The sequence below is a fragment of the Triticum urartu genome, chromosome 7, assembly GCF_003073215.2.
Source record: "Triticum urartu cultivar G1812 chromosome 7, Tu2.1, whole genome shotgun sequence".
Lineage (NCBI taxonomy): Eukaryota > Viridiplantae > Streptophyta > Magnoliopsida > Poales > Poaceae > Triticum > Triticum urartu.
The window spans coordinates 545,616,403-545,688,491 of record NC_053028.1 but is presented as its reverse complement, the minus strand read 5'-3'; the positions used below and the strand labels follow the sequence as shown (position 1 = coordinate 545,688,491).

At 46.7% G+C, this 72,089-nt stretch overlaps 1 protein-coding gene across 1 annotated transcript; it reads right to left on the bottom strand.

Moving 5' to 3' along the window:
- Positions 1-38,147: 38,147 nt before the first annotated feature.
- Positions 38,148-41,158, bottom strand: LOC125524475 (EIN3-binding F-box protein 1-like). Its single transcript, XM_048689527.1, has 2 exons — positions 40,970-41,158; positions 38,148-40,854 (listed from the first exon to the last, which is right to left on the bottom strand). The coding sequence occupies exons 1-2, from the start codon at positions 40,992-40,994 to the stop codon at positions 38,936-38,938; spliced, it is 1,944 nt and encodes a 647-aa protein (XP_048545484.1). The 5' UTR covers positions 40,995-41,158; the 3' UTR covers positions 38,148-38,935.
- Between the last annotated feature and the right edge of the window lie 30,931 nt (positions 41,159-72,089).

Genomic DNA, 72,089 nt, shown 5'->3' with positions numbered 1-72,089 from the left:
TAGGTTGTGCAGATCGCCCCGAGCAATTTATACGGGTTCCGATGACCGCCCCCAAGGGTTGCCAAAGTGTACGGGTTTGGTGACTGCCCCCGAGGGTCTCCATTTGTACGGGTTCGGTGACCGCCTTCAAGGGTCCCTTAGTGGAATCACGGCATCTTGCATTGTGCGAGGGCGTGAGGAGATTACGGTGGACCTAGTGGCTTCTTGGGGAGCATTGTGCCTCCACACCGCTCCAAATGGAGATTAGCATCCGCAAGGGTGTGAACTTCGGAATACACCATCGTCTTCGCGTGCCTCGGTTATCTCTTGCCCGAGCTCTTTACTTATGAACTTTACTTTGTGATAGCCATCGTGTTTCATGTTATATATCTTGCTATCACGTAGTTGTTTATATTTCTTAGCATACGTTGTTGGTGCATATATGTTAGCCTAGTTGTATTAGGTTTTGTGTTTGACAAATTAAACGCTAGTTTTATTCCGCATTTGTTCAAGCCTAAAACGTAATTATTTTAAATCGCCTATTCACCTCCCCCCTAGGTGTCAGGACCCCGATTCCAAGTCACATCGATCTAGCCGGTAACACCTCATATCACATTGCGGCCTCACGCACGGTATTCCCACGGGTGTCGCCTTACCATGGCGCGGGACCGTTTGCGCCTTTTGGCTCATGTATATGATAGTGTCGCTAGCATCCATATAACAGAGAACCCAGGCCAACATGGCTAGTCGTGAACCCAAAGCGGCGCAGACCTATGGAGACAGGCATGCATGAATCACATCGAGCATGTCGGTCATCAGCGAGTGAATCCGGGCTGTAGCACTGGGCTAACAGGAGTCCGGGGAACCCGGGCTGTAGCAGGCTAGGCAGGACTCCAGATGTCACCGCGTGACATTTCCCCAAAGGGACAGACATAGGAACGAAGTGAAACACATGCCGGCCAGTCAAGTGTCCTGAGCAGTAGTGCTGGACTAGCAGGACTCCGGTGAACCAGGCTGTAGCGGACTACTATGGCTCGAGGAACACCAGACTACATTTCCCCATAAGAAAGGCTGCCAAGGATAAACAACTAGATTGTTGGATCCCACTCATACCAAGCATTTCAATCATACACACAATATGCCCGATATGAGTACATACAACATGGCATCACAACAAAACTCTACAACTCAAGTACTTTATTTAAAGGCTCCATAGAGCCATACATAACATGTTCATACAGGTAGGGGTCACATGACCCGACACTCAAGTCATACAAGCATACAAGCACATGCGGAAGCAAATAGTCTGAGTACAGACACTAGAAAGCAAGAAGGCTTCTCGAAGCTTGTCTATCTACATAGGGCCCTCCATGGCCAGGGTCACCACCTGGGTGGCGAGTTACCCATTGCGTCGAGGTCTACATAAAACCCATCGGAGGGGGCGGTGTTGTCGTCTGAAAACAGTAATTAAGCAAACATGAGTACAAAGGTACTCAGCAAGTCTTACATCAGAACCTACTATACATGCTCATTTTCAAGAAGGTGGTGGGGTTATTGCAGCAAGCCAGCTTTGACTCTTGGCTAAGCTATCCTACAGAACTCCACTAGTAAAAATAGTTTTCGCACACGAGTCCACTACTCACTAACACAATATTCTACCGAGGATCCTCCCTCATCATCCTACGAGAGGGCCATCCTCGGTACTCACACTTATCTTGAGTCTTTTAGTAGTATCCATTAGCTTGTCTATGAACTGTATAGGCAACCAAGTAGTCCTTTACCGCGGACGCGGCTATTCGAATAGTTTTATACCCTGTAGGGGTGTACTTCTTCACACACGCTTTCACCACTTACCGTCGTTTACACGACATGTACTCGGCAACCTTCAAGCGGAAGCCCAACGAGGGTGTCGGCCACGGCCTACCTAAACACTCAAGCCTCTAGTCCAGGTTTATCGCCTATCCAGGTTCCATCTGCAGGGAGTCCGGCCGAGGTTTCCACATACGGCCTCGAACGATGTGAACAGGGTTCCCGAGACACCAAATGGGTGACTCGGTACACCGTGCCACGGTGTATCTACTGCAACATAGCCCACCCCTAGGGTCAGCGCTACGCACGGCCGCCAACACATAACCTACAAACACCAGAAACTAATTGCAACTCCTGGACAGAGTACTAGGGTGAATAAGAAGCCGAGAGGGTCCATTGGTTTCGGGCCCAATGTATGGTAGTAACTGAATCTTAAATCACACATACAGATCTCAGTTCTTATGGACGGCCTCAATGAAACAACCCACCATGTACTCCTACATGGCCTCTCATCGATACCTTTACCAAATCATGTTCAACACATCCCTCACATTACCGATATAAACATTTCACTCTAGCCCATCACCCAGATGAACCAGACCTGACACAACTCTAAGCATAGCAGGCATAGCAAGGTAGGAAACACATACATGGCTCAATCAACTCCTACACATGCTAGTGGGTTTCATCTAGTTACTGTGGCAATGACAGGTCATGCAGAGGATAAGGGTTCAACTACCGTAGCACACAGCAGTTTGAATCACGTTGTCTTAATGTAGTAAACAAGAGCAGAAGCGAGAACATGGGTTTGTATCGGAATGATCAATGGGTTGCTTGCCTTATGTAGTGGTAGTAGGGTACTGCCCTTCAGACGGATACTCGGGGTTATCCTCGGAGGCAGAACCTACCACGAAAGACACACCGAACATAATCACATGACAATATGCAACAATATGATGCATGCTATGACATGGCAAAATGAAAGTGTCTTGGCCTAATGCAAGCTAAAACAGAAAGGAATGAACTCATTTGAATCAAAGATTCAAATGTTAGCTCATTTAACATAGCCTTATTAGTGCATTATCTTATTTTGCTTAAACAGCAAGGTTAACTTGTTTTGTCATGCATGAAACAATTACAGATGGACAGATTGAATTTTTCTGATCATTTTTCATATATAAATTGTTTGATTTGGAGCTATGGTTGATTTTCTATGATTTTTAGAAGTTTTGGCTATTTTCTGGAATTTCCTATTAAAGAATAAATCCAGAAAAGGATTTACTGCGTCAGTGTGATGTCAGCGGTCAACTGAGACGGTCCAGGTCAACCCTGACCTGTGGGTCCCATTTGTCAATGTCAACTAACTAACTAAATTTAGTTAGTGTTAAACTAATACTAATCTAGTTTAATTAGTGGCCTCGGGCCCACATGTCAGTGAGTCAGGGGAATTCAAACTAGGGTCAACCCGGGTCAAACTCACCGGAGTTGACCCGGGGCTCGTCGCCGGCAAGGACAGGGACGGCGAAGGGGTGCGGGTTTCTTCCTCCGGCGACCAAATGGCCGGCAGAGGGCATCTAAGTGACGCGGGCACTCGTCCTCGTCGAGTGATATGGGTGGTTGGGCCTGGGGTGGCCGGAGTCGTCGCCGGCGTCGACCTTGGCGGTCGCCGGGGCTCGGGTGCGGTCGGGGTCCTCCTTGTGACGGTCGTGGAGGCTCAAGCGGGGCACGTACGTGCTCTACACAGTGCGGGGAGGAAGCTGGGCACGACGGCCGGACCATTAGATGGCCGGAGACTCGTCGGCGGCGAGCACAGGCGGCGGTGCATGCGGGCGAACTCGAGGTGGCGCGTACGGTGCACGAGAGCTAGAACGGAGAGGGGGAGAAGGGTCAGTAGCTCACTGCGGTTGCAGGGGAGCGAACGGCGAGCTCGGGGAAGAGCTGGAGCGAGCGGGGCAGCGAGGGGGATCTCCGGCGACCGAGGTTGAAGACGAGCTCGGTGCAGCGTCTCCGGGGAGAGCGAGCGCTCGGGGATGGGTTGAGGCGAAGCAGTGGACGACGGCGGAACTTCTTGGCACGGCGAGGCAACGAGTGGACGGCGGTGGCTGCGGTGGTGCTTGTCGGCGGCGACGGCTGCGCCCTGCTTCGGGGGAGAGAGTGAGAGAGGCGAGACAGGGGGAGAGTGGAGCGGTCGAGGGGTCCAGGGGGTCGGCGTGGCACTCATAGACGCGTCCAAGGCGTCGGCGGAAGCAGGAGGTGGCCGGCGTGTGGCTGCGGGCGCCGGCCACGCGCTTCTCGTCATCCTGGCGAGAGGAGGAGGACGACTGGCAGGAGCCAGTGGACTGGGCCGAGCTGGTGGGCTAGGTGGGATGCGCCAGGTAAGTCTCTGTTCTCTCTCTCCTTTTCTATTTTTCATTTATTCTGTTATTTCTGTAACTTCAGGGCTTTATTAAAAATGCCAGGGCATTTCCAAAAATCATAAAATTAATCATGGCTACTGCTTAGAATATATCCAACAGCAAACATTTTAGTTTATGATTATTTGAGCATTTAAAATATTTTATAGCATTTAAATTCCCAAATGCAAATACTATAAGAATTAATCCAATGACCTTAAGATGTCCTAGAAAAATGTGCACCATTTTTGTCAAAGGTTTCAACCCAAAACAAAAAGGGTGGGCTTTTTAGAAGGGCATTTCAGGTTCATTGAAAAAGTTTTTAGTAAACCCTAGTTGTTCCATGGGGGTGCTGGGGGTTCTGTCATCCCCATTTCAAATTTAAGAGAAATTTAAACATGATGCACACTCTAATGCTTGAACTAGCTAGGGTGTGACAACTCACCCCCACTCAAAAGAATCTCGTCCCGAGATTTAGGATCCTCCGGGAAGAAGGTGGGGTACTCGAGTCGAAGACGATCCTCCCTTTCCCAAGTGGCTTCTTTCTCGGAATGGTGTGACCATTGAACCTTGAGAAACTTGATATTATGGCGTCGAGTGGTACGCTCGGCTTGATCAAGGATACGAACGGGATATTCCCGATATGAGAGGTTATCTTGTAGATCAAGCGTTTCATGGTCCACTCCACGGATAGGATCCGCGAAGCAACGCCTGAGTTGAGAAACGTGGAAGACATCGTGAACTCTGGAAAGATGCAAAGGTAGTTCCAATTGGTAGGCAACTTCTCCTTGTTTGGCAAGAATGCGAAAGGGTCCGATGTAACGAGGAGCCAATTTGCCTTTGATACCTAAACGATGGGTTCCCTTTAACGGAGTAACCCGAAGGTAAGCCTTCTCGCCGACTTCATAAGTCATGAGCTTATGTTTACGATCATATTGGCTCTTTTGACGAGATTGGGCTGTTTTCAATTTCTCACGAATAACGAGAACCTGCTCTTCTGCTTCCTGAATCATATCCGGGCCAAAGAGTTGTCTTTCCCCGGTTTCTGACCAGTTAAGAGGCGTTTGACATTTTCGTCCATAGAGAACTTCAAAAGGAGCTTTGCCCAAGCTAGCTTGATAACTATTGTTATAAGAAAACTCCGCGAATGGAAGGCATTTCTCCCAACCCATTCCGAATGAGATGACAGAAGCTCGGAGCATATCTTCCAGAATTTGATTGACTCGCTCTACTTGACCACTTGATTGAGGATGGAAGGCAGTGCTAAAAGAGAGACGAGTTCCCATAGCATTTTGGAAACTTTCCCAAAATCGAGAGGTGAAGAGACTCCCACGGTCTGAGTTAATTTCCAATGGGACACCATGAAGAGACACTATTCGGGAGATGTATAAGTCAGCTAGCTGGCTAGCGGTGATACTCTCACGAACAGGTAGGAAATGGGATACTTTGGAAAGACGGTCGATCACGACGAAGATGGCATTATTCCCTCTCTTGGTCCTGGGAAACCCAGTGATGAAATCCATACTGATTTTGTCCCATTTCCACTCAGGAATAGCCAAAGGTTGAAGGGTGCCAGCAGGTCGTTGATGCTCTACTTTAACACGACGACAAACGTCGCAATTAGCAATGTATTGAGCGATTTATCTCTTCATCCTAGTCCACCAAAACCTCTGGCGTAGGTCTTGATACATTTTAGTACTACCGGGATGAATGGTGAGAGGGGATTCATGAGCTTCCTTAAGGATCAGCCGCCTCAGGTTTCGTGCCTTGGGGACCACTAAGCGGTTTCCAAAGTATACGACACCTTGATCATCAATGGAGAAACAATTCGCGACTCCTTTCTTAATGTTTCTCTTAATACGGGAGATTCCCGGATCTACCTTCTGTGCCTTGATGATCTGATCCGTAAGGGTAGGTTTCGCCACCAGGGTGGATAGGAATCCTCGAGGAACAATGTGAAGATTGAGCTTACGAAATTCCTCGTGGAGAAGTGGTTGACTTTGTTGTAACATCAGGTTGTTACAATAAGATTTACGACTTAGCGCATCAGCCATGACATTGGCTTTGCCCGGGGTGTAAGTTATTCCTAAGTCGTAATCCGAGATCAACTCGACCCAACGTCGTTGCCTGAGATTCAAATCCGGTTGGGTGAAGATATATTTCAAACTTTGGTGATCGGTGAAGATCTCGCAACGATTACCGAGGAGGTAATGTCGCCAAGTTTTGAGTGCATGGACTATAGCTGCAAGCTCTAGATCATGTGTGGGATAGTTTTCCTCATGTGGGTGTAATTGTCGTGAAGCATAGGCAATTACCTGACGATCTTGCATGAGTATGCAACCTAGTCCTTGTCGCGAGGCGTCGCAATAGATAATAAAGTCCTTGGAGAAATTTGGTGGTACCAGTACGGGAGCAGATGTCAGGCGTCTTTTCAGTTCCTAAAAGCTGAACTCGCACTGTGGGGTCCACTCGAACTTTTTATCTTTCTTGAGGAGTTCAGTTAGAGGTTTAGCAACCTTGGAGAAATTCTCGACGAAGCGGCGGCAATAGCTCGCTAAGCCAAGGAAGCTCCGAACTTGCTTGACCGTCTCAGGTGGAGTCCAATCAAGGACGGCTTGAACTCGCTCGAGATTGACAGCAATACCCTTACCAGAGATTACATGGCCTAGATAGGTCACTTCTGGCAACCAAAATTCACACTTGGAGAATTTGGAATAAAGGCGATGCTCTCAAAGTTTCGTCAATACCAGCCTTAGATGTTCGACATGTTCCTCTTCATTCTTGGAGTAGATGAGTATGTCATCGAGGTAAACTACGACGAATTTATCCAAATACTCCATGAAGACCGAGTTCATTAACCGAGAGAAGGTGGCTAGGGCATTGGTTAAACCGAAGGACATAACGGTGTACTCGTATTGGCCATAACGAGTAACAAAGGTCGTTTTGGGAATGTCCCCGTTTCTGATTTTGATTTGATGGTAGCCCAACCTCAAATCCATCTTGGAAAAGACTGAGGATCCAGCGAGCTGATCATACAGATCGTTGATCCTGGGAAGCGGATACTTGTTCTTGATAGTGACCAAGTTGACAGGTCGGTAATCTACAACCATCCGATCCGTTCCATCCTTCTTTTTGATGAAGAGGACGGGGCAAGCCCAAGGAGAGGAACTAGTACGGATGAAACCCTTTTTCAAGGACTCATCGAGTTGGTTCTTAAGCTCGGCTAGTTCTAAGGGTGCCATCTTATAGGGTCTTCTAGAAATTGGAACGGTTCCTGGAACAAGGTCTATCACAAACTTGACATCCCTGTCAGATGGAACACCTGGCAGTTCTTCTGGAAAGACATCTGGAAAGTCTCGGACTACCGGAACATCCTCAAGGTCTGGAAGGGGGTTGGCATTTAGGGTGTAAAGCTGGCGCTTGGCCACTCTAGTTAAGACATTGACTGTCTTGCCCGATGGGTGAGTAAGTTGAACAGTTCTAGTGGCACAATCAATCTTAGCATAATGAGCTGACATCCAGTCCATACCCAAGATGATGTTAATGTCCGAGGACTTGAGAGCTATTAAGGATGCAAGGAAGACAAGTCTATCGACAAGAATTTTGTTCCCATGGCTTACTCTAGAAGTTTGCCATTTGGAACCCGGAGTTTGAATTACCATGGAAATGGGCATGTCACAGAATGTCGTGTTATGCAATCGAGCATAGTTATCGGATATGAATGAATGAGATGCTCCAGTATCGAAAAGAACAGATGCCGGATGGCAGTTAACAAGGAGCGTACCAAGGACGACGTTAGGATCCTCATGAGCCTCCTCGGCTGAGACATAGTTGACATGGCCACGTGCAGTGGTGACCGGCTTGGTGTAGAATGTCTTTCCCGCTGGCTTACCATAGCCAACGGACTTTCCAGACTAATTGGGGTTGTTGTTCTGGGGACACTCTCGGCTATAGTGACCCGGCTCTCCACACTTGAAACACGACACAACATTGGGACGTGGAGCAGCATTAGCAGCGGGGCCACCATAGGGCTTGGGCGGTGCAAACTGCTGGTTGGGACGAGGCGCCTCAAAGGATGGCCTCGGAATGAACCTGGGTGGCAGTGCCGTGCTTGGAATCCACACCCGGCGCTTCTGAGCTACAGAGCCGGATGAAGAGCCAAAATCACGTGAGTGCTTGCGTGAAGCGTCATAGTTAGACTGGCCTGACTCAGCACTGATGGCTTTCTTGACCAACTTCTGAAAGGAGGTGCACTCGTGCAGACCAAGATCGCGGCGAAGCTCAGGGCTAAGTCCCTTGCGGAACCTTGCCTGCTTCTTAGCGTCGGTAGATACTTCTTCAGGAGCATATCATGCCAGATTCCCAAATTCACGACTATATGCATCCACAGTCAGTCTTCCTTGGGTGAAATTGCAGAACTCTTCCCTCTTGTGATCTATGAGACCTTCCGGAATGTGATGCTCACGGAAATCCTCATTGAATTCAGCCCAATTAGTGATTTGGCCAACCGGGCGCATAGCTTCAAAGTTTTCCCACCAAAGGCTAGCAGGGCCTTCGAGGTGATAGGCAGCATAAGTAACCTTATCAGCTTCGGCTACGTTGGCAGAACGTAGCTTGTGGGTGATGCTGCGAAGCCAGTCATCCGCGTCGAGGGGCTCGACGGAATGGTTAAACTTTGGTGGGTACAGCTTGATGAAGTCATTGATTGACACCAAGTCATTTCGCTGATGGCGTGCAGTGTTCTGCTCAATCCGCTCCAGCAAGCGGTTAGTCTCACGCTTGTTTCTTTCCGCCTCCAGCATCACTTTGGCCAGAGAAGGCGGGTGAGGCAGATTTTCACCCCTAGCTGCACTGGCTTCCCCCTGCTCCGGGGCAGCAGGGTTGCTGTGGGTGTTGACCATCCTAGGAGAAAACAAGACAACGGTTTAGATAAGGATGGCACAAACTTAGCAAGGAAGTGCAGAATGTAATGGATAACACGGAATGCAGAGATGTTCATTGCACGACATGGTAATATAGAAACTGCCATATATATACCATTGGTCATACACACCGTACATAGTTTAGTACAAGCCCAGGCTAGAGTACAAATACGGTGAAAGACATTACATCTCATCGGAGGCATTCCAAGCTCCTATAAATTATTTTCCTACACCTCCAGAGCATGATACACACCAAGTCGTATCCCACGATCACGCAGGACTGTGGAGAATACAACTACTACAATACTAGTGAAACTACTACTAGCACAGACGGCTCCGTAGTAATCCTCATAGAAGTCTCCACCAAAACCTGGAAGTGGAACATGATCATCTGGGAACAGACGGTCCTGCGGAGCCTGCGGACCAAAGGGACTCGGATGTGGCCTTGGTCCCACAGGTGGTGGCAGACGGGGACCACGAGGAGAGGTGATGCCTCCCACATCGCGCCACTCCATACAATCTGGCAATCCAGACCGTACAGGGTACAGATCCCTCAGATCCATGTATCCTGCCTGTACCGCCGGTGCAAACCGAGTCAAAGTGTCCCAGTGATCAGCACGAGAGTTAAAAAGCTCCATACGCAAGGCCCGATTTTCGCGGTCCTTATCCTCGAGCATCTCGGCAGTGATGCGGAGTAGTGACTCCTCATGTGTGGGGTCAGCATAGATAGCCTGGAGATACCCTTGCGCTCCCGGAAGTGAAGCTGGCATATAACGGAAGTTGGTGTTCTGAAGCAGGCCAGTCCGGACTCGCATGATGGTCATCATGGAATAGGTAGCATCCTGCACAGCCATCTCAACAGTAACCCCGAGTCCATAGGAATAGTGAAGGGGCTCAGTGGCTCCAGGATAAGAGGGATATATCCTGACGGTACAGAGGTACTGGCTCTGGTTGAAGTCTCTGAACTGCTCTTCGATAGTGTATTCGGGATACCAACGGTAACCCGTCTCGATCATTACCCGGACTAACATAGCAGTATGACCGGGCACATCGAGGCACCGGGTCAGGCGAACCACTTGGTTTTGAGCACGAGTGACCATCTGAAAGCACAACCACAATGCAAAGGCATTAGAATTTCTAGGGAAAATTGGACAGCATAACAGTTGTAAATGCTCAGAAAAGGATTTGAGACATCCACAACAGTTTGCAATACCACTCAACAACATCATATCAAGGTTATGATTCAACTGACAACATACTAAAAGTAGTAGAAACTGTACTGAGGCTTGTAACAACAATCCTATAAGCTAGTACGGATTAGTAACACGTGAACCTGATAGAAGAAGAGAGCCTAGTCCTTAACCCACGTTGAATGAGAAGAGAATGACTCAGATCAGAGGGCATAAGGTAAAGGAGTAAAAGAGCCTTACGTTCCCTCCCACAATCAATTCCCCTACATATAGCTAAAGCATTTCTAGACTCGACATCGACCAGTTTGGCTCAACGAACCTATAGGCAGTCCGGCTCTGATGCCAACACTGTCAGGACCCTGATTCCAAGTCACATCGATCTAGCCGGTAACACCTCATATCACATTGCGGCCTCACGCACGGTATTCCCATGGGTGTCGCCTTACCATGTCCCGGGACTGTTTGCGCCTTTTGGCTCACGTATATGATAGTGTCGCTAGCATCCATATGACAGAGAACCCGGCCGACATGGCTAGTCATGAACCCAAAGCGGCGCAGACCTATGGAGACAGACATACATGAATCACATCGAGCATGTCGGTCATCAGCGAGTGAATCCGGGCTGTAGCACTGGGCTAACAGGACTCCGGGGAACCCGGGCTGTAGCAGGCTAGGCAGGACTCCGGATGTCACCGTGTGACATTTCCCCGAAGGGACAGACATAGGAACGAAGTGAAACACATGACGGCCAGTCAAGTGTCCTGAGCAGTAGTGCTGGGCTAGCAGGACTCCGGTGAACCGGGCTGTAGCGGACTACAATGGCTCGAGCAACACCAGACTACATTTCCCCATAAGAAAGGCTGGCAAGGATAAACAACTAGATTGTCGGATCCCACTCATACCAAGCATTTCAATCATACACACAATATGCCCGATATGAGTACATACAACATGGCATCACAACAAAACTCTACAACTCAAGTACTTTATTTAAAGGCTCCATAGAGCCATACATAACATGTTCATACAGGTAGGGGTCACATGACCCGACACTCAAGTCAACAAGCATAGAAGCACATACGGAAGCAAATAGTCTGAGTACAGACACTAGAAAGCAAGAAGGCTTCTCGAAGCTTATCTATCTACATAGGGCCCTCCATGGCCAGGGTCACCACCTGGGTGGCGAGTTACTCATCGACGTCGAGGTCTACATAAAACCCATCGGAGGGGCGGTGTTGTCGTCTGAAAACAGTAATTAAGCAAACATGAGTACAAAGGTACTCAGCAAGTCTTACATCAGAACCTACTATACATGCTCATTCTCAAGAAGGTGGTGGGGTTATTGCAGCAAGCCAGCTTTGACTCTTGGCTAAGCTATCCTACGGAACTCCACTAGTAAAAATAGTTTTCGCACACGAGTCCACTACTCACCAACACAATACTCCACCGGGGATCCTCCCTCGTCATCCTACGAGAGGGCCATCCTCGGTACTCACACTTATGTTGAGTCTTCTAGTAGTATCCATTAGCTTGTCTATGAACTGTATAGGCAACCAAGTAGTCATTTACCGCAGACGCGTCTATTTGAATAGTTTTATACCCTGCAGGGGTGTACTTCTTCACACACGCTTTCACCACTTACCGCCGTTTACACGACATGTACTCGGCAACCTTCAAGCGGAAGCCCAACGAGGGTGTCGGCCACGGCCTACCTAAACACTCAAGCCTCTAGTCCAGGTTTATCGCCTATCCAGGTTCCATCCGCAGGGAGTCCGGCCGAGGTTTCCACATACGGCCCCGAACGATGTGAACAGGGTTCCCGAGACACCAAACGGGTGACTCAGTACACCGTGCCACGGTGTATCTACCGCAACATAGCCCACCCCTAGGGTCAGCGCTACGCACGGCCGCCAACACATAACCTACAAACACCATAAACTAATTGCAACTCCTGGACAGAGTACTAGGGTGAATAAGAAGCCGAGAGGGTCCATTGGTTTCGGGCCCAATGTATGGTAGTAACTGAATCTTAAATCACACATACAGATCTCAGTTCTTATGGACGGCCTCAATGAAACAACCCACCATGTACTCCTACATGGCCTCTCATCGATACCTTTACCAAATCATGTTCAACACATCCTCACATTACGGGCATAAACATTTCACTCTAGCCCATCACCCAGATGAACCAGACTTGACACAACTCTAAGCATAGCAGGCATAGCAAGGTAGGAAACATATACATGGCTCAATCAACTCCTACACATGCTAGTGGGTTTCATCTAGTTACTATGGCAATGACAGGTCATGCAGAGGATAAGGGTTCAACTACCGTAGCACATAGCAGTTTGAATCGCGTTGTCTTAATGCAGTAAACAAGAGGAGAAGCGAGAACATGGTTTGTATCGGAATGATCAATGGGTTGCTTGTCTGATGTAGTGGTAGTAGGCTACTGCCCTTCAGACGGATACTCGGGGTTATCCTCGGAGGCAGAACCTACCACGAAAGACACACCGAACATAATCAACACATGACAATATTCAACAATATGATGCATGCTATGACATGGCAAAATGAAAGTGTCTTGGCCTAATGCAAGCTAAAACAGAAAGGAATGAACTCAATTGAATCAAAGATTCAAATGTTAGCTCATTTAACATAGCCTTATTAGTGCATTATCTTATTTTTCTTAAACAGCAAGGTTAACTTGTTTTGTCATGCCTGAAACCATTACAGATGGATAGATTGAATTTTTCTGATCATTTTTCATATATAAATTGTTTGATTTGGAGCTATGGTTGATTTTCTATGATTTTTAGAAGTTTTGGCTATTTTCTGGAATTTCCTATTAAAGAATAAATCCAGAAAAGGATTTACTGCGTCAGCCTGACGTTAGTGTGACGTCAGCGGTCAACTGAGACGGTCCAGGTCAACCCTGACCTGTGGGTCCCATTTGTCAGTGTCAACTAACTAACTAAATTTAGTTAGTGTTAAACTAATACTAATCTAGTTTAATTAGTGGCCTCGGGCCCACACGTCAGTGAGTCAGGGGAATTCGAACTGGGGTCAACCCAGGTCAAACTCGCTGGAGTTGACCCGGGGCTCGTCGCCGGCAAGGACAAGGACGGCGGAGGGGTGCGGGTTTCTTCCTCCGGTGACCAAATGGCCGGCGGAGGGCATCTAAGTGACGCGGGCACTCGTCCTCGTCGAGTGGTATGGGTGGTTGGGCCTGGGGTGGCCGGAGTCGTCGCCGGCGTCGACCTTGGCGGTCACCGGGGCTCGGGTGAGGTCGGGGTCGTCCTTGTGACGGTCGTGGAGGCTCAAGCAGGGCACGTACGTGCTCTATGCGGCGCGGGGAGGAAGCTGGGCATGACGGCCGGACCATTAGATGGCCGGAGACTCGTTGGCGGCGAGCACAGGCGGCGGTGCGTGCGGGCGAACTCGAGGCGGCGCGTACGTTGCACGAGAGCTAGAACGGAGAGGGGGAGAAGGGTCAGTAGCTCACTGCGGTTGCAGGGGAGCGAACGGCGAGCTCGGGGAAGAGCTGGAGCGAGCGGGGCGGGGAGGGGGATCTCCGGCAACCGAGGTTGAAGACGAGCTCAGTGCAGCGTCTCCGGGGCGAGCGAGCGCTCGGGGATGGGTCGAGGCGAAGCAGTGGACGACGGCGGAACTTCTTGGCACGGGAGGCAACGAGTGGACGGCGGTGGCTGCGGTGGAGCTTGTCGGCAGCGATGGTTGTGCCCTGCTTCAGGGGAGAGAGCGAGAGAGGCGAGACAGGGGGAGAGTGGAGCGGTCGAGGGGTCCAGGGGGTCGGCGTGGCACTCGTAGACGCGTCCAGGGCGTCGGCGGATGCAGGAGGTGGCCGGCGTGTGGCCGCGGGCGCCGGCCACGCGCTTCTCGTCCTCCTGGCGAGAGGAGGAGGACGACTGGCAGGAGCCAGTGGACTGGGCCGAGCTGGTGGGCTAGGTGGGCTGCGCCAGGTAAGTCTCTGTTCTCTCTCTCCTTTTCTGTTTTTCATTTATTCTATTATTTCTGTAACTTCGGGGCTTTATTAAAAATGCCAGGGCATTTCCAAAAATCATAAAATTAATCATGGCTACTGCTTAGAATATATCCAACAGCAAACATTTTAGTTTATGATTATTTGAGCATTTAAAATATTTTATAGCATTTAAATGCCCAAATGCAAATACTATAAGAATTAATCCAATGACCTTAAGATGTCCTAGAAAAATGTGCACCATTTTTTTCAAAGGTTTCAACCCAAAACAAAAAGGGTGGGCTTTTTAGAAGGGCATTTCAGGTTCATTGAAAAAGTTTTTAGTAAACCCTAGTTGTTCCAGGGGGGTGCTGGGGGTTCTGTCATCCCCATTTCAAATTTAAGAGAAATTTAAACATGATGCACACTCTAATGCTTGAACTAGCTAGGGTGTGACACTAGGCGACATCCACGTCTTTCACCACCTAGTGAAAAAATGTGGTCATTTCAAGGATTTTCACAAAACACCATGCCCAACGAGGGTGTTTGGGTAGGCAAGAAGGGTCTATCTGGGAACACATTGTTTTTCGACATCCTTGAAATGGCACTAATTTATTTCATGGCCTTGTATGAAAAATTCAAGACATCATGCCAAGTTGTTTTGGTTTTTGACAAATTATACATTTTCTGGAGTTTTCTCGGTCAAGGAAGGCCGATAAATAGTTGGATGTGTCACAACTTGCATACGGTGTCGAAAATCGTTCAGACCTGACATGGATGCCTAACATGGGCATGCGCACCTGCTTGCAAAAGTTTGCGTCATTTTAAGGATGCCCAAAAATAATTATGTTGAACGAAGAGTGTTTGCTAATTGTGAGCCGCATTGGAATTTTACCCAAAGAAGGGTGAAGCAATATAGTAGCGGATAAGTATTTCCCTCAGTGAGAACCAAGGTTATTGAACCAATTGAAGAACCACGCAAAGCCTAGTCAAACAACATTTGTACACACAAGAGCAAATACTTGCACCCACGAGCAAGAGGGTTGTCAATCCCCTTGGACTCGTTACTTGCAAGGATTAAATCTGATAATGGTAGGTAGATAAATTGAAAAGTAAAGAAAAGATAGTAAAATGCAACAAAGTATTTTTTATTTATTGTAATATGATAAAGTAGACACGGGGGTCATAGTTTTCACTAGAGGCTTCTCTCTCATAAAGATAGCATACAGTGGGTAGATGAATTACTATTCGGCAATTGATAGAAAAGTGTATAGTTATGATGTTATTCATTGGAATGATCATGTATATAGGCATTATGTTCGTGACAAATAGACCGACACGATTCTGCATCTACTACTATTACTCCGCTCTGAGAGCACTTATATGCTTGCCGCTCTACGTATTAAGTTCATAAAAACAGAGTAATGCATGAAGTACGATGACATAATGTAGACAGGATAAACCCAAGAAATATGATTGAACCCCGCCGTTTTACCCTTAATGGCAACAATACAAATATGTGCCTCACTACCCCTTCTATCACGAGGTGAGAACACCGCAAGATTGATCCCACTACAAAGCACCTCTCCCGCTGAAGATAAATCAATCTAGTTGGCCAAACCAAATGGATAGATTAGAAAGAAATACAAAGCTATAGTAATCATGCATAATAAAGTTCTATAAAGACCCAATTACTTTCAATGAAAAATCTGATCACAAACCCACAATTTATCGGATCCCAACAAACAAACTATAAAAGAATATTACATCGGATAGAACTACATGGAGATCATGGAGAACATTCTATTGAAGATCGAAGAGAAAGAAGAAGCCATCTACCTAAAGGAAATATGCCCTAGAGGCAATAATAAAGTTGTTATTTACATTTCCTTATATCATGATAAATGTTTATTATTCATGCTAGAATTGTATTAACCGGAAACTTAGTACATGTGTGAATACATAGACAAACAGAGTGTCGGCAGTATGCCTCTACTTGACTAGCTCGTTAATCAAAGATGGTTAAGTTTCCTGGCCATAGACATGAGTTGTCATTTGATGAACGGGATCACATTATTAGAGAATGATGTGATTGACTTGACCCATCCGTTAGCTTAGCACTATGATCGTTTAGTTTATTGCTATTGCTTTCTCCATAACTTATGCATGTTCCTATGACTATGAGATTATGAAACTCCCTAATACCAGAGGAACACTTAGTGTGCTATGAAATGTCACAACATAACTGGGTGATTATAAAGATGCTCTACATGTGTCTCCGATGGTGTTTGTTGAGTTGGCATAGATTGAGATTAGGATTTGTCACTTCGATTGTCGAAAAGGTATCTCTGGACCCTCTCGGTAATGCACATCACTATGAGCCTTGCAAGAAATGTGACTAATGAGTTAGTTGCGGGATGTTGCATTACAGAACGAGTAAAGAGACTTGCCGGTAACGAGATTGAACTAGGTATGATGATACCGACGATCGAATCTTGGGGAAGTAACATATCAATGACAAAGGGAACAACGTATGTTGTTATGTGGTTTGACCGATAAAGATCTTCGTAGAATATGTAGGAACCAATATGAGCATCGAGGTTCCGCTATTGGTTATTGACCAGATATGAGTCTCGGTCATGTCTACATAGTTCTCGAACCCGTAGGGTCCGTACGCTTAACGTTTGATGACGATCGGTGTTATGAGCTTATGTGTTTTGATGTACCTAAGGTAGTTCGGAGTCCAGGATGTGATCACGGGCATGATGAGGAGTCTCGAAATGGTCGAGACATGAAGATTGATATATTGGAAGGTTATGTTTGGACACCAAAATGGTTTCGAATCAGTTGGTGCATATACCGGAGTACCGGGGGGGTTACCGGAACCCCTTGGGGGCTTAATGGGCCTACATGGGCTTTAGTGGAAGAGAGAGGAGGCAGCCAAGAGGTAGGGGCGCGCCCCCCTAGCCCAATCCAAATTGGGAAGGGGGCCGGCCCCACTTTCCTTCTTCTCCTCTTCCCCTTCCTTTCCCCTCCTAGTTGGACTAGGAAAGGGGGGAAACCTACTCCTAGTAGGAATAGGAATCCCCCCTTGGGGGCGCACCATCAGGCCGGCCGGCCCCCTCCTCCCCTCCTTTATATACGGGGGAGGGGGCACCCCATAGACACACAAGTTGATCTCTTAGCCATGTGCGGTGCCCCCTCCACAGATTTCCACCTCGGTCATGTTGCCATAGTGCTTAGGCGAAGCCCTGCATCGGTAACTTCATCATCACCGTCAACACGCCGTCGTGCTGACGAAACTCTCCCTCGGCCTCAGCTGGATCTAGAGTTCGAGGGACATCACCGAGCTGAACATGTGCCGATCGCGGAGGTGTTGTGCGTTCGGTACTTGATCGGTTGGATTGTGAAGACGTTCGACTACATCAACCGCGTTACTTAACGCTTCCGCTTTCGGTCTACGAGGGTACGTAGACACACTCTCCCCTCTCGTTGCTATGCATCCCTAGATAGATCTTGCATGATCATAGGAATTTTTTTGAAATACAGCGTTCCCCAACAGTGGCATCCGAGCCAGGTCTATGCATAGATGTTATATGCACGAGTAGAACACAAAGGAGTTGTGGGCATGGGTATATACATATTGCTTGTCGTCACTAGTTGTTTCTTGATTCGGCGGTATTGTTGGATCAAGTGGCCCGGGCCGGCATTACATGACTGCGTTCACGAGACTGGTTCTACCGACGTGCTTTGCACACAGGTGGCTGGCGGGTGTCAGTTTCTTCAACTTTAGTTGAATCGGATTCAATGAACAGGGTTCTTTCTGAAGATTAAAAAGCAATCACTATTCCGCGTTGTGGTTTTTGATGCATAGGTAAGAATGGTTCTTTCTAAGCCCGTAGCAGCCACGTAAAACTTGCAACAACAAAGTACAGGACGTCTAACTTTTTTTCCAGGGCATGTTGTGATGTGATATGGTCAAGACGTGATTATATAAATTGTTGTATGAGATGATCATGTTTTGTAACACAGTTATCGACAACTGGCAGGAGCCATATGGTTGTCGCTTTATTGTATGAAATGCAATCGCCATGTAATTGATTTACTTTATCACTAAGTCGTAGTGATAGCTGTAGAAGCAATAGTTTGCGAGACAACAACGATGCTACGATGGAGATCAAGGTGTCAAGCTGGTGATGATGGTGATCATGACGGTGCTTTGGCGATGGAGATCAAAGGCACAAGATGATAATGGCCATATCATATCACTTATATTGATTGCATGTGATGTTTATCCTTTATGCATCTTATTTTTCTTAGTATGGCGGTAGCATTATAAGATGATCTCTCACTAAATTTCAAGGTATAAGTGTTCTCCCTGAGTATGCATCGTTGCTACAGTTCATCGTGCTGAGACACCACGTGATGATCGGGTGTGATAAGCTCTACGTTCACATACAACGGGTGCAAGCCAGTTTTGCACAAGCATAATACTCGGGTTAAACTTGACGAGCCTAACATATGCAGATATGGCCTCAGAACATTGAGACCGAAAGGTCGAGCATGAATCATATAGTAGACATGATCAACATAGTGATGTTCACCATTGAAAACTACTCCATCTCACATGATGATCGGACATGGTTTAGTTGATATGGATCACGTGATCACTTAGATGATTAGAGGGATGTCTATCTAAGTGGGAGTTCTTAAGTAATATGATTAATTGAACTTTAATTTATCATGAACTTAGTACCTGATAGTATTTTGCATGTCTATGTTGTTGTAGATAAATGGCCCGTGCTGTTGTTCCGTTGAATTTTAATGCATTCCTAGAGAAAGCTAAGTTGAAAGATGATGGTAGAAACTACACGGAGTCGGTCCGTAACTTGAGGATTATCCTCATTGCTGCATAGAAGAATTACGTCATGGAAGCACCACTAGGTGCCAAACCCGCTGCAGGAGCAACTCCAGATGTCATGAACACCTGGCAGAGCAAAGCTAATGGCTACTCAATAGTTCCCTGTGCCATGCTTCACGGCTTAGAACCAGGACTTCAACGATGTTTTGAACATCATGGAGCATATGAGATGTTCCAGGAGTTGAAGTTAATATTTCAAGAAAATGCCCGGATTGAGAGATATGAAGTCTCTAATAAGTTCTATAGCTGCAAAATGGAGGAGAATAGTTCTGTCAGTGAACATATACTCAGAATGTCTGGGTACCACAATCACTTGACTCAGTTGGGAGTTAATTTTCCGGTTGATAGTGTCATTGACAGAGTTCTTCAATCACTGCCACCAAGCTACAAAAGCTTCGTGATGAACTATAATATGCAAGGGATAGATAAGACAATTCCTGATCTCTTCGCGATGCTAAAGGCTGCGGAGGTAGAAATCAAGAAGGAGATCAAGTGTTGATGGTCAAGAAGACCACCAGTTTCAAGAAGAAGTGCAAAAGGAAGAAGGGGAACTTCAAGAAGAACGGAAAGCAAGTTGCTGCTCAAGTGAAGAAGCCCAAGTCTAGACCTAAGCCTGAGACTGAGTGCTTCTACTACAAAGGGACTGGTCACTGGAAGCGGAACTGCCCCAAGTATTTGGCGGATAAGAAGGATGGCAAAGTGAAAGGTATATTTAATATACATGTTATTAATGTGTACCTTATTAATGCTCGCAGTAGCGCCTGGGTATTGGATACTGTTTCTGTTGCTAATATTTGCAACTCAAAATAGGGGCTACGGATTAAGCGAAGATTGGCTAAGGACGAGGTGACGATGCACGTGGGAAATGGTTCCAAAGTCTATGTGATCGACTGTCAGCATGCTACCTCTACATCTACCTTCGCGATTAGTTTTAAACTTGATTGTTATTTGGTGCCAGCGTTAAGCATGAACATTATATCTGGATCTTGTTTGATGCGAGACGGTTATTCATTTAAATCAGAGAATAATGGTTGTTCTATTTATATGAGTAATATCTTTTATGGTCATGCACCCTTGATGAATGGTCTATTTTTACTAAATCATGATAGTAGTGATACACATATTCATAGTTGTCGGGTGTCAAAACCGGCGGATCTCGGGTAGGGTGTCCCGAACTATGCGTCTAGGATCGATGGTAACAGGAGACGGGGGACACAATGTTTACCTAGGTTCGGGCCCTCTCTATGGAGGTAAAACCCTATGTCCTGCTTGATTGATATTGATGAATATGAGTGTTACAAGAGTGGATCTACCACGAGATCGTAATGGCTAAACCCTAGAAGTCTAGCCTATGAATATGGTAATGAGTATATACGTTGTCCTCTGCGGACTATCCCCTTCAGTTTATATAGACACCGAGGGGATCTAGGATTTACATGGAGTCAGTTACATAAGAAGGAATCTTCGGTCGCCAAGCTTGCCTTCCACGCCAAGTAGAGTCCAATCCGGACACGGTGCATTCTTCGGTCTTCACAGCCCATCAGTCCGGCCCACGGATAACAGGTCAGACACCCGAGGACCCCTTAGTCCAGGACTCCCTCAGTAGCCCCTGAACCTGGCTTCAATGACGAGGAGTCCGGCGCACAGATTTGTCTTCGGCATTGCAAGGCGGGTTCCCTCCTTCCGAACTCCAGAATAGTCTTCGGACGAAGCGAGTATATCCGGACCTGTGTATATAATGGCAGAGAATATAATACCCCATGAGCCCAACTTGTTGATAACTGTTCATGACATCATATCATGCCTGCCCGGTTGCTATTTCCAACCGTCGGCTAGCGAGCCACCCCACGTCTCGGGGTGCGGTTTTACTGGCACGTCTTGTCAAGGCAGAGATCGTGCCCCTTTATTTACGGGATTTTCATTAATGCAAGCGTGGGTAACCCAACCGTCCCCTGGGTACAACTCCTTGGTAATAGGCAAGCTTAGAGACCCCCGGGGAGATGCCCAACACTTGGGGCCTTTATATAGAGACCCAGTCTCGTTTTCTTCCTTTGCACTTGCTCCTTCCTCAACCCTAGCCACCCCAAGTTCCAACCCTCGGGTTCCAATCGCCACCAACCCTAGTCATGTCCGGATCCAACCATCAGGACCGGTGGGTGGCTTCTTCTATCACAAAGGAGGATATTGCGAGGCTCCGCGCAGCGAGGTATCTGACCTCGGAAATCTTTCATCGGCTTCCGGCGCAAGGGCAAGTCATACCGTCCCCCAGACCTAGCGAGAGGGTAGTATTTGTATCCCACTTTCTTCATGGGCCAGGGTTCATGCTTAACCCCTTCGTCCGGGGGCTCATGTTCTACTATGGACTAGACTTTCACGATCTGGCCCTGGACTCTATTCTCCTCATCTCGACATTTATCATCACGTGTGAGGCCTTACTCCGGACTCCTCCGCACTTCGGTTTGTGGCTCAAGACCTTCGACGTGAGGCCGCAGGTGGCAGAGGAGGAGCAGGCAGAGTGCGGCAGCGTTATAATAGGCAAGCTGTCCGGCGCGGTTTGGCCCGGAGGATCTTTCGCCAAATCTTCCGACCTATGGCAGCAGGGGTGGTTTTATATCAACGAGCCGCGGGGCTCCAAGTGGGTGGCTACACCTACGTTCCGACCAGGTCCTCCAACTCAGCTCGCTTCATGGGTCCATAAGGGATTAGACTGGGGATCCATCAATGAAGTGCAGACTCTGCAAAGCCGCATCCGATGCCTTACCGAGAAGGGCATCGATCTTGTGAGCGTCGTTCAAATAATGCTAGTCCACCGGATCCTGCCATGCCAGCGGTGCCTCTTCGTATGTGGGAGTTTAACCCAGAAGGGTGACGGACTTTACAGCACTTCTTCGGCACTACGCACGAAGGAATGTGGAAATTATATTTCGGGGAACGAGAGCAATGGCCGGACACCACCGAAGACGTTGGCCTAGACTGTAATCATTCGGACACTTCGGTAAGTACTCGATAACCGAGCACCTTCCCTTCAGGCATCTCTTAACAAGATACTGAACGATCCGCCCCTGTACAGGACTGGATAAAGAAAGCGGTGTTAATCTGGTGTCCGATGCCTCTTGCCGAAGGCCCTGTGACCGACCTGCTGACGAGAATGCTGATTCCAACACCGTACCAGGTGGCTGCATCCGGGGAAACCAAAATCCTTCTACCCAAGGGCAAGAGTGCAAAGGGAGCCTTCCAGGGCAAGAAGAGGGTCGCCTCCAAAGATCGGGAGGGGAAGCCTTCCAAGAGAGGAAAAACACCGTCGTCGAGCGGCTTGGGCCAGGCGAGCGAGGCTTCCGTAGAGTTTGATGACGAAGACGAACCTCGAGGCAGGCCGTAAGCGAGGCTGGGGTACTTTCAGCGCACCTCATTCTTTTTTTAGTGAAGTAATCATCCGATATATGTTCGTCCATGCAGGTTAACGCCTGGTGCTTCTCAATCGTCCTCCTCCTCGGGAGATCTTCTTCCAGAGATGATGGAGAGTGACACGCCTCCTCCGGCCCCGTCGCCCAACAGAGGAGATGATACCGAGGTATCGTCCCGAAGGGCACCCGAAGGCGGTGCCTCTGTCACCCGAGGTTCCAGGATCGAGACCGGCGTCCCCGAACCGTTCGGTTTACAGCCGAAGACGGTTCTGGAGGCAAGCAAGTGGGTTCCTTCACTGGAATGTCGTACTCCAGCGGTAGTTTCCGAAGACCCAAGAGCGCCAGAAATGCTGACGGACATGCTATGACGAGCGTCTATTTCAGAAGAGCACCGTTCCTTGATGGTTACGGTTGGCGAAAGGGTTCTACCACAAAAATTGGACTGAACGAGGCCTTCACAAGCCTTCTAAGAGGTTTTGAGGTTTGTGATGTAGCTTTGTCAATTGAAATTCATTGACAGAATGCACCTGTTGTATATGCAGTAGCCCCTGAGACTCGGATTGTCTTCCGAAGGGAGCGATCGGAGGATCAAAGGGATATGCTCAGGTATTAACCTCGGTTTAATATGAAATACAGGCTGCTTCCCCTTCTGCAGCTGCCCGGAATACGGAAGTGGCCGAACTGCAGCGAAAGCTGGATATTGCGGAGCATGACGTTGCATTGATCAACAGGCGTCTTGACGACTCGCAAGGTATGTATTTCAAGAATTCTTTACATCAGTGTGCTTGACGCGGGAAAGAGCTTTATATGAGATGCGCGTAAAATGCAGATGGTGCTACCACCGTGGAGGCTCTTCGGTCGGAGCTAATCCGGGCCAAGGAGCGGGCCCAGCTTAGTGATGCTGCTGCTGAAGGAGCATCGGTTGAACTAAAGGCCAAACAAGCTGCGCGATGCCAGGGCGAGGAGAAGATATCCACGATGACACTCGCTTTGGAGGATGCTACTGGCCGCTGCGAATTTCTTTAGAAGGAGGATAAAGCCTTAACGGCTGAACTGGACAAGGCCCAACAGGAGGCAAGAGAAGCGCGATCAGAATCCAGAGCACTCGGTGAGGAGGTTCGGCATGCGAAAGAGATATTGGCTGGAAAGCCTTTTCTGTTGTAGACTAAGTTCGGTGACCCGGACTATGTTCAGTTGAACCAACTGTAGAGTTCTCCGGACGAGTATTTTAACTTGCCAAAGAGTTCTTCCGATGCGGCGCGGTATTACCAAGCGCAAGCTGGATATGGAATGGAGAAGCTTTTTTGGTCACAGTTTGGTGTGTCAAAACGCCCGCTGCTGCTTAATGAATAGATGTCCCAATGGGCCGAACTTCATAGGGTATCTGGCGCTGCCATGAAGGATGTCATAGTCCCGCTATGGTCGACCGAGCCTGTCCGAATAGCTATTTCGGTTTGGTGCAGAAGCTTGTCGATACAGTGCCGCGAATCGATGCTGTGAAGCGATCGGTGTGCATTGAGGGTGCACGGATGGCCCTTGCCCGAGTCAAGAAATTCTGGGGGAAGATGAAGGCTATCGATGTCGCAATGAAGGGTCCACCCAAGGGCGAGGACCGTCCGAAACCAGAGCATTATTTTGAAGATGTCCTGGAGGCCGCCCGCTCGATTGAGGGTCAATGTTCGAAGAACATAATGTTCGAGTGAGGTGTATGATGATTGTAAAGGACAACTTTATAGTTAATCTATTTATGTTTTGCTTGAAAAGCTTGAATTCCTCCTGTGCGGTCGTTTTAATATAATCTGAAAGTTTTCTAGTCATCGGCTTCAGCCCCCTCGTAGGAAGTACGGGGGTGTTCGGAAAAGCATTTAATCACTCTTTATCCAACGTCTTGGTCCATGAAGGAGGTGATAATGTGGCGAACCAGGCAATCGGACTATGAGGCGTTAACACTTTCACTTGACCATAGGAGTTTTATGGTGGGGCCACGACATAGCCCCTGGTGTGTATGCGGCGTGTGGTGCCTTACATATCCGATCTGAAAAAGATCCCTCGTATTACACGGAGAATCACTAAAGATTCCAATAAGTCATCAAGTGGTTGACCAGCTCTCGCCGCATCATGACAGTCAGTTTTCGGCTTTCTCTACTGAGGTGCTCATCCGGTCTAGGCCAGGGCACAATCGCAGTAGTTCTCCCTTTACTACCCTAGCGATAGAGCGGAACGTAGGGTAGCAAACACAGGAGCTGGGCAACCCAACTATTGACCTAAGACAATGATTCGGAGCTGATGCATATAAGGCCAAACTTGCGACGCCGAAGTATGCTATAGAGTTGTTCGGACTTTTACTGGCAACTCATTCGTTCCCATGCCGAGCCCCTGGCAGGGTGTGCCGAGGTGCATCTGCAAAGCGGCCGATAAGGCCATACTTTATTGTTGAAAGGATATGAGAGATTGGTTCGGTTGAGGCTTACTAAGAATGGAGCGATGTGCCAATGATAAATTTATGTGTGTGTGTATAAGAGAAACCACGGACCCGGCTATTTGACATGCTCGTGGTCGGGATCAGAGGAGAAGGGGCATAGTACAGGCTCAGAGTAAAGAGTGCGGTCTACCAAAGGTAATTTTGGACCTCCTGTCGCACGTCTGCGTAGCCCATCCTCGGGGAGTGGGATCCTTAACGGAAGTAATCCCTTAGGTGAGTGCATGGATCCGAACTCCGATAGAGTCCGCTATAGATGCTTTCCAGTTTGTCACCTGTTCTTTAAACATGATACAGAAAAAATGAGAAAAACATATAAAAACGTTACGGGAATGCTTGTAGGGTTGTCCCAATTGTGCTTCCGTCGATGCCCATGGTATCTTGAGTGCGTAGTGATGTGCGCGTGGTGCAAATTTCGCCAGTACAATAGGTAGGTGGTGGAAGCCGAACTGCTATTTGCGTTCTGGGAGTGGTCGAACGCCAGAGGGGAACTTTTTCTGGCCCCTGGTGTTCTGCTGGCGAGCCGATCCGTCATCTTTGTCACCTGGTGGCATCCTCCCCTTGTGATCAGCGTTAAGCTTGCCTGCCTGCTAGAAGACCCAACAGTTACGGTTGGTATGATTAGCTGGCCTATCCGGGAGACCATGAATCTAACAAGGTCGGTCCAATATCCTATCAAGGGTGGATGGTCCATCCTGGTTTGCCTTTAGTGGCTTCTTCCATTGACTGGGCTTCGGATTGTGAAATTCGGCATTCACCGATGTGTCGCGTATGTTGTTATGTTCGGTTCGTCGTGGCTTGCCGTTGCCATCTCGGATATCGGAAGTTCCCGTGCCGCTGGTGTCGTTGCTTTTACGAGCAAGCTGGTTGTCTTCTCCCGCGCAGAAGCGGTTCATTAGAGCGGTGAGGGTTTTCATGGATTTAGGTCCTTCCTGGCCGAGGTGACGCGCGAGCCATTCATCCCGGACGCTATGTTTGAAGGCCGCGAGGGCTTCTGCGTCCGGACAGTCGACAATTTGGTTCTTTTTGACTAAGAACCTGGTCCAGAGCTCTCTAGCTGACTCGCCGGGCTCCTGGACAATGTGACTTAAGTCATCGGCGCGTAATGGCCGGACATATGTTCCCTGGAAGTTGTCTCGAAAGGCGTCTTCCAAATCTTCCCAGTTGCCAATAGAATTTTCTGGCAAACTGTTTAGCCAGTACCGAGTTGGCCCTATAAGCTTGAGAGGTAGGTATTTAATGGCGTGGAGGTCGTCTCCGCGGGCCATGTGAATATGGAGGAGGTAATCCTCGATCCATACCGCAGGGTCTGTTGTCCCATCGTATGATTCGATGTTAATGGGTTTAAACCCGTCTGGAAATTTGTGTTCCATTACTTCATCCGTGAAGTAGAGGGGTTGTGCGGCTCCTCTATGTTGGGCCACACTATGAAGTACCTCCGGCGGGCTCCGTTTACGGTGCTCGGACCGGGCGTGGTCAGCTCTGTAGGGTCCGAATAGGCAACCATCGTCGTCGGTCGGGTATATCTTTTGTGATCTGTACATCGATCTTCTGCGTCTTGCTCTACCCTCCGTGTCTTGGTTGATATCATTGGTGTTCCCCCGAGCTGTTTTGTTTTGATGGCCGGATGGGTTGGTGTGGTGCTCTGCCTGGGCTGCTGCTTTGTCTGGACCGGATTGTGGTCGGCCTGCCGCATTGTTCAATGGTGGTATGGGTTACATCACTCTGCCCTCGTGTTGAGGGAACCACCTGTTCTTGGGGTGGCTTTTGACTGGGCTGCTAAGGCCGTATTCTTCGGCGGCCAAGACCTCGGTCCAGCTGTCATTAAGATAATCTTCGCTTGCTTGAAGCTGCAGCTTCTTCTTTCGTAGGCCCCTTGAAGTGGCTATAAGCCGGCGTTTAAAGCGCTCCTGTTCGAGAGGTTCCTAGGGCATGGTAAAATCCTCGTTGCTGAAGATCTCCTCTTCCTCGGAGGGTGGGAGATAATTGATGTCCTCCGAGTCCCCGTATGTGGTCTGTTCCTCAGAGTTATCTTGCCCGCCTTCCTATTCATCCTGCTCGGATTCTACCTCAACAGTGTCTTTGTTGTCTGAAGTGTCGTCTTCTCTGGTGCTGGCAGTGTTTTCTCTTGGGCGATGTGACCTAGGGTGCCGGTGTCCGGGCTGTGTACCAGGGGATTTATTCTAGACCGGATCCTCCTTATCGTCGTCGAGAGTGCCGTAAGGTGTGTCCAACATACACACGTCATACTAGGAAGTAGTCGTCCCGTGTCGAGCGGGTAGTAAGCTCTGGCCCTGCCCCTCATCGTCATCCACACCGTCGATGTCTTCGGAGCGGGGGTCGGGTGTGTTGGTTGGGTTTTCAACAGTGGCTACGAAGTGGGTGGCGGGTGGGAAACAAAATTATCTATCATCTGCCGAAAGTTCGAACCGAATATAGTTCGGCGACGGGTCGTCTGCCAGGGATAGGTTTTTTAGCGAGTTCAGCATGCCACCCATGGGCGAGTGTTGGAAGACATCTGCGGTGTTGAACTTGAAGATCGACAACCGATTGAGTTCGGTATACGCGGGCTCGCAGGGTTTGGAGTTCAGAGTCAGAGGCAAGTCCGAGGTTCCGTTGATGCGGATACCGTATGAAGTGGGATCTACGTGTGGCTCCAGCGCCACTGAATCGGTAGCCCCCGTGATGGGGTCGAGCTTCCCATCTTCGGGCGACTTGATCTGCTCCGGATTTAAGGCCAGAGCTTCTACAGGAGCTATCTCCTGGATGCGGCCCGATGACAGGTTTAGGCCATGTTCATCGAGGTAATGGGGAGCCATTGCCGCGGTCTCGAATCCGTCGAAGATCAAATCTTCTCGGATGTTCGCGACGTAATTCAAGCTTCCGAATCTGACCTGATGTCCAGGGACGTAGCTTTCGATCTGCTCCAGATGGCCAAACGAGTTGGCCCGCAGTACGAAACCACCGAATACGAAGATCTATCCAGGGAGGAAAGTTTCTCCCTGGACAACGTCGTTACTGATGATAGAGGGGGCCATCGAGCCTTCTGTCGATGATACAGTGGAACTCTCAATGAAAGCACCAATGTCGGTATCAAAACCGGTGGATCTCGGGTAGGGGGTCCCGAACTGTGCATCTAGGATCGATGGTAACAGGAGACGGGGGACACAATGTTTACCCGGGTTCGGGCCCTCTCTATGGAGGTAAAACCCTACGTCCTGCTTGATTGATATTGATGAATATGAGTGTTACAAGAGTGGATCTACCACGAGATCGTAATGGCTAAACCCTAGAAGTCTAGCCTATGAATATGGTAATGAGTATATACGTTGTCCTCTCCGGACTATCCCCTTCGGTTTATATAGACACGGAGGGGATCTAGGGTTTACATGGAGTCGGTTACATAAGAAGGAATCTTCGGTCGCCAAGCTTGCTTTCCACGCCAAGTAGACTCCAATCCGTACACGGTGCATTCTTCGGTCTTCACAGCCCATCGGTCCGGCCCACGGATAACAGGCCGGATGCCCGAGGACCCCTTAGTCCAGGACTCCCTCAATAGTATTGATGCCAAAAGATATAAGTTTAATAATGATAGTGCAACTTATTTGTGGCACTGCCGTTTGGGTCATATTGGTGTAAAGCGCATGAAGAAACTCCATGATGATGTACTTTTGGAATCACTTGATTATGAATCACTTGATGCTTGCGAACCATGCCTCATGGGCAAGATGACTAAGACTCCATTCTCCAGAACAATGGAACGAGCAACAGACTTATTGGAAATAATACATACTGATGTATGCGGTCCGATGAGTGTTGATGCTTGTGGCGAGTATCATTATTTTCTGACCTTCACAGATGATTTGAGCAGATATGGGTATATCTACTAGATGAAACTTAAGTCTGAAACATTTGAAAAGTTCAAAAAAATTCAGAGTGAAGTGGAAAATCATCGTAACAAGAAAATAAAGTTTCTATGATCTGATCATGGAGGAGAATATTTGAGTTACGATTTTGGTCTTCATTTGAAACAATGTGGAATAGTTTCGCAACTCACGCCACCTGGAACACCACAGCGTAATGGTGTGTCCGAACATCGTAACCGCACTTTATTAGATATGGTGCGATCTATGATGTCTCTTACTGATTTACCGCTATCGTTTTGGGGTTATGCTTTAGAGACGACTGCATTCACGTTAAATAGGGCACCATCGAAATCCTTTGAGACGACACCTTATGAACTGTGGTTTGGCAAGAAATCCAAGTTGTCGTTTCTTAAAGTTTGGGGCTGCCATGCTTATGTGAAAAAGCTTCAACTTGATAAGCTCAAACCCAAATCGGAGAAATGTGTTTTCATAGGATCCCATAGGAGACTGTTGGGTACACCTTCTATCATAGATCTGAAGGCAAGATATTCGTTTCTAAGAATGGATCCTTTCTAGAGAAGGAGTTTCTCTCAAAAGAAGTGAGTGGGAGGAAAGTAGAACTTGATGAGGTAACTATACCTGCTCCCTTATTGGAAAGTAGTTCATCAAAGAAATCAGTTTCAGTGATTCCTACACCAATTAGTGAGGAAGCTAATGATGATGATCATGAAACTTCTGATCAAGTTACTACCAAACATCGTAGGTCAACTAGAGTAAGATCCGCACCAGAGTGGTATGGTAATCTTGTTCTGGAGATCATGTTACTTGACCATGACGAACCTACGAACTATGAGGAAGCGATGATGAGCCCAGATTCCACAAAATGGCTTGAGGCCATGAAATCTGAGATGGGATCCATGTATGAGAACAAAGTGTGGACTTTGGTTGACTTGCCCGATGATCAGCAAGCCATAGAGAATAAATGGATCTTCAAGAAGAAGACTGACGCTGACGTAATGGTACTATCTACAAAGCTCGACTTGTTGCGAAAGGTTTTCGACAAGTTCAAGGAGTTGACTACGATGAGACCTTCTCACCCGTAGTGATGCTTAAGTCCGTCTGAATCATGTTAGCAATTGTCGCATTTTATGATTATGAAATTTGGCAAATGGATGTCAAAATTGCATTCCTTAATGGATTTCTTAAAGAAGAGTTGTATATGATGCAACCAGAAGGTTTTGTCGATCCAAAAGGTGCTAACAAAGTGTGTAAGCTCTAGGGATCCATTTATGGACTTGTGCAAGCTCTCGGAGTTGGAATATACGCTTTGATAGTGTGATCAAAGCATATGCAAGCATCTCTGGGCCCTCTCAGTAATGCACATCACTATAAGCCTTGCAAGCAATGTGACTAATGAGTTAGTTACGGGATGTTGCATTACGGAACGAGTAAAGAGACTTGTCGGTAATGAGATTGAACTAGGTATGATGATACCGGCGATCGATCTCGGGCAAGTAACATACCGATGACAAAGGGAACAACGTATGTTGTTATGCGGTTTGACTGATAAAGATCTTCGTAGAATATGTAGGAACCAATATGAGCATCCAGGTTCCGCTATTGGTTATTGACCGGAGATGAGTCTCGGTCATGTCTACATAGTTCTCGAACCCATAGGGTCCGCACGCTTAATGTTCGATGACGATCGGTATTATGAGTTTATGTGTTTTGATGTAACGAAGGTAGTTCGGAGTCCGGGATGTGATCACGGACATGATGAGGAGTCTCGAAATGGTCGAGACATGAAGATTGGTATATTGGAAGGTTATGTTTGGACACCAGAATGGTTTCGGATGAGTTCGGGCATATACCGGAGTACCGAGGGGTTACTGGAAGGGAAAACTTTGTTTTTGCCACTCTAGCTTTTGACCACTTTGTTTATGCCACTCTAGAATTTGACATTTCACTTTTGCCACTCTTAGTTTTTGACAATACATCACAATTGTCATTCCGTGGCAAAAGCAATAATTTTAGAGTGGCAATTGTGATACATTGTCAAAATCTAGAGTGGCAAAAGTGAAATGAAAAGTTATTGCTTTTGCCGCTGAATGGCATTTGTGATGTATTGTCAAAAACTAAGAGTGGCAAAAGTGATTTGTCAAAATCTAGAGTGACATAAGCAAAGTAGGCAAAAGCTAGAGTGGCAAAAACAAAGTTTTCCCCTACCGGAACCCCCCGGGGGCTTAATGGGCTTACATGGGCTTTAGTGGAAGAGACAGAAGGCGGCCAAGAGGTGGGGGCGCCCCCCTAGCCCAATCCTAATTGGGAAGGGGACCGGCCCCCCTTTCCTTCTTCTCCTCTTCCCCTTCCTTTCCCCTCCTAGTTGGACTAGGAAAGGGGGGAAACCTACTCCTAATAGGAATAGGAATCCCCCCTTGGGAGCGCACCATTAGGCCAGCCGGCCCCCTCCTCCCCTCCTTTATATACGGGGGAGGGGGCACCCCATAGACACACAAGTTGATCTCTTAGTCGTGTCTGGTTCCCCCCTCCACAGATTTCCACCTCGGTCATATTGTCGTAGTGCTTAGGCGAAGCCCTGCGTCGGTAACTTCATCATCACCGTCAACACGCCGTCGTGCTAACGAAACTCTTCCTCGGCTTCAGCTAGATCTATAGTTTGAGGGACGTCATCGAGCTGAACGTGTGTAGATTGCAGAGGTGTCGTGTGTTCGGTACTTGATCGGTTGGATCATGAAGACGTTCGACTACATCAACCGCGTTACTTAACGCTTTCGCTTTCCGTCTACGAGGGTACGTAGACACACTCTCCCTCTCGTTGCTATGCATCCCTCGATAGATCTTGCGTGATCATATGAATTTTTTTGAAATATTGCGTTCCCCAACACTACCTACTAGGTATGGACCCGTAGGTCCGTGTAAACTACTCACACATCATTGGAGGTGCAGCAAGGATGATGTTGAAGCTCTCCGTGATTGATTCCCCCTCTGGTGGAGTACCGGAAAAGGCCTCCAGATGAGATCGCGGAAGAACAGAAGTTTGCGGTGGCGAAAAAAGTGTTTGGGGTGGCTCTCTGTTGGTTTGGAGATTTATGGTAATTTATGGAGTTGGAATTAGATCAAACGAAGCCGCGTGGGACCCATGAGCTTAGATGGCGACCCCCTGGGGCGCGCGTGTGAGCTCGCGGCTCTCCCATAGATCTTATGGCCTCCTCCCAAACGTTCTAGGGTCCCTTCTGGTCCGGAAAAAATCACTGTAAAGTTTCATCGTGTTTGGACTTTATTTGGTACTGATTTTCTGAAGAGTTAAAAATAAGTAAAAAAAACAACAACTGGTAGTGGGTACTGAGTTAATAGGTTAGTCCCCAAAAATGAAAATAAAATTGCATATAGAGTATCTAAGATGGCAATATAATAGCACGAAACATTCAAAAATTATAGATACGTTGGAGACGTATTAGTGTTATGGTACCTAGAAAGCTTTGTGTGAGAGCACGTTGTTTGTCGACATCCTTGAAATGACCCCAATTTTTTTCGTGGCCTTTTATGACCAATTAAAGGCATCATGAAAAAGTCGTTTGGTTTTTGACAAAGTTTTGCTTTTTTGTGGTTTTCTCAATGGAAAAAGGCTGATAAATTGTTGGACATGTCGCCACATGCAAACGGTGTCGGGATTCATACAAACCTGGCATGGATGCCTATCATGGACATGTCCACTTGCTTTTAATAGTTGGGGTCATTTCAGGGATGTTCAAAAATAGACCATGTTCAACAGAGGGTGTTCGGGCAGAAGGGTCCTGATGAGAACACATTGTTTTCCAACATCCTTGAAATGGCCTCAGTTTTTTCTACAGCTTCGTATAACCAATTCAAGGCACCTTGCCAAGTTGTTTGGGTTTTTGACAAGTTTTGCATTTTCAAAAGTTTTCTTGATGAAAAAGACCGATAAATCGTGCGACGTGTCACCATGTGCATACGATATCGGAACTAGTTCAAACAAGGCATGGATGGCTAACATGGCCATGTCCACTTGATTGCAAAAAGTTGGGGTCAGTCCTGAGATTTCAAATATCATGTTCAATGGAGAGTGTTCGGATAGGCCGGAAGGGTCCGTCTGAGAGCACATTGTTCCTTGACATCTTTGAAATGGCCCCAAATTTTTTTCCATGACCTTGTATGATCAGTTCAAGGTTCCATGCCAAGTTATTTGGTTTTCCAATAAATTCTATATTTTCTAGAGTTTTCTCGGTTAAAAGGGCCAATAAATGGATGCCTACCATGGACATGCCCACCTGTTTGCAAACGTTGGGTTGTTTCAAGGATGTCCAAAATAGATCATATTCAACGGAGGTGTTCAGGTAGGCCAAAAGGGTCCGTTTGAAAGCACGTTGTTTTTTGACATCCGCCAGATGGCCAGACGAGTGCATTCATGACCATGTAGATTTTCCTAATTTTAATGCTTATGCCATTTGCAAATTCCATTGTTATCAATGAATATGAGCATTTTCTTATCTCCATATCATTTCTTGATATTTGTCCAGAATTTTAAAATTTCAAACTATACGAAATTTTTACAAATATGAACAATTTTTAAAAAAATTGTTAACAAATTCCCAACAATTTATTAAAATTCTGAACACAAATTGCAAACCAAGTGTTGTTTTTAAAATTCATCAACTTCTTTTGGAACACAAACATATAGACAATATTTGAAAACAAGAATTTTTTTTGTATTCCAAACAATTTTTCAATTTTCTGAACATGTTTCAAAAAGAATAAAGTCCAAAAAGGTGAAAATGAATTAAGAAAAAGAAGAAGAAATTTGAAAAAAAAACGCTTAGGCCTTGGCCCAACTAGGTGACGGCATTGCTCCTATCGGGCGCCTGTTGGCCCGACACATGTAGCACCTTCAAATATAAAAAAATTGTTTCAATGTTTTGTTCTTATTTTTTCTAAATTCTAAATTTGTAGTGTTTCCAGAAAAATGTTCATGTTCAAAATTTGCTTGCTCTTTTTAGAAAATATCCATCTTTTGGCATTCTATGCAATTTTGAAAGACATGGACATTCTTTAATTTTTCTTTACAATTTTAGAAAATGCGAGTATTTGTATGTTTTGAACAAAATTTGAAAAGGTGATCATTTTAATTTTTTAAATTAATTTACACAAGCACGAGCATTTTTTGAAAAATGAAAAAGAAACAAAAAATGAATAGAATAAAGAGAGAAAGAAATAGTGTGAAAAGATATATTCGCTATAGTAAACCCGTCGTTGTCATCTATTTTGGAGAAAAAAGTTCATGAATTTAAAAAAGATCAAAGATTTTGGTAGAAAAGTTTGTGAAAATTGAAAGGAGTTCGTGGATTTGAAAAAAAGTTCGCTGATTCGATTTTTTCGCGGATTTGAAAAAGTTCATCAATTCAAAAAATCTTTATGAATTTTAATAAAAGTAAAAGAAAATGAAAAAAGAAAGAGGAAGAGAAAGAGAAAAGGAACAAGAAAAAAAGAAGTAAAACCAGCCAAACAAAATGAGAAAAGGAGAAAATATAAAGTAAACCCGCGACCTCGGGAAAATGAAACTAGGAAAAAAAGTAAAAAGTAAAAATAAAAAGGTAAACCGACGAGTTCCTCGCTCAGTGGGACACAAACAGAAGAAAGAAGAAAAGGAGAAAAAGGACGTAAGTATTCACATCATGTGAGTTGTGTGGTTGGCTACTGCGTTGTGCACATAACAAGGAGGTTACAGGTTTGAATCACGTCGTGCACACTTTTTTGCAGGTTAACAGAAAAAGGAAAGAAAAAATGGGCCGGCCCAGCACATAGGGGGCTTCGCGTATGTAGACGTTCCGGGTGACGCATTTAAAAAAAAAAGACCATCCTTTCCTTTATTATAAAAGGGTATGGAGAGATGTCCTACGTTGATGTGTTTAAGGGGGTTGTACTGAAGCAGATGTAAATATTAATTTTAGATTCACCTCCTAACTCGGTTGTTGGATTTGGCTTCAACGCCTTTTGCTTTCGCATAGTACTAGATGACCCATTGCTCGTAAAGACCAATTGCAGCTAAAAAGCTAAGCAACCTATGAACAAGATGTTTTTGAATGATCCGCAAAGCAACGAAGGAATTTCTTTACTGTAGAGTGAAGTCATGGGCGAGCTTCCTTTAATTTTGCCTCGTGATTATTGGTCCCTCGAGTCTGGCATCCATGTCTCATGTGGAATGATATTCTACTCGTTATGTTTGTTTCTTGATCTGCACGCCTATGCTTCGCACCTGGCAAACATTTAGAAATGCTGTGTTGGCATTTAGCCATGCCTGTCAATTTTACGTGTCGGTAGTTTTAGTGTAAAAGGCATTTTCCCTGTTAGGGTAGGGCAGGAGTGCGATTTGGATGTGGATGAAGGAGAGGGTAAAGCGCCGACTCCTTGGGATCGTCCAGTGAGGAAATTTCTCGCCCTCAAGCCCGAAGGAGGCTTTAAGTTCACGAGAGCAACGACCTCGGTGTCAAACAATGTGCCAAACTTGATGTATGTATTGATCCGTTCGAGTATGCTCGGCACACCTTAATCAAAAACCGGGTAGGATGGTTGACATTTCGTCATACAATCATATTTATGGACAGCAAAAGTAATAATAAATAGTTTTACTATGGAAATAATAATAAATAGTTCGGCTAACTTCCATCTTATAAGGCATATTCTGGTTTCGTACAGTCCCAACTGAGCAGCATTCCAGGAACTTCATAGTTGCAGGGTGGCACTTTAGGGCCCGTTTGGTGTCCCTCCGGTCAATGGCTCCGCTCTGGAGCGGACGGAGCTGCAGTTAAAATTCTTGAAGCAAGCAAACAGGTGCTCCGCAGATCCTAGAATTTGAAGAAGGTCCTTAATTAAATTATGAGGGTGTTTGGATCTAAAGGATTTATTTTAGTCTGACTAAAAATAGTCTCTTTAAGAGGCTAAAGTTTCAAGTACTCCTCACCCTGACTAAAGAGGGGCTAAAATTAGTCTTGAGACTAAAAAAATTTAGTCAATGGTACCCCTACTAAAATGTGGATTAGTCCTCTCTCTCCTTATTTAAGTCCTCACCTGTAACACAATCGAGTTCTAGATTGAAGGGTTTAGAGGATAATAAATGCTCATTAACTTGATTTTAGTCTCTTTAATATTTAGATCCAAGCAGTTTTAGTCCCACTACTTTTAGTCATGGGATTAAAATGTATCAAGCACCTCTATGTTGATCAACCGCTTGAAAAGAGTAGAAAGTCATGTCAATTAACGACTGGTACAGTGGTATCCTTCATTTGGCACGGCGTCCATGCACCCTGCTTTAAAAGAAAGCGTCGCTGGTGCGGTAATCAATACCCTTGATAAATAACCATCACACTCCAATCGTGAACTTTTCATGTCATATCCCAACAAAATCCAGACGAACCTGGCCTCCTCCCAGGAAGGAAAAGTATAATAACCAGAGCAGCGGGCCTTTGATGCAAAGCAATCGACCGGTAATTTCGCTCGCCACCCTAATGAGTAATGACGTCCACAGGTGCACGTACCGGAGCAGGGGAAGAACAACAGCAAGAAAAGCTTGCTCGCTGGAGAGGAGGAACCGGCCAGGGAAACTTCATGCTACCACTATGCACAATTTCGCCCTGGATCCCGTCAAGATTGTTCGATCGCGACATAGTATTTCACATCCACCGTTTGTGTCCACCTATCTCGCCAAAAGCAGTGGACGCGACGACGCTCCTCTACACGAGGAGAGGGGCGTTGAACAACCGTGGATGCACACTACACCTGTACGCCAATATCTGGGTGCTGCCAGGATAAAAAATCTGGGTGCTACCATGATCGAGGAGTAGAAAGGGTCGTCCGACGGCGACGCTGGCATAGTCAAATGTGCGTTGCAACGTCCCCATTTGGCCACGGCGTGCACGCCGTGATCATACTCATAATACTCTACCGCTAGTGCAACTACCCTTCATGCCATTGGGCGACGAACCTGGCCGCCTCTCGCACCAAAACCAGAAGGCTCACGAAAGCAAAGCAACGGCCTTTATTATTGCCAACACTCGACCGGTAATCTCGTCACCCCGGTGACGTAGGGCGATTAGCGAGGCAGCAAACGGAAGAGGTGCATGAACCGGGGCAGGAGGTGGGGGAGGACGGAAGCAAGACGAAGAATGGGATGAGAGGGACGGCGGCGAGGGGACGCACATGGACCTGCCTACTCACCCGAACGGAAAGGAGGAGGAGCCGGTAGCTACAAGGCTGGGCCAAACTTCATGCTGGTACTACTTGGCAACGTCGGACGGCAAAGACCTTCAGGGGCTGCCTGTTGATCTGGCACATTTCTTTTTCTTTTTCAGAAAACCCAGATTTGTTAGCACGAAGCGTCAAGAACATAATTGAAATTATATCGAGGTCTTTGTATTACCAAACAACACCGTCGCTGCCAAAGTGAGCCGTCGACGCGCCATTGTTGCCGCTTCCGTACTAGGTCTTCATGCCCATGCTCTTAAGGACCAACACCCCGGAGCCATAGTCACCACCGTTAAACCCTTGAATCAAATCGAGCCGAAGAACCTGCCATCAAATATCGTCGTCACATATGCACAACAAAAAAAATTAACCAGTCCACGGAGCTGACAGGAATCTATATCGGAGCTCTATCTAATCCGACCTAACGAACAAACTTAAGGAGGATCGAAGTCCGAAATACAAAAATGAATGTAAGTATTGTTCTTATAAGGACTAAAACTCTGTCGAAGCGTTGCCCTTATAAGGACTAAAACTCTTAAGCTATCCTATCTAGTAGCCGAAGCCGAGGAACCAGGATTCGGAGATGCAAATCCACGGTCCTGCTGATGAAGATCAAGAAGCGAAACAGGTGGTCTTAGCACAATTTTACGTACACCAGAACCTGTTTGAGAACATTTGGAAAAGAATTTCACAGTTCCCCAAGCATACAGCATATACCGGATGTTGTTTCAATCAGCAATACGATTCAGCAAAATTCAGAGCCAAAAATACATTTCATGCAGTTGTCAAGGGTGGCTGCGAGATGTTCATCTCAGTGGTGGCATCAAGCACAGCAGCTCCGGCCATATCACAGACATTTAGACACAGTACAAGGAAGTAGCAATTCATAAAATCACAAGGTTGCAGGTAAGTAAAAGCATAGAAATTGGACGGAAACAAATTTTATTTATCCCAGGATGATTGCAAAGGTTACAGCACTCAACCACACGCCTGCAAAAACCGGGGATCTGGAGACAAAAAACAACCACACAAGGTTGTCATGGCAAGGGCCCTTTGATATGTTGCACCTTGCCAAGGCCAGATCCCCGGGGACATCAGGCAACCCCTACAGATGCTGCAGAAAAGCGACCATCCACCGCCGACGACACACACGCACAGCACACACACACTACAGACCGTGAAGAGACTGGAACTGGAACAACCACACACTGAAAGAGATCGTAGCAGACACCTAGACACGGATCAAAGAACCGGAGTCAAGCTTCTACGACAGGCACACACCGACAAATCCGACAAATAGAACTTGCTATGGAATTGAAACCAGAAGTACTGATGTCCCACAAACTCTGGAACCAGATTGTACTGGAAAAGAAGACACAACTGACAATATTTGAGCTCCCACACAGGACTTGATAAGGAGAGAAAAAAAGAAGCATGGTGTAGGGACTGTAATCACAAGGGCATAGGTTGGGGGTAGAGGGACAGGGTGCCACGCAAATGGCAGCCGAAGGCTCAAGGAACAGGCAACCTCGCGAGAGGAGGCCTGCAAAAAACGAGCGCTTGGCTAAAGCGTCCCCCGGAAAACAACCGACCCTAAGACAAAGGAAGCCCACCATGACTCAAACGCGCAACCGACGAACCGGACCGACTCTGCTATGAGGCTTGACTGAAGAAGTACTACCTACGGTCGTATATTTGCATCTGGAGATCCTCTTAAGCAAGGATGTCGCACCACCAGAGCTGCTTCTCCAGTGATGCAATGTTGTGGTTGCCGATGAAGTTGAACTGGAGATTGAGGCCCTCCAACGACGCAGGCATGCTTCCCAGGAAGGGCACGCTCTTGGGTGTGACCTTGAGACAGCCAGACAGTGAGAGGACACGGAGCTTGAGCCGCTCCGCGGATGACAACACCGCAACACCATAGTCGCTGACCATGCAGTTTGAAAGATCAAGCTCGGCGAGCTCAGAGCAGCTCTCGGAAATGGCAAACAGACTCGCATCAGTTATCTTGCTGCAACCCTCAAGGCTCAGATGTGCAAGAGAAGTGCCGTGCGCCTTCACCAGGGCAGAAATAGCTGCATCTGTGAGATTCTCGCAACCATTCAAGTCAACATGAATCAGACCACTTTCAGAACTCCTGATCAAGGGAAGGAGGCCATCGTCGGTGACTGCACCAAGACCGCTCAGGTCAAGATTCTCCAAATGAGGGCAGATCATGCCAACCACAGCCAAGCTCGCATCGGTGAATCCCGGGCACTGCTTGATGGTAAGGGACCGAAGTGATTTGCAAACAGGGAGCTGTGCAGGTGCAGAGCAGATGTCCTTGATACCAGTACACTTCACCAAAGAGAGAGTCTTGAACTTGGGGCTGCAGTTCAGGAGGAAAGAAAGGATGCCCATGAGAGTAATCCTGTTGCATTCCTCAATCTGCAAGTTCTCCAAAACCTTGGCTGCTTCTGCGAAATCCTTGAGAAGACCATCTGAGATTTGGCTGCACTTCCTGAGGTAAAGCTGCTTCAAGCTCGGGCAGAACTTGGCAATGGAAACAAGTGCCAGCTCGGTGACTCCTGGGCATGAGGTGATGCTCATACATCTGAGCTTCTGCAGGCCAAGGGCATTTGCCATGACCCAAAAACCCCTCTCGCCAACCGCGGACAGGCGAGTGAGGGTGAGGTTTGTGATCGCCTTTCCATAGTACCCAATCACAGCAAGAGAAGCATCAGTGATGCTCAAACCCTGAAGGCAGACCTTGGCAAGCGAGGCTGACGCGGAACAGATGAGGCCAGACACTCCCTGGTCACCAACATATGCACAGTTCTTGATGTTCACCGCCTGCAGCTTGGAGCAGGACCTTCCGATAGCCTTGAGGCCCTCATTGGCAACGCCAGAGCATGCCTCGATGGTCAGCGTCTTCAAATCCGGGCATCCCTGAGCGATGGCGACGAGGCCCTTGTCGGTGACCAGCGGGCAGCCGGTGATGTCGAGCTTCTCTAGCGAGGGGCACCCGGCGGCGATCTCGGCGAGCCCCGCGTCCGTCACCTGCGGCACGTCCCACATGGCGAGCGAGCGCAGCGACGGGCACCCGCGGGCGACCGCGGAGAGGCCGCTGTCGGTGACGCCGCGCGTGGGGTGGCTCCCCCGGACAACGACGCTCTCCAGGCTGCCGCGGAGGCCGTCGGCGACGGCCGCCGCGGTGAGCGCGACGTCCGTGGCGCCCTCGCCCTCGAGGGTCCTCTCGGAGCGGCCCGGGCGCGCGTCCGCGGCCTCGTCCTCGTCCTCGCAGACGAAGACCTGGTTGAGGTCCGGAACGGCCGGGGCCCGCTTGATCTCGGAGGCGCGGATGCCGCCGAGCAGCGCGAGCCAGCGGCGGGAGACGCAGGAGGAGGCGCCCCGCGCGCGGGCGCCCTGCACGCGGCGCAGGATCTCGAAGAGGCACCCGTCCGGGAGCGCGTCGAGGGTCGGCGCCTCCCTCTGCCTCTGCCTCTTGGCCGCCGGCGCCGCCCTGAGCGCCTCCTCCTCCGCAGCCGCGGCGGCGAAGACGCAGGGGGGCACGGCCGTCACGCGCGCGCGCTTCCGCTGCCTCACGCCGCCGAACATCGCCGCAGCCGGGTCCAGAACAAGCAGACCGCCATCTACACAAACAATCACACACGAAATCAGCACACCAAACCAACAAAATCCCCCAGATCTCCGGCGAAACACCGCACAAAGACTCAATCTCAATCTCAATTCGGGGCCCTTGCTTACCGCGGCAATCGTGGAAGGGAGGCATGGCGAGGAGGAGATCGAGGAGCTGCTGCGACGAGAATCAATCAATCAATCAATCGGGCGGCGCTGCGAACGAGCGAACGAACCCTGGCGAAGGGAAAAAATCGGGGGAGGGGGAGGAGCGGGGGGAGGAATGGGGTGGGGGTGGGGTGGGGTGCGGTGGTGGGTTTGGGGGGCGGTGGTGGTTCTTCTTATGTGGATGGTGCGGCGGGGAATCCGGTCCAGTTGCTCGCCCAACTTGCGATGAAGATTTGCCGGGATTCAATGAATCTCATCATCGGGGTCGGGGAGGGGAGGGTCAAGGGGGGGTGTACACTGTACCGCCGCTGTGATGTGCTGGGATGCGCCTGCATGCATGCACCTCTTTCTTTACTCCGCTGGCGCGTCCGCACAGCGGTTGCTGCTTTTTTCCTTCCCTCCCTCTCTCTCTCCCTCTCAGGCTGAGGAAGATGCTGATTTGGAGTTTTGGGGGCATTTTCAAATTTCAAATTTCAAATGCTTGCTTTTGTTTTTAGGGCATTTTCGTTTCAAATTTCAAATGCTTGCTTTTGAAAATTGAACCGGGTTGGTGGTCTAGATGGAGTTGCGGTTTCGGCGATTCGAAAGAATATATGGGGAAGCAAGCATGCAATTTATGACCAACAATCCCCGCAAAAAATAAATAGAAGGTTTTTATCTTGCATGTGGATTCTCAATTGATCGATGAGCCAAAACTTTTGCCTTCGCCTTTAAAAAAGATCAAGAAATTGGATACTTTTGTGCATAATTGTATACCTTCCATAACGAGTACGTGGGTGGCTGTTTGGTTTCGTATGGCACGTTCAATCGGCCCGGAAATGTTTTGAAATAAATTCAGATGTTTTAAACTTGTAAATTGGGTTTTCATATATTTAGCTCATTAGATGTGAGCTCTTATAATTCCTTTGAAATCTTTAGATCAAGGTCGGATTGAAATAGGTCACGACGGCATGTCGAAGGCTTTAGGATTCTTTTACTGTGAGGTCCGGTGAAATAAACCATGATGAAGCACAGGTCAATACTGAAGATATTGCAACAAATTGGTTACAAGGTATTGATTGTTTCAAAATGCCCCCAACCCTAACCAACTCATGAGGCACTTCTTAAAACTTAAGGCGTTCATTCTTCAAACTAATAAAACAACCTCACAAAGACATGATTATAGACGAACCACGGGTGAACACATCTTGATGACATACGATGCCACTTGAGGCTCGTTATATATACATTTGTGTCTGTTTAAGGGACTCTTTGATTCACAAAAAATTCAAAAAACGAACAGGAATATGATAGGATTGCACGTGCAAAAAAAAGGTTAAAAAACACAAGAGTGTATAGAATTACGTGTTTGATTCGCAAAAGTAGGAAAAAACACAATAATCCTAAAATACACAAGCAACTTAGGGTTAAATCATATGCAAATATAAGATGGGGCTGATATTATGCTACTTATGGTGTTTGTCTTGTTATTTGTGCATAGGAATATAAGGGCTCCTTTGATTTAATTAACTCCATAGGACTTTTGGATGATCAGAATCCATAGGAATTTTTCCTACATTTGACCGTTTGATTCGTAGGATTTAATCTTATAGGGATATTTTTCCTAGGAATCGTCTGTACTACATTTCATAGGAAATTCTAAGGGCGTTTTTGATTTGTAGGATTCCTAAAACACGGTTATAGAAAAAACATAGGTTTGAAATGCCCTGCTCATCTTAATCCTAAAGGATTTTTGATTGTTTGATGGCACTATAGGAAAAACAAAGAATTCTTTCAAAGAGGTTTGAGCGGATGCTAAAAATCCAATGAGAAATAGTACAAAGAAATCCATAAGAAAAATTCTTATATGATCCAATTATATGGATCAAACAACCAACATAGGAAAATTTTCTAAGGATTATAATCCTCCAAAATTCTTATGAAAATCCTTTGAATTAAAGAAACCCTAACCTTCTGAAAATAATCCTTTATTTTTTCTTGTGAAGCAATAAAAAACACAAAATGTTGTAGAATTCATATGAGGCGTGACATTTCAATCCCCTATTTTTTTCTATTCCCACGTTATTACAATTTTCTGAACCAAAGAGGCCCTAAAAATGAGGTTTGGAGTGGATTGTAAAATTCACTTGTTTTTTCCTTTTGGAACTCAATCCGAAAAAATAAACTTTTTTGTTATGGTCCATTTCTTTAAGTCAAACGCATGGATAATGTCCTCATAGTAAAATTTTGTTTCCTAGAATCTCCCTATATTTTTGGCATAAACTACTATGCTTACTCGATTACCCTGCCGCAACTTATGAAACAGATCTAAAAGAACCAGTGAAAGAGATTAACGCGTTCGGATGCTTGGCCTCAACGAAAACCGCTAGTTAAAGGCGGCCTCACCCGGCTAAACTCCACACCACAACACATCCGCTCCACATCCTCCTCCCTTGCATCACAACCACCAAGACCGCGAGCGGGAACGCTCTGCAAGAGAGCCTATCGACGAAGAGGAAGCACGAGATCGCCGTCCTTGCGGCTACTTGGCAGAGCCGTCGTGACAACACGAGCAAGGCCGGCTTGCCGGACAGCTCCCCAAAGGTCTCCAACAACGACCCCACAATGAAGACGGGGTTCAACAATGACACCGCACCGGAGACAAAAGCCGATGCTTGCCGACATGACCATGAAGCAAGCGCACTACGACGCCACCATAGCGGATGAGGAGCAGCCTCCGTCGGCTCCTATGTCGGCGTTCTGACAGGCACAGGAGGAGCAGAGGTACAACCAACCCGCTCCTCCTCAAGCAGCATTGGCTGCCGAACGTCCAAATCTATGGCGAGCGCGCAAGCGAGTAGGCTGTGGCCGCGGCGAAACCAAACTTCATTGCGGAGTAGCGGGCGCTCTACATGGCCGCGCGTGCTCAACGCGTCGCCCTCAATGCAGTGCCGGCGTAGCCAGACGCAAACAAGATCGCACAAGCGTCGGGCAACACAGGCGGTCAAGGACGAGAACACCAGTTGTGCCTCCTACGCACCGCCGTCCAACTTTTGAGGGCGCGTGTGGCAGGTGGACGGTGCCGGACCGTCCAAATTCATCATCGACCTCGCGGCCACTGGCGTTGGTGATGGACAGGTCGCAGACTCCTCCCCCAACGAGTGTGGCATAGGAGGCGGCAGGGCATTTGTGTCCCACGTGGACCGGTCCGTCTGTCATGTTACTACTCTTCCTCGCCGAAATCCGCGCCTCTACTTCACGAGTCTTGAACCCCGCCGCTGTTCATCAAGACGACAGATGGAGGATGTGGTCACCGCCGTCGTAGGATAAGTTTAGGGTCAGGCCTTTTTTCTTCTAAATGTTCAAAATGTAATGAATTTTGTTTGGTTTATGTCAAAATTCATCGTGTTTGCATGAATTTTACCCGATTAGTTTAAACGTGGATTGAAATGTATATTGACAGCGTTGTATGGCCAGCTCCGGCATCAGTGTTTGCGGATTTCACCCCTATCCGCGGACAGTGCCGAAGCAAATTTGCGGTTCAGAGCGAGAGATGCGCTCAAACCTTGAGCTGAAGCGCCGTACCAAGACAACACGAAGGCCTGTTAGTTGCCGCGTAATCCGGCCAACTGGCGCAATCCTCGTGCCCAAATGCATGCATCACATCACATCACATCCCGAATTCCCGATGCAACGCACCGGCCGGGACTCTCCTCGTGGCCGATCACACGTTCGACACATTTACGGTGCAATCTGGCCGATCCACAAGAGACGACCATACAGACGGGCGTGGAGCGGCAACCCGTTCGTGGCCGCGCTCCCGATGCAGCGCACCGGGTGGGATGATTCCGGAGAGCGGAAGCGTGCTCCACCAGGCCGCACGCCGAGCCCGGCCACGTAGCGCAGGTCCGGTCCAGCCGTTTCCTCACGTCTGTCAAGCCATCTACGCGTGCCCGGCCGCCGGCCACCGAAAGGAGAACGCGACCGACCGCGCGTGTAGTACGCCCACGCCCACATGGAAACGCGCGCCAGAGAGATTCGTGCACCCACCCACCTGTGTGTGTAACACGCCCCGCGGCCCGCGTGAACTTGGACCCCCAGGGGCCGCCCTTTCCGTTTAGATTAACCAAAACGGAACAAACTAATGGGATTGATTACGGACCAGGTGCATGCACCTCGCTCACGTTCACGTTCCCAACGGGCTCCGTCCACCCACTGATCTCTTCTCTTCTCTTCTCTTCTCTTGGATTATATACTACTACTACTAGTAGTTGAGTAGTTGATTAAGCTACTAATAGCTAGTCATTCCTACGGATCTTATCTAATCCTCCCGATCGGTCCATGCATCTAGCTCAGCTAGTGGCTTTTCTTTTCGTCTCTTCTCTGCTAACCTGCTGGCCCCCGGCCCCTGATTACTTTTCTCGTCATAAGCGGCCTACGTGCGGACTGCTGATAACGGAGACGTATTATCTTGATTAATACGAGTACAGTACTCATCCACGCGGTTTTGCCACAATCTTAACTTAATTTTGGTGTTCCCTTGATTAGTACTTTCTCCATCCCTAAATAAATGACTCAGCTTTGTACTCACTCTCTAAACAAATATTTAGATCACTATTTACATCACTAAAATAGTGATCTAAACGCTCTTATATTTCTTTACGAAGGGAGTACTAACTTTAGTGGGTGTATAAGGGTTCCTTAGTACCAATACAGAGCTGGATGATTAATGAAATGTACAAAGCTGGATGATTAACGAAACTGAACATCCAGCGTGGGCCGGTCATGATGTTCATGCATGCATGTTGCGATTTCTTTGACCCCGCAAGTTGATCGAATAGGGTGTTTAGTGTTTTCTATGCAGAAGAAGGTTAGTCACTATGGTTTGTTCTATTCTATGATGACGAGCGTTTAATTAGTGAGGTTCGGTGCAATAATGCACGTAACGCGTAAGGTTTGAATCAAAATTATTGATGCACTCCTAGTAGTAGAGTACATGACATGAGGTCGATTCTACTTTGACATTTCAATACACGATGACCGCTATACGCAAAAAAAAAACACGATGACCGCAGTCGGAAAGAATATTTGGTTGGATGTGGCTAGGTCTCAGTCTACTGAGATTTAACCAAATCTCAGTCAAGTGACAACCATTCTAAAGAGAAAAAAAAAACTGAAAACAAAATTTGCACGGATCTCAATTAAGATCATATGGATATATAACATCGACTGAGACTTAGCAAGTCTGTATTTGGTTTAGGGTCCCGGAAAGAATATAGGAGTACAAGTTTTTTTTTTACATTTGTGAAACAAAGAAGCAATGATCCTATGTTCTGAATCTTGCCCTAAATAAGTATGGTTTTGGGAATTGATAAAATTCACCCAACCTCAACCCTAGCCGTTGTCTCGGTTCCCTCCTCCCTCTCCCTTCCGATGGCCTTATCAGTAGACAGCGGAGCAAGAAACCCATCCCTTTTGTTTTTCTTAGTTTTAATAGGTCTATCTTTTCCTTAGGTATCGTTTCCCTAGTGGTATTAGAGAGGTGGTGGCGACGATGACGCCTTAGAATAAGGTCTCTCCGGCCTCTTCATAGCTCCATGATATTCGATTTGGCGCCGGTGAAAGGCCTATGAGGCAGGAGATACTACCAAATCTGTTGACTCTTTTAGGATCTTGATAGATCGTGTGTCAACCATGGGAAATTGTTGGCTGGCTCTAGTAGCGGGTGGCTATTGTGGTCTTCAAAGCCTTGGATAGAATGGACATTTGCAGGCGTCTCTTTCTCTTATTATTTGTTTAATGCAATTTTTAAACTCTCGCGAGTGCCGTACAATTGAAGGAACATCACATCATGCTCAGTGCAGGCGTCCCTTTCTATTTCTTTTATGGTCATTTTTGTGTCAAATTGTCATTATTCTGTTCTCCTTGATAAATATTAGATATAAGATGCTCTTTCGATGTCCTTCTTGAAAAAACACCTGCTGATAAATTTTTTGATTGCAGCTAAATGAGTTGAAACAAGAGAGAGAAATCATTGACAAGTGAATATATATAACTTTCATTTAATCTAGGATCATAAATTTATTACAACTTTTTTCTTACAACTTAAATTTTGAGATACCTAATAATAATTGCAGGCACACTCACACCACACCACACACACTCACACAATGTCTACTGAAAATAAAGTTATGGAAACAAGTAGAGACCATTTGTTGCTCAGTTCGTAGGGTGATGAATCATTTCGTCTTTGTTGCACGATAGCAAAGAAGCAAAATTTTACCCAGAATAAGCTCATTTAATTTTTTGTAACCACAACTGTAAAACATTTATTAATAATTATAAAGTACTACCTCAGTCTCAAATTATAAGATGTTTTGGAAGGCTAGAGGAAGTAATGTATACAAATATAGGGGAAAAAGAGTAAGAAGCTATCCAATTCCAGTTATAGGTATCAATCTTCGTATAAAAAAGGTCTTCTACTTGTTTTGTAACACTTCGTCCCAGCCGCTCAAGAGAAAAATGGCGATGGGGGAGGACAGTTTCCCCTGAAGAACGCCGGTGAAGCCACCCCTCTGTTCGCCGCTCCAGCGGCAAATGGAGGGGGGGGGGGGTCATTATAAATGTTTATTATTCATGCTAGAATCGTATTAACCGGAAACTTAGTACATGTGTGAATACATAGACAAACAGAGTGTCCCTAGTATGCCTCTACTAGACTAGCTCGTTAATCAAAGATGGTTAAGTTTCCTAACCATAGACATGTTTTGTCACTTGATGAACGGGACCACATCATTAGAGAATGATGTGATGGACAAGACCCATCCGTTAGCTTAGCACTATGATCGTTTAGTTTATTGCTATTGCTTTCTTCATGACTTATACATATTTCTATGACTATGAGATCATGCAACTCCCAAATACCAGAGCAACACTTAGTGTGCTATCAAACGTCACAACGTAACCGGGTGATTATAAAAATGCTCTACAGGTGTCTCCGATGGTGTTTGTTGAGTTGGCATAGATCGAGATTAGGATTTGTCACTCAGAGTATCAGAGAGGTATCTCTGGGTCCTCTTGGTAATGCTCATCAATATAAGCCTTGCAAGAAATGTGACTAATGATTTAGTTGCGGGATGATGCATTACGAAACGAGTAAAGAGACTTGCCGGTAACGAGATTGAACTAGGTATGATGATACCGACGATCGAATCTCGGGCAAGTAACATACCGATGACAAAGGGAACAACGTATATGTTGGGGAACGTAGCATAAATTCAAAATTTTCCTACGTGTCACCAAGATCTATCTATGGAGTCATCTAGCAACGAGGGAGGAGTGGATCTACATACCCTTGTAGATCGCACGCGGAAGCGTTCAAGAGAACAGGGTTGATGGAGTCGTACTCGTCGTGATCCAAATCACCGATGATCCTAGCGCCGAACGGACGGCACCTCCACGTTCAACACACGTACGAAGCAGCGACGTCTCCTCCTTCTTGATCCAGCAAGGGGGAAGGAGAGGTTGATGGAGATCCAGTAGCACGACGGCGTGGTGGTGGAAGTAGCGGGATTCCAACAGGGCTTCGCCAAGCGCTGCGGGAGGAAGGAGATGTGTCATGGGAGGGAGAGGGAGGCGCTAGGGCTTAGGTGTTGCTGCCCTCCCTTTCCCCCACTATATATAGAGCCAAGGGAGAGGGGGGGGGGCGCAGCCTTGGCCCTTCCTCCAAGGAAGGGTGCGGCCAGGGAGGAGTCCATCCTCCCCAAGGCACCTAGGAGGTGCCTTCCCCCTTTAGGACAATTCCTTTCCCTTATCTCTTGGCGCATGGGCCTCTTGGGGCTGGTGTCCTTGGCCCATATAGGCCAAGGCGCACACCCCTACAGCCCATGTGGCCCCCCGGGGCAGGTGGACCCCCGGACCCCTTTCGGCACTCCCGGTACAATACCGATAATGCGCGAAACTTTTCCGGCGACCAAAACAAGACTTTCGATATATAAATCTTTACCTCCGGACCATTCCGGAACTCCTCGTGACGTCCGGGATCTCATCCGGGACTCCGAACAACTTTCGGGTTACCGCATACTAATATCTCTATAACCCTAGCGTCACCGAACCTTAAGTGTGTAGACCCTACGGGTTCGGGAGACATGCAGACATGACCGAGATGACTCTCCGGTCAATAACCAACAGCGGGATCTGGATACCCATGTTGGCTCCCACATGTTCCACGATGATCTCATCGGATGAACCACGATGTCAAGGACTTAATCAATCCCGTATACAATTCCCTTTGTCTAGCGGTACGATACTTGCCCGAGATTCGATCGTCGGTATCCCGATACCTTGTTCAATCTCGTTACCGGCAAGTCTCTTTACTCGTTTCGTAACACATCATCCCGTGATCAACTCCTTGATCACATTGTGCACATTATGATGATGTCCTACCGAGTGGGCCCAGAGATACCTCTCCGTTTACACGGAGTGACAAATCCCAGTCTCGATTCGTGCCAACCCAACAGACACTTTCGGAGATACCTGTAGTGTACCTTTATAGCCACCCAGTTACGTTGTGACGTTTGCACACCCAAAGCACTCCTACGGTATCCGGGAGTTGCACAATCTCATGGTCTAAGGAAATGATACTTGACATTAGAAAAGCTTTAGCATACGAACTACATGATCTTGTGCTAGGCTTAGGATTGGGTCTTTGTCCATCACATCATTCTCCTAATGATGTGATCCCGTTATCAATGACATCCAATGTCCATGGTCAGGAAACCGTAACCATCTATTGATCAACGAGCTAGTCAACTAGAGGCTTACTAGGGACATGGTGTTGTCTATGTATCCACACATGTATCTGAGTTTCCTATCAATACAATTCTAGCATGGATAATAAACGATTATCATGAACAAGGAAATATAATAATAACTAATTTATTATTGCCTCTAGGGCATATTTCCAACAGTCTCCCACTTGCACTAGAGTCAATAATCCAGTTCACATCGATATGTGATTAACACTCAAGGTCACATCCCCATGTGACTAACACCCAAAGAGTTTACTAGAGTCAATAATCTAGTTCAGATTACCATGTGATTAACACTCGATCAGTTCTGGGTTTGATCATGTTATGCTTGTGAGAGATGTTATAGTCAACGGGTCTGAATCTTTCAGATCCGTATGTACTTTGCAAATCTCTAGGTCATATTATAAATGCTGCTTCCACGCTCCACTTGGAGCTATTCCAAATGGTTGCTCCACTATACGTATCCGGTTTGCTACTCAGAGTCATTCGGATAGGTGTTAAAGCTTGAATCGATGTAACCCTTTACGCCGAACTCTTTATCACCTCCATAATCGAGAAACATGTCCTTATTACTCCAAGGACAATTTTTTTGACCGCTATCTAGTGATCCACTCCTGGATCATCTTTGTACCCTCTTGCCAGACATGTGGCAAGGCACACATCAGGTGCGGTACTTAGCATGGCATACCGTATAGAGCCTATGACAAAAGCATAGGGGACGACATTCGTCCTTTCTCTTTCTTCTGCCGTGGTCGAGCTTTAAGTCTTAACTTCATACCTTACAACTCAGGCAAGTACTCCTTCTTTGACTGATCCATCTTGAACCCCTTCAAGATCATGTCAAGGTATGTGCTCATTTGAAAGTACCATTAAGCGTTTTGATCTATCCTTATAGATCTTGATGCTCAATGTTCAAGTAGCTTAATCCAGGCTTTCCATTGAAAAACACTTTCCAAATAACCCTATATGCTTTCCAGAAATTCTACATCATTTCTGATCCATAATATGTCAACAACATATACTTATCAGAAATTCTATAGTGCTCCCACTCACTTCTTTGGAAATACAAGTTTCTCATAAACTTTGTATAAACCCAAAATCTTTGATCATCTCATCAAAGCGTACATTCCAACTCCGAGATGCTTACTCCAGTCCTTAGAAGGATTGCTGGAGCTTTGCATACTTATTAGCATCTTTTAGGATTGACAAAACCTTCCGGTTATATCACATACAACCTTTCCTCAAGAAAATCGTCGAGGAAACAATGTTTTGACATCCTATCTACAAGATTTCATAAATAATGCAGTAATCGCTAATATAATTCCAACAGACTCTTAGCATCGCTATGAGTGAGAAAGTCTCATCGTAGTCAACTCCTTGAACTTGTCGGAAAACATCTTAACGACAAGTCGAGCTTTCTTAATGGTGATACTTACCATCATTGTCCGTCTTTCTTTTAAAATCCATATGTACCTAACAGCCTTACGACCATCAAGTAGTTCTTCCAAAGTCTACACTTTGTTTTCATATATGGATCCTCTCTCGGATCATATGGCCTCGAGCCATTTTGGAATCCAGGCCCACCATCGCTTCTCCATAGCTCGTAGGTTCATTGTTGTCTAGCAACATGACTTCCAAGACAGGATCACGTACCACTCTGAAGTAGTACGCATCCTTGTCATCCCACGAGGTTTGGTAGTGACTTGATCTGAAGTTTCATGATCACTATCATAAGCTTCCACTTCAATTGTTGTAGGTGCCACAGGAACAACTTCCTGTGCCCTGCCACACACTAATTGAAGAGACGGTTCAATAACCTCATCAAGTCTCCACCATCCTCCCACTCAATTCTTTCGAGAGAAACTTTTCCTCGAGAAAGGACCCAATTCTAGAAACAATCCCTTATTGCTTTCGGTTCTGAGACAGGAGGTATACCCAACTGTTTTGGGTCTCCTATGAAGATGCATTTATCCGCTTTGGGTTCGAGCTTATCAGCCTGAAACTTTTTCGCATAAGCGTCGCAGCCCCAAACTAAGAAATGACAGCTTAGGTTTCTCTAAACCATAGTTCATACGGTGTCATCTCATCGGAATTACGTGGTGCCCTATTTAAAGTGAATGTGGTTGTCTCTAATGCCTAACCCATAAACTGTAGTGGTAATTCGATAAGAGACATCATGGTATGCATCATATCCAATAGGGTGCAGTTATGATGTTCGGACACACCATCACACTATGGTGTTCCAGGCTGTATTAGTTGTGAAACAATTTCCACAATGTCTTAATTCTATGCCAAACTCGTAATTCAGATATTCATCTCTATGATCATATCATAGATATTTTATCCTCTTGTCACGACGATCTTTCAACTTCACCCTGAAATTACTTGAACCTTTCAATAATTCAGACTCGTGATTCATCAAGTAAATACACTCAACATCTACTCAAATCATATGTGAAGTAAGAACATAACGATATCCACTACATGCCTCAGCACTCATTGGACTGCACACATCAAAATGTATTACTTCCAACAAGTTGCTTTCTTAGTTCCATTTTACTGAAAACGAGGCTTTCAGTCATCTTGCCCATGTGGTATGATTTGCATGTCTCAAGTGATTCAAAATCAAGTGAGTCCAAACGGTCCATTTGCATGGAGTTTCTTCATGCATATACACCAAAAGACATGGTTCGCATGCCTCAAACTTTTCAAAAACGAGTGAGCCCAAAGATCCATCAACATGGAGCTTCTTCATGCGTTTTATACCGATATGACTTACGTGGCAGTGCCACAAGTAGGTGGTACTATCATTACTATCTTTTGGCATGAACATGTGTATCACTACGATCGAGATTCAATAAACCATTCATTTTAGGTGTAAGACCATTGAAGGTATTATTCAAATAAACAGAGTAACCATTACTCTCTCCTTAAATGAATAACCGTATTGTGATAGACATAATCCAATCATGTCTATGCTCAACGCAAACACCAATCTTGATGGTAGAGGGAGCGTACGATATTTGATCAACCATGGAAATACTTCCAACACATATCGTCATCTCACCTTTTGGCTAGTCTCCGTTTATTCCGTAGCTTTTATTTCGAGTTACTAACACTTAGCAACCGAACCGGTATCTAATACCCTGGTGCTACTAGGAGTACTAGTAAAGTACACATTAACATAATGTATATCCAATATACTTCTATCGACAGCCTTCTCATCTACCAAGTATCTAGGGTAATTCTGCTCCAGTGGCTGTTCCCCTTATTACAGAAGCACTTAGTCTCGGGTTTGGGTTCAACCTTGGGTTTCTTCACTAGAGCAGCAGCTGATTTGCCGTTTCATGAAGCATCCCTTTTTGCCCTTGCCCTCCTTGAAACTAGTGGTTTCACAAACCATCAACAATTGATGCTCCTTCTTGATTTCTACTTTTGTGGTGTCAAACATCGCGAATATCTCAAGGATCATCATATATGTCCCCGATACATTATAGTTCATCACGAAGCTCTAGCGGCTTGGTGGTAATGACTTCGGAGAACTATAACTATTTCATTTGGAATATCAACTCCCACTTGATTCAAGCGATTGTTGTACTCAGACAATCTGAGCACAAGCTCAACAATTGAGCTTTTCTCCCTTAGTTTGCAGGCTAAGAAAATTGTCGGAGGTCTTATACCTCTTGACGTGGGCACGAGCCTGAAATCCCAATTTCAGCCCTCGAAACATCTCATATGTTTCGCGACGTTTCAAAACGTCTTCGGTGCCTCAACTCTAAACCGTTTAACTGAACTATCACGTAGTTATCAAAATGTGTATGTCAGATGTTCGCAACATCCATAGACAACGTTTGAGGTTCAGCACACTGAGCGGTGCATTAAGGACATAAGCCTTCTATGAAGCAATGAGGACAATCCTCAGTTTACGGACCTAGTCCGCATAATTGCTACTATCATCTTTCAACTAAATTTTCTCTAGGAACATATCTAAACAGTAGAACTGAAGCGCGAGCTACGACATAATTTGCGAAGATCTTTTGACTATGTTCAGGATAATTAAGTTCATCTTATGAACTCCCACTCAGATAGACATCCCTCTAGTCATCTAAGTGATTACATGATCCGAGTCAACTAGACCGTGTCCGATCATCACGTGAGATGGACTAGTCATCATCGGTGAACATCTTCATGTTGATCGTATCTACCATACGACTCATGCTCGACCTTTCGGTCTCTTGTGTTCCGAGGCCATGTCTGTACATGCTAGGCTCGTCAAGTCAACCTAAGTGTTTCGCGTGTGTAAATCTGTCTTACACCCGTTGTATGTGAACGTTAGAATCTATCACACCTGATAGTCACGTGGTGCTTCGAAAAAACGAACTGTCGCAACGGTGCACAGTTAGGGGGAACACTTTCTTGAAATTTTAATGAGGGATCATATTATTTACTACCGTCGTTCTAAGCAAATAAGATGTATAAACATGATAAACATCACATGCAATCAAATAGTGACATGATATGGCCAATATCATATTGCTCCTTTTGATCTCCATCTTCGGGGCTCCATGATCATCATCGTCACCGGCATGACACCATGATCTCCATCATCATGATCTCCATCATCGTGTCTTCATGAAGTTGTCTCGCCAATTATTACTTCTACTACTACAGCTAACGGTTAGCAATAAAGTAAAGTAATTACATGATGTTTATGTTGACACGCAGGTCATAAATAAATTAAGACAACTCCTATGGCTCCTGCCGGTTGTCATACTCATCGACATGCAAGTCGTGATTCCTATTACAAGAACATGATCAATCTCATACATCACATATATCATTCATCACATCCTTTTGGCCATATCACATCACATAGCATACCCTGCAAAAACAAGTTAGACGTCCTCTAATTGTTGTTTGCATGTTTTACGTGGCTGCTATGGGTTTCTAGCAAGAACGTTTCTTACCTACGCAAAAACCACAACGTGATATGCCAATTGCTATTTACCCTTCATAAGGACCCTTTTCATCGAATCCGATCCGACTAAAGTGGGAGAGACAGACACCCGCTAGCCACCTTATGCAACTAGTGCATGTCAGTCGGTGGAAACAGTCTCACGTAAGAGTACGTGTAAGGTCGGTCCGGGCCGCTTCATCCCACAATGCCACCGAATCAAGATTGGACTAGTAACGGTAATCATATTGAACAAAATCAACGCCCACAACTACTTTGTGTTCTACTCGTGCATAGAAACTACGCATAGACCTAGCTCATGATGCCACTGTTGTGGAACGTAGCATAAATTCAAAATTTTCCTACGTGTCAACAAGATCTATCTATGGAGTCATCTAGAAACGAGGGAGGAGTGGATCTACATACCCTTGTAGATCGCGCGCGGAAGCGTTCAAGAGAACGGGGTTGATGGAGTCGTACTCGTCGTGATCCAAATCACCGATGATCCTAGCGCCGAACGGACGGCACCTCCGCGTTCAACACACGTACGGAGCAGCGACGTCTCCTCCTTCTTGATCCAGCAAGGGGGAAGGAGAGGTTGATGGAGATCCAGCAGCACGACGGCGTGGTGGTGGAAGTAGCGGGATTCCAACAGGGCTTCGCCAAGCGCTGCGGGAGGAGGGAGATGTGTCATGGGAGGGAGAGGGAGGCGCCAGGGCTTAGGTGTTGCTGCCCTCCCTTCCCCCCACTATATATAGAGCCAAGGGAGAGGGGGGGGGGCGCAGCCTTGGCCCTTCCTCCAAGGAAGGGTGCGGCCAGGGAGGAGTCCATCCTCCCCAAGGCACCTAGGAGGTGCCTTCCCCCTTTAGGACTCTTCCTTTCCCTTATCTCTTGGCGCATGGGCCTCTTGGGGCTGGTGTCCTTGGCCCATATAGGCCAAGGCGCACACCCCTACAGCCCATGTGCCCCCCCGGGGCAGGTGGACCCCCTTGGTGGACCCCCGGACCCCTTTCGGCACTCCCGGTACAATACCGATAATGCGCGAAACTTTTCCGGCGACCAAAACAAGACTTCCCATATATAAATCTTTACCTCCGGACCATTCCGGAACTCCTCGTGACGTCCGGGATCTCATCCGGGACTCCAAACAACTTTCGGGTTACCGCATACTAATATCTCTAAAACCCTAGCGTCACCGAACCTTAAGTGTGTAGGCCCTACGGGTTCGGGAGACATGCAGACATGACCGAGATGACTCTCCGGTCAATAACCAACAGCGGGATCTGGATACCCATGTTGTTATGCGGTTTGACTGATAAAGATCTTCATAGAATATGTAGGAGCCAATATGAGCATCCAGGTTCTGCTATTGGTTATTGACCTGAGATGTGTCTCGGTCATGTCTACATAGTTCTCGAACCCGTAGGGTCCGCACACTTAACGTTCGATGACGATTTGTATTATGAGTTATGTGATTTATGTGATTTGATGTACCAAAGTTTGTTCGAAGTCCTGGATGTGATCACAGACATGACGAGGAGTCTCGAAATGGTAGAGACATAAAGATTCATATATTGAAAGGTTACATCCGGACACCGGAATGGTTCGGATTGTTTCGGATAAGTTTCGGAGTACCGGGGGTTACCGGAACCCCCCCCCGAAGTAATTGGCCAACATGGTCCTTAGGGGAGAGAGAGGGCAGGCCATGAGGAGGTGGCCCCCCATGGGGAGTCCAAATAGGACTAGGGGAGGGGGCGCGACACCCCTTTCCCTCTCCTTTCCTTCTCCCCCTTCCACCAAGTGGAATCCTACTAGGACTTGGAGTCCTAGTAGGACTCCTCTCTCTTGGCGCGCCCTATAGGGGCCGGCTAGCCTCCCCCTCTCCTCCTTTATATACGGAGGCAGGGGGCACCCTAGAACACACAAGATCAATTGTCCTAGCCGTGTGCGGTGCCCCCCTCCACAGATTACACCTCGGATCATATTGTCGTAGTGCTTAGGCGAAGCCCTGCGCGGATTACATTATCAACACCGTCATCACGCTGTCGTGCTGACGGAACTTGTTGGGGATATGACTACTGGAGGTAAACTGGATAAGAGTGGCCGGGTTAACTCCATGAATATAGAAGCCCATGAAGACGTGAGGATGGTGGCGCTTTACGAAGGCCCAAGGCCCAAAGGCAAGTTAAGGCCTGTAGACGTAAACCGACTCTTCCATGTAACTTGTATTGTAAGGAATAGTGACCAAGCCAGACACGTGTATGATCCGGCCTCGGGACTCTGTAAACCGGCGGGCATCAACCTATGTATATAAAGGGACGACCCAGCAGCGGTTTAGGGACAACAGATAACAACTCGAGAATCAGGCAAAGCGGATTCGCTCCCTGGTCATCGAAACCCTAGCAATACCAATCACAACTAGACGTAGGCTTTTACCTTCATCGAAGGGGCCGAACTAGTATAAAATCCCTTGTGTCCCTTGTTCGGTTTAACCCCTTTGAGCTAACCTGTAGTGATGGCTCCACGACTAAGTCCTTTCACGAGGACATCTGCCGTGACAAACCCACGACAGTTGGCGCCCACCGTGGGGCTATCGCATGTTGGTTTTGAGTTCTTGAAGGGCAGCTTTGATGGACTCAAGGGATACGCTGTGGGCCGGATGACGAAGAGTCGTCGCGGCAAGCTTTACATCGACGACGCAGGATGGGGTCCCGAGGCCGGTTCAATCGAATACGGGTACCGGGTCCCCTTTGGTGGGATTCACGTCTTCATCGGCAAGATCGGCGAACCGGGCCCTGAGCCGGACACCTGCACCGACATCATCGAGACGGCCCAGCGTGCAAGCCCTTCCCCGGTTCAGCCCGCAGCAAGGCATGCTTTCGTAGGTGTCATCCATGGGGCGGAATATGAGGATCGATCGACATCTGATGGAGAAACCGTTGTCTATTCTGATGACGAGTCTTCAACCAGAGAGACCGAATCATTGTATCAGTTGCAGGACGGACGGATTAGTGGAGGTTTCGATGGAAACAGTATTCTGGACCCCCACGATCTGCCAAACCGGGTCGCTATCTTCATGGTTGGTACACAGCCAGCGCATCACTCATCCACTGCCGTGGCAATGCTCTCCGGTTTAGCAACAGCAACGCCAGCGGGAGCAGGGGGCTCTGCGCCGCCTCCCTCTCAAGTTTTGTCTGATTTGTTCGATGCTTTGGCAACATTGATGGCTGCAGAGGTGGACGCAGCAGCCCGAGATTAGCACAATGCGGAGATTGCAAAGGTGAAAGATCAGATAACTCAGGCTAAAGCGGACCTGGTAGCAGAGAACACCAGGATGGCTATAGAACAGGCTGAGTTGGAAGCTCAGGCCTACCGGCTTAGGTTGGACCAGAATGCCTCAAATGAGGCCATGAGAAGAAGATACCGGTCGCACCTCTTGCCGAGTTATGAGCCAAGAAATCTCTTCAACACGCCAGGAGCCGGAACCTGCAACCAACCAGTGGTAAACCGGACGGAGGCGCCGGGAACAGGAGCGCCGGTTCAGCCGCGCACGATGGACCCGCCTCGTCAGAACAACATTGTACCGCAGTATGTCCCAACACCCCCGGTGCACTACTCCAACCCGTTAGACAACATTGTGGCCGCCGCTTCACGATTGGCAGCCCTCCTAGCTGACGGCGAGTCACCAGTTGCGATTGAGACACAACAGGCCAGAGAGCTCCTTCAAACAGCTTTAAACCAGCAGCAGGCTTATTCGCATAGTCGCGATAGGATTCATTCCACCCCCTGTTCGAGCCGGAGCTACAGCAGGCACGTTGAGGATGAACCGGCTGTATCAAGCAGTGCACGTCACCGTAACTCGCCGCGAGGGCACAACCCGACAGGTGGAGGTGCTAATGCGCATGATGTGGTGGATCATGGTCGTGCACGTCGAGAGGCCGAGTTAGCAGCACTGCATGCAGCTCGTCAACCTACTCCGGTTCGCCCTACCGCTTCAGTGGAGCCAAGCATGGTCTTCAGTTCTTTAGGGGTGCCATGTCTTACCCCCGCGTTGCGCGATGTACGACTGCCCAAGGATTTTAAGGGCCCTCGTAAGGTACCCAATTACACCACCGATTTGCAACCAGAGTCATGGGTTGAAAGTTATGAGATGACAATGGAGATGTTGGATGTGGATGAAGCGGTGTGTGCTAAATACTTCACCATGATGTTGGAGGGGACAACTCGTACTTGGTTAAAGAGCTTACCAGCTAACTCTGTTGGATCATGGGCCGAATTAAAACACCGGTTTATCTAGAATTTTAAGGATACTAGTAAGCAGCCTATGTCGATCGTGGACCTGGCCGCTTGTGTTCAAAAGGACGGGGAGTCTACAACCCATTGGGTGAAGCGGGTCTTAGCTATTCTGCATTCGTCGGATAGCATCAATGTAGATACAGCAGTGTTAACATTTGAGGGCAATTGCCGGTTTCTACCGCTAAACCAGAAGTTAGGAAGGCCGAAACGTCACTGCAATGATATGTCAACGCTTATGCCCGATTTGGTTAAATATGTCGATTCAGATAATACCAAAGACCCTGACTCAGAGGAGGACAAACCAGGTAAAGGGAAGAAGAACGACAACACCAAGGGGCAGCAGCATAACCCGGCAGGTCATGGGAACAATGGTAAGCGCAAGGCAGACAATAGTTTGGACTTTGTGGCTATCACCAATGCTCAGGATAACGGTCAACATCGTAAGGGAAAACAACCCCAGAGGGGTGGAGGTTCAGGCCCCAATCTGGAGCGCCTGTTAAATCAACCTTGTCTAAAGCATGGATCGAAGGAGAGGCCAACTTCACATCTTTGGAAGGATTGTTATATCATGCGAGAGTTCAAGAACTCCAATATGTTTCAATATGGCAATGGCCCGCCCGGCGGTTCAGGAGGTGGTTTTCATGGGCCGGGTTATGGAGGTGGTAGCTTCGGTTCAGGATTTCAAGGCAATCAAACCGGACATAGCAATCAAGGGAACCAGGGCAACCAGGGAGGTTATAACCATCAGGGGAATCAGCAGCAGCAGCAGTCGGGTTATCAGAGCAATCCGAAGCAGTTGAATAGTGGGCAGTATCATGTCTTCATCACTAGCTTGTGTAAGCATGATCAGAAGCTTCACAAGAGGGCCGTGAACTCTGTTGAACCAGAAGTGCCTCAGTATTTGTGCTGGTCGAAGCAACCCATTTTATGGAGTAGAGAGGATCACCCACCCCGGGTTGATAATCCGGGTCATATGGCTTTAGTGGTGGCACCTCAAGTTGGGGGGTATAAGTTCACCAAGGTGCTCATGGATGGGGGAAGCAGTATCAATATTCTCTACTATGACACCTTCCGCCGTATGGGGTTGACAGATAAGAATCTTAAACCGTCGAACACCGTTTTTCATGGTGGGTGCCCGGTAAGTCTGCATATCCAGTGGGCAAGATAGCCCTAGAGGTGGCCTTTGGAGATGATCATGATTCAAGGTCAGAAATATTGACTTTTGAGGTGGTGAAAATCAAGAGTCCGTATCACGCCCTGTTTGGGCGACCGGCTTATGCCAAGTTCATGACGAGGCCGTGTTATGTTTATCTGCAGCTTAAGATGCCAGGTCATAAGGGGACCATCACAGTACATGGGAGCAGGAAAATTGCTTTGGAATGTGAGGAAGGTGATGCGGCTTACGCTGAGTCGGTTTGTGCCATGGAAGAGCTAAAGTTTTATAAAGACTAGGTTGATCCGGCAGACATGACTTCTTTGAAAAACCCAACTACGGAGCACGATCCGGCATTGAAGTTTAAATCGGCCACAGACACGAAGATGGTTGATTTTGTTCCTGGCAATTCATCCAAGCAGTTCAACATCATCGCTAACCTGGATCCCAAAGAGGAAGGCGCGCTCATCGAGTTCATCCATGAGAATCGGGACATCTTTGCATGGAAGCCTTCTGACATGCCAGGTGTACCGGGGGAACTCGCTGAGCACACACTTAATATAGATCCTAAGTTTAAACCGGTCAGAAAGTTTCTCCGCCGCTTCAACGAAGAAAGGCACAATGCCATCGGCGAGGAGGTAGCTCGGCTGTTGGCCGCAGGGTTTATCGTGGAGGTCTTTCACCCGGAGTGGTTGGCTAATACGGTGCTGGTTCTTAAGAAGAACAACACTTGGCGTATGTGTGTGGACTACACAGATTTGAACAAGGCTTGCCCAGCAGATCCCTTTGCCCTCCCTCGTATTGATCAGATTATTGATGCTACGGCGGGTTGTGACCGTTTTTGTTTTTTGGATGCTTATTCTGGTTATCATCAGATCAAAATGGGAGTTAAAGACCAGGAGAAGACAAATTTTATAACCCACTTTGGATCCTTCTGCTATGTCTCCATGCCCTTTGGGCTCAAGAGTGCCCAGGCGACTTATCAACCTGTGTTCAGAATTGTCTTCATAAGTAGATTGGGCGCAATGTTCACGCATATGTGGATGATACTGTGGTAAAGTCCAGGAAGGAGGAAACATTGCTAGATGACTTGAGAGAAACCTTTGATAACCTCCAGGTTTATAAGATGATGCTTAATCCGGACAAATGTGTCTTTGGTGTTCCGGCAGGCAAGCTCTTGGGTTTTCTGGTGTCTAACAGGGGCATTGAGGCTAATCCGGAAAAAAATTCAGCAATTACGTCTTTGGCTAAACCGGCGTGTATCAATGACGTTCAACGTTTAGCCGGCCGGATTGCGGCTTTGAGCCAGTTTATCAGTCGTCTCGGGGAGAAAGCTATCCCTTTATATCATATGCTAAAGAAAACGGATGACTTTGTCTGGAGCGATGTGGCTGATAAAGCGTTTGAGAATCTGAAGAGGCAGTTAGCTGAACCACCCGTGCTTGCAGCTCCGATCGATAAAGAGCCTTTACTACTATATGTGGCTGCTAATGCCAGGGCTGTTAGTGTGGCTATTGTTGTGGAGCGCAAGGAGGCCGGAAAGGAATATCCGGTTCAACGGCCGGTTTATTATATCAGTGAGGTGCTTATCGAATCAAAGCAGATTATCCACATTGGCAGAAGCTGGTGTATGGGGTGTTTATGGCAAGCCGGAAGCTCAAACATTATTTTCAGGGACATCCTATCACAGTGGTCAATTCAGCCCCTCTGGGAGATATCATTCTAAACAGGGAAGCAATTGGCCGGATTGCCAAGTGGGCTATTGAGCTTGGACCTCACGGGCTGAAGTATACACCTCGCACAGCAATTAAATCTCAGGCACTCGTGGACTTCATCAATGATTGGACAGAGTTGCAGGCACCAGAGGAAAAACCAGACAATACTTATTGGACTATTCACTTTGATGGGTCCAGGCAATTGGAGGGCTCGGGGGCTGGAGTCATATTAACTTCCCCACTAGGTGATAAGTTCTGTCATGTTCTTCACTTAATGTTCCCTTGTACTAACAATGCAGCTGCGTACGAGGCCTTACTTCACGGTCTTCGGATGGCTAAGGAGATGAACTTAAGCCGGGTTAATTGCTTCGGTGACTCGGACCTGGTGGCCCAACAGGTATCTGGCACTTGGGATTCTAAGGACCCGCTCATGGCTGCATATCGACGAGAGGTGGACATAGTGGCTGGTGATTTCAAGGGTTATCAAGTTGACCATATAGACCGGCGAAAAAATGAAGCGACGGACGCTTTAAGTCGCCTAGGCTCTCAGCGTAAACCGGTGCCACCTAATGTCTTCCTTGACGTACTGCATAATCCGTCGGTCAAGATACCCATAGAGGAGGAGTTGGCTATTCCTGACCCGGAGGCCCAATTGGTGGCAGCTTTGGATGTTATACCGGATTGGACAGTCCCGTACTTGGCTTACATGAATCAGGGCGAGTTATCGGAGGACGAAACCTTGGCCCGATAGATAATCCGGCATTCCAAGTCAATGACCATAATCAATGGGGAGTTACATCGTTATAGCGTCACAGGAGCAATTCAGCGTTGTGTGTCTCCTCAAGAGGGTTGTGAGATTTTGCGAGAAATCCACGAAGGAGATTGTGGTCACCACGCCGGTTCAAAATCCTTGGTGGCTAAGGCTTTTTGTCACGGTTTCTATTGGTTGACAGCTCATGCTGAGGATTTAGTCAAAAGGTGTGACGGTTGTCAAAAATTTGCACGCCGCGCTCATGTTCCGGCTCAAGAGTTGAGAATGATTCCAATCACTTGGCCGTTTGCAACTTGGGGGCTCGATATGGTTGGACCCTTTAAGAGATCCAAGGACAAAAAGACCCACCTGTTAGTGGCAGTTGACAAATTTACCAAATGGGTAGAAGTAGAGCCAGTCAGTAAGTGTGATGTAGCCACGACGGTTCAATTAATCAAAAAGGTGATATTCCGGTTTGGTTTTCCACATAGTATTATAACTGATAATGGCACTAATCTGTCAAAGGGTGAGATGGAGGAATTTTGCCAACGTGAGCACATCCGGCTTGATGTAGCATCAGTGGCTCACCCCCAGTCTAATGGTCAAGCAGAGAGGGCAAATCAAGAAATTTTGAGAGGTATTGATAACCCACAAGTATAGGGGATCGCAACAGTTTTCGAGGGTAAAGTATTCAACCCAAATTTATTGATTCGACACAAGGGGAGCCAAAGAATACTCTCAAGTATTAGTAGCTGAGTTGTCAATTCAACCACACCTGGAAACTTAATATCTGCAGCAAAGTATTTAGTAGCAAAGTAATATGATAGTAGTGGTAACGGTAGAAAAAGGTAACAGTAGTAAAAGTAATGTTTTTGATATTTTTGTAGTGATGATAGTAATAACAACGGGAAAGTAAATAAGCGAAGAACAATATATGGAAAGCTTGTAGGCAATGGATCAGTGATGTAGAATTATGCCGGATGCGGTTCATCATGTAACAGTCATAACCTAGGGTGACACAGAACTAGCTCCAGTTCATCAATATAATGTAGGCATGTATTCCGAATATAGTCATACGTGCTTATGGAAAAGAACTTGCATGACATCTTTTGTCCTACCCTCCCGTGGCAGCGGGGTCCTTACAGAAACTAAGGGATATTAAGGCCTCCTTTTAATAGAGTACCGGAACAAAGCATTAGCACATAGTGAATACATGAACTCCTCAAACTATGGTCATCACCGGGAGTGGTCCCGATTATTGTCACTTCGGGGTTGCCGAATCATAACACATAGTAGGTGACTATAGACTTGCAAGATAGGATCAAGAACTCACATATATTCATGAAAACATAATAGGTTCAGATCTGAAATCATGGCACTCGGGCCCTAGTGACAAGCATTAAGCATAGCAAAGTCATAGCAACATCAATCTCAGAACATAATGGATACTAGGGATCAAACCCTAACAAAACTAACTCGATTACATGATAAATCTCATCCAACCCATCACCGTCCAGCAAGCCTACGATGCAATTACTCACGCACGGCGGTGAGCATCATGAAATTGGTGATGGAGGATGGTTGATGATGACGACGGCGACGAATCCCCCTCTCCGGAGTCCCGAACGGACTCCAGATCAACCCTCCCGAGAGGTTTTAGGGCTTGGCGGCGGCTCCGTATCGTAAAACGCGATGAATTCTTCTCTCTGATTTTTCTCTCCCCGAAACACAATATATAGAGTTGAAGTTGGAGTCGGAGGAGCTCCAGGGGGCCCACGAGGTAGGGGGGCGCGCCCTAGGGGGCAGGCGCACCCCCACCCTCGTGGATAGGTGGTGGGCCCCCTGGCCTTCATCTTTTGCAGGTATTTTTTATATTTTCCAAACAGTTGCTCCGTGAAGTTTCAGGTCATTCCGAGAACGTTTGTTTCTGCACATAAATAACACCATGGTAATTCTGCTGAAAACAGCGTCAATCCGGGTTAGTTCCATTCAAATCATGCAAGTTAGAGTCCAAAACAAGGGCAAAAGTGTTTGGAAAAGTAGATACGACGAAGACGTATCAACTCCCCCAAGCTTAAACCTTTGCTTGTCCTCAAGCAATTCAGTTGACAAACTGAAAGTGATAAAGAAAAACTTTTACAAACTCTGTTTGTTCTTGTTGTTGTAAATATGTAAAGCCAGCATTCAAGTTTTCATCAAAGATTATAACTAACCACATTCGCAATAACGCTTAGGTCTCAAGTTTACTCATATCAATAGCATAATCAACTAGCGAGCAATAATAATAAATCTTGGATGACAACACTTTCTCAAAACAATCATAATATGATATAGCAAGATGGTATCTCGCTAGCCCTTTCTGAGACCACAAAACATAACTGCAGAGCACCTTTAAAGACCAAGGACTGACTAGACATTGTAATTCATGGTAAAAGAGATCCAGTCAAGTCATACTCAATGTAAACTAATAGTAATGAATGCAAATGACAACATTGCTCTCCAACTGGTGCTTTTTAATAAGAGGATGATGACTCAGCATAAAAGTAAATAGATAGTCCCTTTGCAGAGGGAAGCAGGGATTTGTAGAGGTGCCAGAGCTCGGTTTTGAAATAGAGATGAATAATATTTTGAGCGGTATACTTTCATTGTCAACATAACAACCAAGAGATGGCAATATCTTCCATGCTACACACATTATAGGCGGTTCCCAAACAGAATGGTAAAGTTTATAACCCCCCTTCCACCAACAAGCATCAATCCATGGCTTGGTCGAAACAACGAGTGCCTCCAACTAACAAGAGTCCCAGGGGGAGTTTTGTTTGCAATTATTTTGATTTAGTTTGCATAAAGCATGGGACTGGGCATCCCGGTGACCAACCACTTTCTCATGAGTGAGGAGCGGAGTCCACTCCTCTTGAGAATAACCCGCCTAACACGGAAGATATTTATTTGAAGGTTTAGATTTTGGCACTTACAAATTTACTTGGAACGGCAGGTAGATACCGTATATAGGTAGGTATAGTGGACTCATGTGGAATAACTTTGGGGTTTATGGAGTTTGGATGCACAGGCAGTATTCCCGCTTAGTACAGGTGAAGGCTAGCAAAAGACTGGGAAGCGACCAGCTAGAGAGCGACAACAGTCATGAACATGTATTAAAATTAATCAACACCGAATTCAAGCATGAGTAGGATATAATCCACCATGAACATAAATATCGTGAAGGCTATGTTGATTTTGTTTCAACTACATGCGTGAACATGCGCCAAGTCAAGTCACTTAAATGATTCAGAGGAGGATACCACCCTATCATACCACATCATAAACATTTTAATAGCATGCTGGCACGCAAGGTAAACCATTATAACTCATAGCTAATCAATCATGGCACAAGAAACTATGATCTCTAGTTGTCATTGCAAACATGTTTATTCATAATAGGCTGAATCAGGAACGATGAACTAATCATATTTACGAAAACAAAAGAGGTCGAGTTCATACCAGCCTTTCTTATCTCAGTCAGTCCATCATATATCGTCATAATTGCCTTTCACTTGCACGACCGAACGATGTGAATAATAATAATAGTGCACGTGCATTGGACTAAGCTGGAATCTGCAAGCATTCAAATAATAGGAGAAGACAAGGCTATATGGGCTCTTTTGTCAGATCAACAAGTATGCATACAAGAGCCACTTCAACAATTTAATTATGGTCTTCTCCTATCGACCCCCAAAGAAAAGAAAAGAAATAAAACTATTTACACGGGAGAGCTCCCAACAAGTAAAAGAAGAACATGAAATCTTTTTGGGTTTTCTTTTTAATTACTACTACAGGCATGGAAAGTAAACTAATTAAAAGCTACAACTATTTTTTTTATTTTTCTTAAGGTTTATCAAACACACAAGAAGAAAGCATAAAAAGGAAATTAAACTAGCATGGATGATACAATGAAAAAGTATGAGCACCGACATCTAGCAATAAGTGTGTGAACATAAATGTAATGTCGGTGAGAAATACGTACTCCCCCAAGCTTAGGATTTTGGCCTAAGTTGGTCTATGGCCACGGCTGGCCTGGCGGATATCCATAATAATAGTTAGGGTCGTACTGAGATACAGCGGCTATCGCCTCCTGAGCTGTAGCGTGGCGACGAGCGGCCTCCGCTCTCCTCTCGTACTCATCTGCCTCCTCTTTGGTAATAACTTATCTTCCTTTTGCCTGATGATCAAAGAAGGCAGGAGTAGGGAGAGTAATATGGACATCACGACGTCTGTCAAAGATTAGTCGATACTGGAGAGGTGATTCATTCCTCTCGACAAACTGGTGGTGAACCATAGCATTAAAGTCTAGGTAAGCAGGTGGTAATTCAATATCATCTTCGCGTATGGATACACCAAGAAAATTAGCTATGCGGGTTGCATAAATTCCTCTAAAGAAATCTCCATTAAATCTATTAAGATGCAACCTACATGCAGCAATGGCTCCCAAATTATAAGATTTGTCTCCTAACACAGCACTCCTAAGAATACTGAGGTCAGGGGCACACATGTGACATGCCTCTTCTTTACCATTAATGCATCTACCTATGAAGAGAGCAAAATAATGTATAGTAGGGCAGTGAATGCTCCCTATGGTAGCTTGTGTTATATATCTAGATTCTCCCACAGTTATGCTAGCAAGAAAATCTCTAAATTCAGATTTGCGAGGATCCCTTATACTACCCCATTGTGGAAGTTTGCAAGCAGTGTAAAATCCTCTAAGTCCATAGTATAAGAATTTTCATAAAGATCAAACATGACAGTTGGAGAATTACGTGAAGATGAAAATTCAAACCTCCTCACAAAGGTACTAGTGAGATTGTGATACTGGCTGTACTTCTTTTCCTCGAAGCTCACAAGGTCGGCGTTACACAAATATGCGTTGAATTCTTCCTTAATTCCTGCTCGATCCATAAAATTTTCAGAAGGCCACTCACCAGGACGCACTGGAGCGTCTCTTGGTGGCTCTTCATCAACATCACGCATTGCAAGCTTGGGTCCTTGCTTCCTTGAGGAACCACCTTGGAACATTTTCCTAAGCATTTTTCTTCCTCTGAAAAATTCTGAAAATTTTTAGTAACTTCAAAATAAAAGTAAACCAAACTCAATAATATTGATAGCAACTACTCCTACAAGCGCCTAGGGCCTATATCATGCATCAAAACTACTTGGAACCATACAAATTTGACATGCAAGCTCAAGAACATGGTCACCTAGGCAGCAAAAATTTGTAATGAATAAAGCACTAGAACAAAAACTAATTGGACCAATGGAGGAGTCACATACCAAGGAACAATCTTCCCAAGCAGTTTTGTGAGAGGTGCTTTGAGCAAGGGGATCGAAAATGGCAGCAAAACGAGCTTGGACTCGGGTTTGAGCTGGTTATTCATGTTTGGGGGAGGAAGAAGGAGTGTGTGGGTGAAAGGATAAGTGGAGGAGTTTTGTGAGAGGTGCTTTGAGCAAGGGGATCGAAAATGGCAGCAAAACGAGCTTGGACTCGGGTTTGAGCTGGTTATTCATGTTTGGGGGAGGAAGAAGGAGTGTGTGGGTGAAAGGATAAGTGGAGGAGTTTTGTGAGAGGTGCTTTGAGCAAGGGGATCGAAAATGGCAGCAAAACGAGCTTGGACTCGGGTTTGAGCTGGTTATTCATGTTTGGGGGAGGAAGAAGGAGTGTGTGGGTGAAAGGATAAGTGGAGGAGTTTTGTGAGAGGTGCTTTGAGCAAGGGGATCGAAAATGGCAGCAAAACGAGCTTGGACTCGGGTTTGAGCTGGTTATTCATGTTTGGGGGAGGAAGAAGGAGTGTGTGGGTGAAAGGATAAGTGGAGGAGTTTTGTGAGAGGTGCTTTGAGCAAGGGGATCGAAAATGGCAGCAAAACGAGCTTGGACTCGGGTTTGAGCTGGTTATTCATGTTTGGGGGAGGAAGAAGGAGTGTGTGGGTGAAAGGATAAGTGGAGGAGTTTTGTGAGAGGTGCTTTGAGCAAGGGGATCGAAAATGGCAGCAAAACGAGCTTGGACTCGGGTTTGAGCTGGTTATTCATGTTTGGGGGAGGAAGAAGGAGTGTGTGGGTGAAAGGATAAGTGGAGGAGTTTTGTGAGAGGTGCTTTGAGCAAGGGGATCGAAAATGGCAGCAAAACGAGCTTGGACTCGGGTTTGAGCTGGTTATTCATGTTTGGGGGAGGAAGAAGGAGTGTGTGGGTGAAAGGATAAGTGGAGGAGTTTTGTGAGAGGTGCTTTGAGCAAGGGGATCGAAAATGGCAGCAAAACGAGCTTGGACTCGGGTTTGAGCTGGTTATTCATGTTTGGGGGAGGAAGAAGGAGTGTGTGGGTGAAAGGATAAGTGGAGGAGTTTTGTGAGAGGTGCTTTGAGCAAGGGGATCGAAAATGGCAGCAAAACGAGCTTGGACTCGGGTTTGAGCTGGTTATTCATGTTTGGGGGAGGAAGAAGGAGTGTGTGGGTGAAAGGATAAGTGGAGGAGTTTTGTGAGAGGTGCTTTGAGCAAGGGGATCGAAAATGGCAGCAAAACGAGCTTGGACTCGGGTTTGAGCTGGTTATTCATGTTTGGGGGAGGAAGAAGGAGTGTGTGGGTGAAAGGATAAGTGGAGGAGTTTTGTGAGAGGTGCTTTGAGCAAGGGGATCGAAAATGGCAGCAAAACGAGCTTGGACTCGGGTTTGAGCTGGTTATTCATGTTTGGGGGAGGAAGAAGGAGTGTGTGGGTGAAAGGATAAGTGGAGGAGTTTTGTGAGAGGTGCTTTGAGCAAGGGGATCGAAAATGGCAGCAAAACGAGCTTGGACTCGGGTTTGAGCTGGTTATTCATGTTTGGGGGAGGAAGAAGGAGTGTGTGGGTGAAAGGATAAGTGGAGGAGGGCCACCATGGGCCCACGAGGCAGGGGGCGTGCCCTGGGGGATAGGGCGCCCTCCACCCTCGTGGGCAGGTGGTTGACCCCCCTGCTGTGTTCTTAGTGTCAAATATTCTCAAATATTTCAGAAAAAAACATATTTAAATTTCAGGGCATTTGGAGAACTTTTATTTTCGGGGTATTTTTATATTGCATGGATAATCAGATAACAGACAAAAAAAATACTATTTTTATTTTACTTAATATAAATAACATAAAGTAAAAGGAGGGTACAGAAGGTTGTGCCTTCGAGTTTCATCCATCTCATGATCATCAAAAGGAATCCACTAACAAGGTTGATCAAGTCTTGTTAACGAACTCATTCTGAATAATATGGAACCGGAGAAATTTCGAATAACACTATGTTACCTCAACAGGGATATGCACATCCCCAATACTAAGAATATCATATTTCTTCTTGACAGTAGGAAGAGGAAATTCAAAATCTCCAAATATAATCGATGGAATTTTTCCAATAGAGTTGATACTATGAACTTGAGGTTGTTTCCACTACAAAAAAAATACACTTCCGTGATGATACGTGTTTGTCACAGTAGGTCCTTTTTTTGTCATGCATGTACATCCATGACAAATTTGTGACAGAATCAAGATAGTCATACCTGTGCTGTCGTAGAAGTGTTCCATGACATTACCAAAATTATCATCATGGAAGTGCCCACTTCCGTGACGATAAATCGCGCGTCACAGAACTGCTTTCGTCAAGGGTGACCGACACGTGGCATCCACCGTAACGGAACGCCGTTAAGCTATCGGGTCGGGTTTTGGATCCGATAACCTGTTAACAGCCCCGACCAATGGGGATTTTCCACATGTAAAATCATCATTGGCTGGAGGAAACACGTGTCGGCTCATCGTCGGGACAGATGTCATCCACTCATTGGACAGAAGGCGCATATGATACATTGACACGTGGCACGTCCCAACAGAGGCCCATTCTTGTGAAAAGGCCGGCCCGTTTGACTTGGTCAAAAGGTGGCGGGCCGGCCCATGGAAAGCCTGTTGATGGCGTGTTCGCGTATAGCCCATTTACAGCCCGCTAACCCAAGGCTCGTTACGCCCTATCCGAATTAGGCCCAGTAGCGTCATCTGGGCCATCCAATATGATTCCAGCCCGTTTTCACTTCTGGCCCATGTATGGCCCATGACGTCTTTCGGCCCATATGAGGCCCTATGTAACTCTTGGCCTATTAACGGCCCGTGGTGAAACTGGCTCGTGATGAACAGTGTATCACTTTACACCCATTAACGGCCCGTGGTGAAGCTGGCCCGTAATGAACAGTGTATCACTTTAAACCCATTAATGGCCCGTTATTCCGTTGGGCCGTCTCCAGCCCATGTTATCTTTCGGCCTTCTCAGAGCCCATTTATTCTTGGGCTCATTTCCAGCATTCGTTTACTTACGGCCCGTTACTGTCATTTTCTGCTTGTGGGCCAAATTCAGCCCGTGGTTACAGTCGGCCCGTTTGTGGTCCGTTAATACGTTGGGCCGTTTTCATAGTGTCATCAAATATGGCCTATTAACGATGGCCCGTTATGGTCGGCCCATGAACGGATGATTCCAACTCTAGCCCATTTACGGCCAGAATGCGGTCTGTTTGGCCCATATAAGGCCCATTGATGATACGGCCCGTAGAAGGCCCATTGATGATATGACCCGTAGAAGGCCCATTGTTTCTACGGCCCGTAGAAGGCCCACTGTTTCTACGGCCCGTAGAAGGCCCACTGTTTATACGGCCCATAGAAGGCCCACTGTTTCTACGGCCCGTAGGAGGCCCAGTGTCACTACAGTAAATATTAGCCCATGGTTATTGTGGCCTAGTTTTAAAAAATAGGTTATTGTAGCCACTAGCAAACCGCAGAAAAAGAACTGCACTGACTACAAGCAAACAAATAAACAGGACAACAAGGAAATAAATAAGCAAGCAACTTACACTAGGCTATCACGGCTATTACACATATTACATCCACTAGGCATCAAAGTTCGCCACCAGTGCAAATATAGGGAACACAACAGCATATAAACGCTGCAGCAAAACAAGTCCAGAACTGAAACCACTTCAGAAGAGCTCAAGAAACAATATCCTGGGTACCCATAATGCTGGCAAGATGCTTAGCAAGCTTATTAACTTTCTCTTGTTTGGCGCTTAAGTCCTCCAGCGCTTGCTGTTGCACCAGAAAGTATGCATCTGAATTCTGCAGGGACTTCCTCAGTCCTTCGGCTTCCTGTCGCACAACATCTGATCAATGTCTTTCAACTTGAAGTTGAGAGTCAAGAAGCCGAACTGATTCAGGCAATGAGTTCGAAGAGCTGGTGCCAGCAGTGGTAGCCAGTAACTCGAACACTACATCAAGATAGGACTTTGGGGTTGTCTCAGTGTCTTGAATATAGTTTTTATCAGCTTTCTTGGAGACCAACAGGGATGTCTCACTATCTTGAACCTTATCTCCATTACTTCCTTTA

Coding starts and splice junctions, on each gene's coding strand:
- LOC125524475 (XM_048689527.1), bottom strand. CDS start 40,994: ATGCCTCCCTTCCACGATTGCCGCG. Junction 40,855..40,969: donor TCCCTTCCACGATTGCCGCG/GTAAGCAAGGGC, acceptor TTGTTTGTGTAG/ATGGCGGTCTGCTTGTTCTG.